At 36.9% G+C, this 71,059-nt stretch overlaps 7 protein-coding genes across 13 annotated transcripts; 5 read left to right on the top strand and 2 right to left on the bottom strand.

Annotated features, from left to right (window-relative positions):
• Window positions 1-8,893: 8,893 nt before the first annotated feature.
• On the top strand, window positions 8,894-9,292 carry LOC138897594 (uncharacterized). The gene has a single exon (XM_070183583.1). It carries the CDS (start codon window positions 8,894-8,896, stop codon window positions 9,290-9,292), a length of 399 nt encoding a protein of 132 aa, XP_070039684.1.
• A 1,663-nt stretch (window positions 9,293-10,955) lies between these two features.
• Window positions 10,956-12,467, bottom strand: LOC138897593 (uncharacterized). Its single transcript, XM_070183582.1, has one exon. The coding sequence runs from the start codon at window positions 12,465-12,467 to the stop codon at window positions 10,956-10,958; it is 1,512 nt and encodes a 503-aa protein (XP_070039683.1).
• Window positions 12,468-24,075: 11,608 nt separating this feature from the next.
• LOC104112740 (uncharacterized) lies at window positions 24,076-30,335 on the top strand. Its single transcript, XM_009622751.3, has 4 exons — window positions 24,076-24,305; window positions 27,812-27,963; window positions 28,130-28,423; window positions 29,464-30,335. Exons 2-4 carry the CDS (start codon window positions 27,823-27,825, stop codon window positions 30,097-30,099), a joined length of 1,071 nt encoding a protein of 356 aa, XP_009621046.1. The 5' UTR covers window positions 24,076-24,305; window positions 27,812-27,822; the 3' UTR covers window positions 30,100-30,335.
• Window positions 30,336-30,732: 397 nt separating this feature from the next.
• LOC104112739 (uncharacterized) lies at window positions 30,733-36,748 on the top strand. 4 transcript variants are annotated; one of them, XM_009622748.4, is made up of 6 exons: window positions 30,733-30,876; window positions 32,363-32,449; window positions 32,549-32,644; window positions 35,439-35,542; window positions 35,622-35,758; window positions 36,477-36,748. In XM_009622748.4, exons 2-6 carry the CDS (start codon window positions 32,390-32,392, stop codon window positions 36,557-36,559), a joined length of 480 nt encoding a protein of 159 aa, XP_009621043.1. In that variant the 5' UTR covers window positions 30,733-30,876; window positions 32,363-32,389; the 3' UTR covers window positions 36,560-36,748. The 4 variants fall into 4 exon arrangements, with proteins under 4 accessions (XP_009621043.1, XP_070038495.1, XP_033516309.1 ...); XM_070182394.1 differs by having other exon boundaries at window positions 30,854-30,876; window positions 32,360-32,449; XM_033660418.2 differs by having other exon boundaries at window positions 30,874-31,325.
• Window positions 36,749-37,382: 634 nt separating this feature from the next.
• On the bottom strand, window positions 37,383-41,632 carry LOC104112738 (replication protein A 70 kDa DNA-binding subunit A-like). 3 transcript variants are annotated; one of them, XR_690056.4, is made up of 3 exons: window positions 41,069-41,632; window positions 37,704-40,195; window positions 37,383-37,624 (listed from the first exon to the last, which is right to left on the bottom strand). XR_690056.4 is itself a non-coding variant. In XM_009622747.4 (3 exons), exons 1-2 carry the CDS (start codon window positions 41,353-41,355, stop codon window positions 37,756-37,758), a joined length of 2,727 nt encoding a protein of 908 aa, XP_009621042.1. In that variant the 5' UTR covers window positions 41,356-41,632; the 3' UTR covers window positions 37,383-37,624; window positions 37,722-37,755. The 3 variants fall into 3 exon arrangements, 2 of the variants coding, with proteins under 2 accessions (XP_009621042.1, XP_009621041.1); XM_009622747.4 differs by having other exon boundaries at window positions 37,722-40,195; XM_009622746.4 differs by having other exon boundaries at window positions 37,383-40,195.
• Window positions 41,633-56,814: 15,182 nt separating this feature from the next.
• LOC104112736 (uncharacterized) lies at window positions 56,815-64,587 on the top strand. Of its 2 annotated transcripts, XM_009622745.4 has the most exons (12): window positions 56,815-57,118; window positions 58,340-58,555; window positions 58,656-59,759; window positions 60,173-60,301; window positions 61,173-61,354; window positions 61,438-61,669; window positions 61,751-61,960; window positions 62,356-62,484; window positions 63,160-63,228; window positions 63,580-63,699; window positions 64,138-64,191; window positions 64,278-64,587. In XM_009622745.4, the coding sequence occupies exons 1-12, from the start codon at window positions 56,885-56,887 to the stop codon at window positions 64,434-64,436; spliced, it is 2,838 nt and encodes a 945-aa protein (XP_009621040.1). In that variant the 5' UTR covers window positions 56,815-56,884; the 3' UTR covers window positions 64,437-64,587. The 2 variants fall into 2 exon arrangements, with proteins under 2 accessions (XP_009621040.1, XP_018632085.1); XM_018776569.3 differs by lacking the exon at window positions 63,160-63,228.
• Window positions 64,588-66,773: 2,186 nt separating this feature from the next.
• LOC104112741 (protein FAR-RED IMPAIRED RESPONSE 1-like) lies at window positions 66,774-68,190 on the top strand. The gene is made up of 2 exons (XM_070183580.1): window positions 66,774-66,828; window positions 67,733-68,190. Exons 1-2 carry the CDS (start codon window positions 66,774-66,776, stop codon window positions 68,188-68,190), a joined length of 513 nt encoding a protein of 170 aa, XP_070039681.1.
• The last annotated feature ends 2,869 nt before the right edge of the window (window positions 68,191-71,059 follow it).

Raw genomic sequence — 71,059 nt, 5'->3', positions numbered from 1 at the left:
CGGACCTCCAAATCACATTTCGGACGTGCTCCTAAGTCCAAAATCACCTAACAAAGCTAATGGAACCATCAGAATTCAATTCCGAGATCGTTTACATATAAATCAATATCCGGTTGACTTTTCTAACTTAAGTTTCTAAATAAGAGACTAAGTATCACAATCCACTCTGAAACCACTTCGGACCCGAACCAACTAACCCGGTATATCATACCATAGCTGAAAAGCACAAAAGGAAGCAGAAATGGGGAAAACATGGCTATAACTCTCGAAACGACCGGCCGGATCATTACAGATTAAGACTTGTTTGCCTATTTGCTTCGTGTTTAAATGTTCGGGTACAATATATATGTGAGGTGACGAGTACTTATGCGTTGTTATTGGGTTAAAGCATGCGGGTGAGACTTGTTTCTTGTAATTTACATCCTTCTTTGATTATGATATCCATGCTTAGACTAGTTTATTACTTAATTGATCGTTCTTTCCGCATTTATAAATTATTTGTGATAATTGAGTATTTTTAGAAGTTGAGGTTTGGTATTGTGGAATCGTTGTTTATGTAAGATTTATTATTGCTTATTCTATCTCCCCAAATGTTATATATTCATTGCTACATGGTAAGGGAGAGTGTTAAAGCACAAAGGATGATGACGTGCCAATAATTATTTCATTTATTGATTAGTTCATAGTAAGGAAGAGAGTTAAAGCACGAAGGGTAATGTCATGCTGTATTTATCGTTTTATGATGAAATTGAGAGTTAAAGCACGAAGTGTGATGCCATGACGTATTTATCGTTTTATGATAAAATTGAGAGTAAAAACACGAAGGGTGATGTCGTGCTGTATTTATCATTTTATGGAGAGATTGGGAGTAAAAGCACGAAGGGTGATGCCACGCCATTATTGTTGTTCTATAGTGAGGTTGAGTGTAAATGGGTGATGTCGTGCAGTCTTTATTCATTATGTTATCCGTTTCCATTGGTTGGTGATTTACTTGACAGTTTTATGTTGTTATTTCTGTTATAGCTATCGTATCATGTTCCACTTCGCGTGCCCCCTCCCAATAGTACATGTTTAATATTTATTGTTGTTATGTTGTATGTATATTTTCGTTTGCACGGGTTTAATTACGTGGGTGTCCTGTCATAGCCTCGTCACTACGTCGACGAGGTTAGGCTCGACACTTACGGTGTACATTAGGTCGGTTATACTCATACTATATTCTGCACTACTTGTGCAGATTTTGGTACTGGTCCCAGTTGTCCGTGAGGTGCATCAGCTCGGATTAGCTTATTTGGAGACTCGAGGTAGATCTGCTGGTGTCCGCAGACCTTGAAGTCCCCTTCCTCTTTCCTTATTTACAGTTCATTTCATTCGAGACAGTTGTATTTATTTCAGACTCTATATGTAGAACCTCTAGAAGCTCGTGTACTTGTGACTCCGGATCCTGGTGGTACTTAGATAATGGGATTATTATGCTATATCGTATTTGTTTTAGCTTCATTTCTGTTTAATTAGTTAAATTGTTTGAAGTATTTAAAAATTGGCAAAAGAATTACTCTAACATTGGCTTGGCTAGCGAGTGAAATGTTAGGCGTCATCACGGTCACGAAGGTGGGAATTACGAGTCGTGACATCACCGGTTGCAAAATTGACTTGTTGGCTAACGGGGTGCCAATTTGTTTTTAAAATGGTACATTTTAATATTCGTCTACTATAATAAACGCTGAAAATTTAAAGAAGATAGCAGCACATTATAACAGAGCCAAGATTTTGTAAAGCCCATGATAGACTAGTTCAATGAGTCCATACATGTCAATATTTTCTCTTAAAACAAACGGTGTTTCTATGCATTCCTTTTTCTTTTAGGTCTAATTGGAGTGATTCCGCAATTTGTAACCAAAGTTCATTATTAGTGAATGCGTAATTTTGTAGCTCAATAGCATATGATTGCTTTTAAAATTTTAAGTTGACAAGAGATCCTTGGTTCCAAACCAATTCGAGATGGATAAATTATACGAAACTAACTCAAGAATGAAAATTTCTTGTAAAGTTGTGGGTAAGTAGGCAGTTTCTAAATTTTATACAAGCAACTAAAGGTACTTGAATTGTAACTCATAGCATCTCGCATAACATATCAATTTTATTAATTATAGTAAATTTACATCATTTTTGTGTATGTGTTGAATTCGAATAATTCTTTCCAATGAGTAACCCTTTATCCGTCATAACTCTAAAACCAAGGTTCTTTTTATATATATATTTTACAAAACTACTTTCTAAATTGTTGAAAAAGTGTGATGTTCTTGTCGAACGATGCACAAACAGAAATCATAATCTCCTTGTTTAACTAAAATGAGACGAGTTTCTTAATTTTATTTATTTATTTTTCCTGTAGTAGTCGACTAGTGGTTTCCTCACGAACAATATCATTAATATCTTAAAGTAAGACAATTTTCCAGTTTAACTCTTGATGTAGTTTTTAATTATATGCAAATGACTATTGACAAAGATCTCCAATATCTCCAACTCACATAGACTTGCGTGCCCACCATTTCGGTTCAACCAACATTACTGACCGGTCACAGCCGGTAACATCAACCCAATTTGATCTCCTCAAATTGGAAGCCACTAAATCCCACCACCACACCTTCTTATTTGGTTTATTAAAAGGTTAGGAGAACTAGAAATTAGACTGAGAAGTGTAAATTCTTTAGTTTCATTAGTATTTTATTGTGTTCTATTTTTTTGGTCTATCCAGAGAGTGATTCCACTATTTGAAATCAAAGTCGAATGTGATTGGCCTTGTACATCATAGTGTCTAATTGTAGCTTAAATTTCAAGTCAATAAAGGGCTCGCAATTCAAACTCGGTTCAACACAAAATAAAAATAAAAAGAATTGCTAAGAGGACAAGTGTGTCAAACTGATTGAAGAAACAATATTCCTGCTATACTGTGGGCTACCATATGCAACTTGTAAATTTTGTTCGTATTTTGGTAACTATTTGAAATTGTACGTTACAGTGTACCGTGGAAGTACGAGAGGTCTATTTTTCTATATATGTGACGGTAAGTCTATTTTGGTCTCTCAAATATAATTTTGAGCATATTTACTTCCTTAAGTATGTTAAAGTGGAGCACATTTAGTCTCACTGACACAATATGTTCAAAAACTAACGGTGTTACCCAACTCTGATTCATGAAGCAAATCTTCTGCTCTGAAGCAAAACGTTTCCTCTCCTTTTATTGGATAACGTAAATTATCACTTTAATTCTTCATTTTTAGATAATGTCTTCTACAATTTTGACCTTAAAAATATTCCCTTCTGTGCAAGTTTTCAATGAGAAAATGACATTGTATAGCCGCTGTAAAAATAATAGCCGAAAAAATATATAAAATTTGTATATTATTTTTTATATATATACATTTAAAAATTTCGGTTGATTTTTTCAAAAAGAAAAGTTAAAATTTGAAAATAATAGAGCTGCCAGGATCACTTCTAGGCATATTATTGAAGCAAACGAATAACCAGGTTGTATTATCACTTTTAGCCCGTGTCAGAAACTATTTACATCTGGTAGCGGAAAAAGTACATAAAATTTGTATATTAATATACAAAATGTGTGTGTGTATATATATATATATATATATATATATATTTGGCTATTATTTTTACAGTGGTTATATAGTGTCATTTTCTCATTAAAAACTAGCACATAAGGGGATATTTTCAAGGTCAAAATTTTAGAAGACACTATCTAAAAATGAGGAATTAAAGTGATAATTTGCGTTATCCAATAAAAGGAGAGGAAGTATTTTGTTTCAAAGCAGAAGATTTGATTCATAAATTAGAGTTCGTTAGTTTTTGAACAAATTGTGTCAGTGAGACTAAAGATGCTCCACTTTAGCATACTTAAGGGACTATATGCTCAGGGTTATATTTGAGGGATCAAAATAGACATACCTTTAAAGATAAGGAACAATATTGGTCAAAAACTCGAGTGTATAAGAATAATCGAAAAGAAATATTTACTCTCTCTAGCCATGCTTCCGGCACACGGTAGTTAACCTACGCCACTGTGAATATCATAGTGCCTGGACGAGGACGGGGACGACCGAAAAAAATACCAATTGTTTCGTTTGGAAGCTCAGTTGGGGCAAGGATGCAAGCTGAGACCTCCAAAGCCAAAGCAATAGTGGAGGATGATTCGTTTGAGCATGCAAGTGCATGAAGTGACACAACTGAGGTGGTAGCAAGTGGATTCAACAAGCAATTAGAGCTAAGTGGGCCTACAGCAGCCAAATCAATGGAATTGACCAATAAGGCTATTACCCTAATGGAGAAAACAATGAAACAGTAACGCCTGTGGGAGTGAGCTCCATTTGTAGAACATGTGGGATTTTGCAAGAAAACTTTGAATTTCTATTTTTGGAATTTTACATGAAATTTAGAATAAATTATATATTTGAGTTCGTGATATTATGGGTAATAGTTATCTTCGAAAATTTTTAGAATCCGGGCACGTAGGCCCGGGGGTTGATTTTGTTTACTTTTTGGAGGACTTGGGAATTGTTATAAATTGTTAATTTATGAGTATTCGAGTATATTTTGATTGGTTTGCACGTTGTTTGATTAGTTTTGAATCGTTTGGCATCGGCATGAGGTGTTAGAGAGGCGTTGAAGCCGATTATGGTATGGGACGGAAGCATTTATACTGTGAACGTAGAGGCAAATCAAATAGTCCACTGTTTGGCCATAGACAGAGCAAATGCAACAAACCAATTGGTGACAATAGTCTATGATTTTAATACAGTGGAGCAGAGATTATCATTATGGAATTAATTGAATAACTTGGCTTCTTCAATTAAACCTACATTGGCTGGTGTGTGGAGACTTTAGTGCTGATTTGCATTCTATAGATAGAACAGGAGGCATCCTATCAATGCAAGTGAAATCAAAGAATTACTGCATACTTAGTGTCACTCCCGATCTCGGGGAGCGCGATCGGCGCTTAGCCGAGATAATCCCGACCGAGTAAGCCTGTACAATACCTTCTACCCGAGCTCACTCATGAATAAAGGAAAGATCCATTTCATTAATTAGACAATAGAGAGGATCATGTGAACAACACCGATTCCTTATCATTAGTTACATCATTTATAAAGTTCAAAATACATACTCATAGTTTGAAGTGGAACATGTGATACAAATACAACACTACTAGTTTGACTTCCCCAATACCAACATACCCCTACACTATGTCTACGGAGCCTCTAATAGATACAAAAGAGTACGATGATAGTACTGGCAACAAGGCCCCGGCTATACCTCAAAACATAATACACAAGGAACAAAAGATATACGACCCCGATATGAAGTGACGCTCACCAAGTCAACTAGGAAGAGGGTGTACCTCTATCAATGATCAAAGCCGCATGTTGTGGAACTACCTGCATCCATTAAAGATGCAGCGCCCCCGACAAAAGGGACGTTAGTACATATGGAATAGTACTAGTATAAATGACTAAACACCCTCTCAATAGAACGAATTATAACAAAAGAAAGGACAATCATAAAATCAATGGAAACCTCAAACAATACCAAAACATCAAGTTAGGAGCAAGAAAAGTTTTCAAGTAAATTTTCATATTTTAGGTTGGGAGATCATAGCACCGATATACCACCATGATTTTAGCACGGAGTCTGATCACGGCCCGATTGGCTAGGCTGTCTCACCCAAAGACATCAACCACAATCACAATCATTATCTCAACCTCAATAATTATTTGAATCATAATCTCAAGCACAATCACCACCATGTGTGCGACATGACGTCCGATCACGACCCAACCGGCTAGGCCGTCTCACCACAATGCCGTGTGGATTGACATCACCCTTTTCTAGCAATCATCTCATCCCAATAAAGGAAAATATTCTCATCACATCAATCTCATCCCAATAAAGGGGTACAATTACAATTCACTCCTACACTGGCACGTGTAGTTTCGGGGTTAGGTTATTTCAACCTACCCTTCCTTGGTGACTAACGATACTCCCAGAGTGTTTATTGATTTAAAGGATTGACAACTCATCTCATTATCTTTAACACAATGGCTATAACACAATGTCACTCTTGGCACGTTGGTCGTATTTCATATTTCATGTTCATCTCTTTCACTTTCAAACATCATCACGGATCATCAACACCAAAGCATTTCTATTCAAGACTTTAAGTCCACATGTGAGCAAATAAAAATGTTAAGCACATTGAGATTTCTTACACGATTTGGCATAATAGCTTTCATTTGAATCACGACTTGAAGTTATAACATTTAGATATGCAACTCATACTTTGAACACATTCTCAAATGGTAACACAACGCAACAAAGAATATTTGAAATACATATTGAACACATATATCTTTTGACACAAGGCTTATTCAGAATAATCAATTTATAATGAACAACTCTGGATTTACAAGGACATTGTGGGATTCAATTCTAAGAGAAAAGTTTAGCCAATATACCTCGCCTCGAGCTTTTTAAATTATAACAATGTTCCGAAATTCTTAGCCACTTCGATCTATTTAGAAATATAGCAAAATTGAACACAAATTAGGAAGGGGTTTATGGTTGCAGCTCATTTGAGCATTTTATCAAACACTAGGTGTGCATTAAGGTTTCAGGGTCCTCCTTTGGTGGATCCCTTCATCCCACTACCCAAAGTTTACCCAAATGAGCTCAACAATCTTCCCACTGCCCTTGATGGTACATGCATGCATAATGAATAACTCCCACACCCAAGAATTGCTTTTCTCATTACCTATTTCCAATTAAATCCCGAAATTGAGGGTTAGGGAGTAGAATCTTACCGCTAGGATGAAGACCGAGTGAGTTTTTCTTGTGAATTCTTCAACTTTGAGCAAGAGTTGATGAACAATAACCTTAGGAACTTCCCCTCTTACTCTAGACCACTCTCATCTCTCTAAATATCAGTTAGGACCAGCCAAAATAACCCACAAGTTGTTTTTATGAAAATGGGATTGGGTGAAAATTTTCAAACTTAAACTCTACAAAGCCGGGTCTACGATCGCAGATCGGACCGCAAAATAGGTATGCAGCCCGCAAAGGAGACCGCAGAAAAGGGTCCTAAAACTGGGTTGTTCGGATCACATAATGCGCCGCAGAATTCCCTTTCGAAAATCTTCATGTTGGATCTGCGATGGATTATACGGCCCGCAAAATGGTTATGCGGCCGCATAATAGACCTCAAAACAACCTCCAAAAATGGGTCATTTCTCTACTTCACTCTGCGGCGGTTCTGCGGCTCGCAGAATGATTCTGCGATCACATAGTGGACCGCAGAAATGCCCTACTCTGCCAAAAATTTTCTTCAACTCCCCAACATATTGTTCTACAATCGTCAATACATGAGTCTATCTTGGCACCACAAAACCTCGGGTTTTAGGTAAAATTTTACAGGGCGGCTGGGGTAAACAACAAGGATTTGATGGAGTGTGTAGCATAATTGATAAAGCATTGGGCAATGGTGATTGGATGATGAGATGGGGCCATATTAAAGTAGAATATGATACTCCACTCATCTCTGATCACTCACCAATGTTATTAAACATGAGGCCTGCTTGCAATGCGGCCAAAACTCATTTCAGGTTTTTAAAGTCTGGACTAAACGTAGCAACTTTGAGATAATTGTCAAAGAGGTGTGACAACAAAAGTTGGATAGCAACCCCTTGAATGACATATGGTTGAGACTGAAGGCCTTGAGACCATTGTGTAAGAAGCTCAACAAGGAAGAATTCAAATATATATCCCAAAATATTGACATATATCTACAACAATTGAAGCCTATATAAGAATGAATATCTACACAGTTCACTGATGAATTGCTGCTAAAGGAGAAAGATACAATCCAGGCTCTAGAAAAATGGTCTTTACTAGAGGAAAATGTGATGAGACAGAAATCCAGAATTAGATGGATTAAACTGGGAGACTCCAAACACAAAGTACTTCACAACAATAATCAAGGAAATAACATATGGGAAGCAAATACTAAAGCTTAATCCAAATCAGGAGGCAAGCTAACTGACACTAGGGGTGTTCAAAACCAAACCGAAATCGAAACTTAATGGCTTATTGGTATCGGTTTAACGATTTAACGGACGGGGAACAGATTGAAATTTTTTTATTAACGGCTTATCGGTTTGGGGGCGGATTATTTAATTTTTTTAACGGATAATTCGTTAACCCGTTAAGAATATATATATATATATATATATATATATATATATATATATATATATATTAAAGATCAAAAACCCTTCCACTTCTTCCAGTACTCTATCTCTAAGTTCTAACGCCTAATTCCTAAATAATCAGAATCCTTACGTACTATGCATCAGAAGATCCCAGGCTTGGCTTAGCTTAGCTTATTCTCCCACCCTACAACAAGATTGTTTAAGTTGATGTCTATGGTTCACCTCTGCTTTTGTTTTTTAAAACTAATGCATGTTGTCTATGTTTAATAGAAGAACAACAGTGTTGTGCCACATCTTTTTTCACTCTACAACACATGACACTACATCATTCTTATGTAGGCGTTAAAAGACATGTATGTCTGGACTCAATGTATAATTTTCTATTCTGAATTTGTATGTTAGGCGGTCAGCAAATAATTAATACACGCAATATAAATTGAATTAGGCCGATAAACTGCCCAATAACCGCCCGATAAGAGCTAAACTGATACCAATCCACCCGATATCTTATCGGGTGGCTAGTGGATTAATACATTTAAAAACCGATAACCGTTAAGCCAAACCGTTAAGAGTAATTAACCGCCCAATCCGTCCGATAAGCAACCCTAACTGACACAATGGCTATAATGGAGGAAATTTTATCATTCTACAAAAATCTGATGGGAACCTCAGTTCAGACCCCGCCTACTATAAACAGATTGATAATGAGGAAAGGACCAAAGTTGAACCACCCACAACAATTGGCAATGTGTGAGGCAGTCACTACTACTGAGATTTATGAAGGCCTATGCTCTATTGGTGATGACAAGGCCCCTAGAGTTGATGGATACAATGCAGTCTTTTTCAAAAAGACCTGGCATATAATCAAGGAAGAGGTGACTAAAGCTGTGTTAGTTTTCTTTACAACTGGGAAACTATACAGAGCAATCAACTGTACATCATTTACATTGATCCCTAAGACCGAAAATCCTTTCACAATGAAGGTGTCACGATTCAAAACCCACTATAGGTCGTGATGGCACTCAACGTCATTGTTAGGCAAGCCAACTATGAATCATCTATATAATTATTCATTTTATTACTTTTGAAATCAAAAGTGTTATTAAATAAATAATTTAATGTATTTAAAATCATGGATACATACAATATTAGTAAGATATAAAATAAAAGGGTGACAATATTTATGCAAAACCATTAACATCTATTAGAATATCCCAAAACTCGGTGTCTCAAGTGTATGGGCATTTACTAGGAAATACAATAATAATACAATATCTATCTGGAATGTAAATAGACAGAATAACATAAATAAACATGATGGAGACTCCGTGTGCTGCGGATCGTATCCTGGGATGCAGCTCACCTTAAAGTCCCCTCAATAGTTGTGCCCTTGCGCCAAATGACCATCAGAGATATACATGCACAATAAGGGCAGAAGTGTAGCATGAGTACGTAAACCAACGCGTACCCAGTAAGTATCTAATCTAACCCCGGAGAAGTAATGACGAGGAGTCGACATTGACACTTAATCATGTTAAAATACACATATAATTCATATATTTAACTCACAATAAATGGGAATCACTTACCTTGCAATAGATGATGAAAATTTCCCCTCCAAGAGCTCTCAAAGTCAGCCAACCCAAGTAAAAAATGAGAGAAGTGAGCTATATTCCAAATTAAATCCATGTTCTGCCCAGATCCTTCCTCTTCGCGACCTCGAAGGCCAACCAGCCCTGCCCCAAATTCTCTTCCTCGCGGACACGATGTCCAAACTGTGATCGCGATGCTTCACAATATATACCAATTGCATGTTGTGCTATTTTGTATAAAATAATCTCAAAAATATTAGCTTCAAGGCTACGAAAGGTGATGCGTGATATTATTTGGGAAGCACAATCATGGTTTATACCAGGTAGGAAAATCTCAGATAATATCATCCTGGCTCATGAGCTAGTCCAGGCTTACACCAGGGAACATATGTCTCCTAGATGTATGATAAAGATATACCTACAAAAGGTATATGATTTGGTCGAATGGTACTACCTGGTGCAGCCGCAGAGGCGGACCCAGGATTTGAGTATGACGGGGGCACCATTATCATTAGAGTGTATTACCCAAAACTTTATTAGCTAGTAAAAGAATACATATAAACTCTAGGATAGACCAGTAAATAAGTAGCATATTCCACTATATAATATAAACTTGCTAAGCAAAAAACTACAATAAAGTAAAAAGAGCTTACGCTTTGATTTCATCATACTCCCCAATTGACTCGCGAACACAAGCTCCAACTTCATCAAACTCCCAAATTGACCTACGAACACAAATTTTAAAATAAGTATTCCAAAAAAAAAAATATTGCACATCCTTGCGCACACATGAACTAAATTGGAATAAACTTTAAAATGTAAAACAAGCTTAGTGGCCTTAATAGCAATTCGCGACATACAAACAATAATCTACTATTGTCCCAAAAAGAGAACTAAAGAAGGCACAACTTAAATTAAAATACAAACTTCAATATTATAGAATATCTTTAATTGATACTAATATAACAAAAGTACATCATCCACTTATACTTGAACTCGGCGCGTTCTCATACTCTGAAAACGGTCAATAATAGCATCATTGCTTACATTTGCAAATACTTTTTTTTCAAAGTAACAAACTAAACAATCATTTAAAAAATGCATCACCAATACTACTACGCAATTTATCTTTGATGTACTTCATGGATGAGAATGCTCTTTCTACCGTTGCAGTCGCGACAGGTAAAATTAGAGTCAACTTTACAAGTAAATAAACAAGTGAATATGCCTCCACAAGATTTGCTTCAACCAACGCTTTTGCCAAATCACCAATTCCTTTCAAATCCGAGAATCTAGGGTCACCATGTTTCATGTGCAATATGAAAGTGTCAAGTTGGTGACTAAGATCTCGAAGCTTCAATTCACCAAACTCATCTGGATAATACTTGGCCAATGTCATTATTCTTTCCTTATCAAAATTAGCAAACGAATTAGCTGGATTCAAGCTAGCCATACCAAGAAGCAAGTTACCACTAACAACATCAAAACGACTGTTAAGCTCCTGAAGTTGCAAATCAATCACTGTGTAAAAAAGCTCAATACGTAAGTGATGTGAATAAGTAACACTAGAAGGCCTACGCTTTGACTTTCCAGGAATATAGAATTCTTCCATATTGGGCACCAAAATGTCATGTTTAGCACAAAACAAAGAGACTTCATCCATTAATGATTTCCATCCTTCATTTCTCATTTGTTGCAACCTATCCTTTGTAAGGTTAAGAAATATCATGGCATTGACAATATCTTGCTCTTTCTTCTGTAAAGCTTTACTCAGCTCGTTCGACATCAACAATACCTTCAACATCAAGTGAAACATGAACACAAATTCAAATGAATTGATTTTACTCAAAAAGGCTTCTGCTTGCAATCTATCATTAGCCTCAGAACCTTCATATTCAATCACCCCAAGCACATGAACAATAGATGCAAACAAAACAACAAAGTTATCTAATGTTTTACAATATGATCCCCAACGAGTGTCACCTGGCCTTTGAAGCTCTCGTTCTTGATTTAATCCTTTCCCACTTTGAACTTCACCACTCTCTAGCAACTGCTCCAATAATTCTGCTTGATGGTCCCGAAGTTTATCTCTACATTTAAAGGATACTCCAATTACATTCAAGACATTAGAAACTATAGCAAAGAAAGTTTCCACCTCCTTATATTTTTTAGCAACCGCTACAAGCGTCAACTGTAATTGATGAGCAAAACAATGAATGCAATATGCCGAAGGAGTTTCTTGCAAAATTAAAGCTTTAAGACCATTCATTTTTTCTTGCATATTACTAGCTCCATCATACCCTTGTCCGCGTATTTTGGATGGACTTAATGAGTGTTTCATAAGCAAAGAAAGTATTGCTTCCTTCAACGATTTTGCAGAGGTATCACCAACACGAACAAGACCAATAAATGGCTCGTTCACTTGGCCTTTTTTGTTAACATACCACAAAGCGAGGGCCATTTGTTCATGGTGTAAAATATTCTTAGACTCATCAACTAATATCCCGAAATAATCCCCATCTAAATCATTGATTATAACTTTCACGGTTTCTTGTGTACAAGCACTCACAATGTCCTTTTGAATTTTTGGCAAAGTCATCATATCATTTTTTGGAGCATGTTTCAATATGACTCTATCCACTTGAGGGAGCCTCTTTGCAAGTCATTCCAAAAGCCCTAGAAAAAGGCCTTTGTTTTTTGAAGAATCACTTTCATCGTGACCTCTAAAAGACAATCCAAAGTACAAGAGGAACCTTGCAACATCGATTGATGCATTTAAACGAATTCGGTGCTCATTTCTTTGTTTCTCAGATTGCTTATCAAAAGCAACTTGAATTGATTGGGATTGATGTGATAAGTCTAACATCTTGTTGAAACACTTGTGGTGGAGGCTATTTACTTGACCAACATGTAAAGCAAGTCTTTCCGAAGCTTTATTCCAAGCCTTAAAGCCCGTTTTTGTGAAAGAGTCACCCGTGCTTCCATGAACATAATTATTTTTGAATAAATAACAACATAAATAAAATGCGGCATCTTTCTTCACACTATACTCCAACCATCTAGAATACGAATCTTTAAACCAACCCGGACTAAATTGACGTATTTTATTCCCGAATAAAGTCTTAGGAAACTTATGATCAACCGGTTGACAAGGTCTATTTTGAATGTAGTGTCTTCTTACTTCATCCCGTATTCTAGGACTATATTTATCAATGGGTACTCTCTCTCCAGGATCGGGATTGAGTAATTTCTGATCAAACTCCTCTATAAGATGAGAGAAATTATTTCTAAGAGTAGAAATTGGTTAAGAAGAATTAAACTTCGTCAAAAATACGTCCATCTCAATTCATAAGAACAAGAACTTCCTACAAAAAACGAGTCTAATAAATTTAAGAGTCTATCAAGAATACAAACAAACACAATATAAATAGAGCAATACACCCCTTTTATCAAGAAATAAAATAAATACAACTTATTGAATACTAATACTACAACTCTATAAAAGTACCACTTGATATCTTCACTAACATTTACTTGTAAATTCTAGCTATGTTGCATAATTTAATTATATTTTAATACTTAATATTTTTACTAACCTTTAAATGTAGTGTTGGTTGCTAGCACAGTATAATTGAAATTGCGTCTCAAAATACTTAATTGACTTCTTTTTGTATATCAAGAATCAGAAACTTAAACATAAATTGAAAAATATGGAGACAGTCATTCTTAAACAACCATTCTTAAACAATTTGGAGCGTCTGAAAAATAGAAAGAGAAGCCATTCTTAAAGTTAAATAGCAAAAAATTAAGAGACCGCTAAATTTCAGAGAAAATAGAAGCTCAACCTAAATAAAATTATTTGAATAATAGATTTGGGGTTTACCTAATTACCATTTACTAAGAATACCTTTACTGGAGATTCTTGAACCAAAATTTTTAAACCAATTGCTGCTCATTACATGATAACTCTGCACTATATATATCTTTATGAATATGTGAGTGTGTTCTCGAGTGTTTGATCAAGTTTATAGCTTCTGTAGTTCTGTATCTTGGCTGTTGTTTATTGACTTGATTTTAGTGTTGTATTTATTTAGATAATGATTTAAACAAAAGCAGATATCATTTGTTGTGAGCCCATATTTAAGCTTTCTACAGTTTTACTCTAATATCTTTGAAGAGGTCAAGTTGGTGGAGTGGATGTAAATTAACATCCATCTCCAATTCTCCATGCTCTTAATCTCTTATAATTTATAAATAAAAAATAAGTTTCAAAGTAAGAGAAGCACTAACCAGAGATTTGATGCCTGCTACTTTTTCAAAGTAATGAGAGGAATTGAGATTGAGGAAGAAGGGTTCTCCATCTTGAAGTGAGAAGTAACTGCCTGAGAGATGAGTTAACGGGAGGCGAGCTTTGATTTTTGATTGAGGAAGAACCGAAGAAGTGAAGAACTGGAGAAGGGTTTAGTCTTTAGGGAATTGACATTTGGGGCTTTTGATTAGGGTATTGACTATTATCTATAACTATTAAAAATTTAAAATATAATTGAATTGAGAAAAGGTGAAATAAAAAATTATAAATTAGTGAACTGTTGACTAGTGACTAATAAATAGTACTATTGTACTAGTATATAATTCTAGTTATAAGAAGTAAAAGAAACTTTTAAAAAGAAGAAGTAAAAGGCGGGTTTCGAACCCGCATCGCATGACAAGAAGCAGAACTTATGCTTAGAGGCGGACCATTGCTCCAGGCATAATTTCGTTAATGAGAGGGCCAAGAAAAATATTTAAGGGGTCCCCAAAGTATATACAGCTATACATAAAATATATATATAGGGTTTTTGTCAATGTTAACGGGTTCACGTGATCCCTCAAGGACTGGTGTAGGTCCGCCAGATGCAGGTCATGGAGAAGCTGGCTTTCCCTGCAAAATTCATAGCTTGGGTAATGGAATGTCTCAGAATTGTTAACTACTCTATATTAATCAACGGTGAACCAGCTGAACCCTTTTATGCTGCAAGGGGCTTGAGGCAAGAGGATCCAATGCCCCTTTTACTCTTTGCCATAGCAATGGAATATTTAAGCAGGCAATTGAATAGCCTGAAAGAAGAGAATGCTTTCAAATATCACCCCAAGTGTGCTAAGCTGGGGATTACACATATGAGTTTTATAGATGACCTCTTGCTCTTTGCTCGAGGAGATGTGAAGTCAGTATACTATCTTCATCAATGCTTTACTGAGTTTTCTTAAGCTTCAGGATTACAAGCAAATCCAGGCAAAAACTATTTATACTGTGCGGAATGGTGCAGGAAGAAAGAGATAAACTGATGCAGTTTCTGGGTAATACCCATGGTAATCTGCCTTTCAAATACCTTTGAATTCCTTTATCCACTAAGAAGTTATCATTAATACATGGTAGCCACTTGTTCAGAGGATAGTAAGCAGAATTTTTTATGGACATCAAGGAAACTATCTTATGTTGGACGTATTCAGTTGGTAAAATCAGTCATTTTGGCATCCAAGCCTACTGCTCCCGACTATTCATGATACTCGCCAAAGTCTTGGATATGACTGATGCATATTGCCGGGGCTATGTATGGTCTGGGATCAACACAATAACTAAGAAGTCTCTGTTGAGGTTTTATTTTTTAAGATGTAATATTCTTAAAATGAGGGTGAATGGGAAATGGAGGAAAAATGAAATTTTGAGTAAAATTTTAAGTTTCCCTCTTAACAATGAGACATTGTCCCATATTGGAAGTGGAAGACATTTTTGGTGGGTATATATATAATTGCTCTTCTTGTAGCTCTTAAAGAGTTAAGAAGAAAGCAAGCCTCGCGCCGTCGTCGTCGTCGCTCGCTCGGCTTCGGCTTCGGCTTCGGCTACGGCTACGGCTACGGATTTGGATTGATTAATTTTTTGGAGCTCCACAAACATGTAATGCTTGCTCCACCATGAAGGGTGGACGTTTGGTCTTGCACTCCTTCTTGGCTGCTATATATATACAAAACTCAACATACAATTCGCTCAACAAATTGGCTATACATTGCACTCCTTCCTCTCAGAACTTCCATACGTTTTTCTGAGTATATACTCCTTCGTTCTGCATTATTTTTTAACTTCAAACAAAGCAACTGTAAGTGTGATTTGCTACCGAACTTTGTGTTCGCCGAAACACTGGGGTTTGAAGTACCGCTACACCAGTGTGTTATTCGTTCTATCCTGGGAGGAAATAATCCATTACCTTGGGTACTAGGAGGGGATTAAATTCCTTAAGGAAATACTGTGAATTCAGTGGGCTCGAATTTATTATTATTGTTTCATTACGTTAACTTATATTTTGCAGAATTAATATTTACAAATACAGCAATATTGACCGGGAATAACAATCTTAAGGAATTTAATATTTATTTCTGTACTTGTGTTATTCTTATTATTCTGCAAACTAAAACCTTTGTGGTTTGTGTACTCCCGTTTTGGAGAGTTAAGCCTTCGTGGCGTTTTGTTGGATATTAAAATCTACGTGATTTTTACTCCAGTTTGAAAACGTGTATTAAACGTTTGTTTGTGTCATTCTTTTCTGAAAAAGATGATGACTGAAAACGAAAACCAAGCTGTTCCGATGGCGACTGCCAACGCAACGACAAGCCGAACACCGGCGTTGGCACCGGCAGAAAAACCCGGAAAATTTTCCGGGATTGATTTCAAACGCTGGCAGCAGAAGATGTTCTTCTACTTAACTACGTTATGTCTACAGAAGTTCATCAAGGAAGATGTTCCTGATCTGCCGGATAAAACTCCAGATAATGAACGCTTTCTCGTGATTGAAGCGTGGAAGCATTCTGATTTTTTATGCAAGAATTATATTCTTAGTGGACTGGATGATAATCTGTATAATGTATACAGTAGCATGGAGACATCCAAAGAATTGTGGAATGCGCTTGAAAAGAAATATAAGACTGAAGATGCCGGGATGAAGAAATTCGTTGCCGCAAAATTTCTGGACTACAAAATGATAGATAGCAAGTCTGTTATTACTCAAGTCCAGGAATTGCAAGTGATTATTCATGATCTACTTGCTGAAGGTCTTGTAATCAACGAAGCATTCCAAGTAACAGCAATGATTGAGAAGTTGCCTCCGTTGTGGAAGGACTTCAAAAATTATTTGAAACACAAACGAAAGGAAATGTCCCTTGAAGATCTCATTGTTCGGTTGAGAATCGAAGAGGACAATAAAGCTGCTGAAAGGAGAGGCCGTGGAAATTCAACAATAATGGGAGCAAATATTGTTGAAGCTAACAAAAAGAGGAAGAAGGCTTCTGGTCCGAAATACAACCCAAGCAAGAAGCGATTCAGTGGAAACTGCTACAACTGTGGGAAAACCGGACACAAATCTACGGAGTGTCGTGCTCCGAAGAAAGACAAGAAAAGGGGTCAAGCAAACATGGTAGTAAACCATGATGATGTTGATAACTTGTGTGCCATGCTCTCTGAATGTAACTTGGTGGGAAATCCTAAACTGTGGTGGTTTGATTCAGGAGCCACTCGCCATGTTTGTGCAGTTAGAGAGGCTTTTGCTACCTATGCTCTTGCTGAACCCGGAGAGACAGTTTATATGGGAAATGCTTCAACAGCAAAAGTTGAAGGATATGGGAAGGTATTTCTAAAAATGACTTCTGGCAAGGTCATGACTTTGAACAATGTCCTTCATGTTCCCGAAATGAGAAAGAATTTAGTCTCTACTGGACTTCTTGTTAAGCACGGTTTTAAGTGCGTTTTTGTATCCAACAAGGTTGTAATTAGTAAGAATGGAATATTTGTGGGAAAAGGTTACCTCACCGAGGGCCTTTTCAATCTAAATGTAATGGTTGTTGAAAATAATAATAATATTTCAGCTTCTTCTTACTTACTTGAGTCAAATGATTTATGGCATGTACGTTTGGGTCATGTCAATTATAAAACCTTGCGGAAAATGATTAACTTGGAAGTACTGCCCAAGTTTGAATGCGAAAAATCAAAATGTCAAATATGTGTGGAATGTAAGTATGTTAAACATCCTTATAAGTCAGTTGAAAGGAATTCAAATCCTTTAGACTTAATTCACACAGATATTTGTGACATGAAGTCAATACCATCTCGCGGTGGAAAGAAGTATTTCATAACTTTTATTGACGATGGTACTCGATATTGCTATGTTTACTTACTGAATAGTAAAGATGAAGCAATAGACGCATTCAGGCAATACAAAAATGAAGTTGAAACGCAACTTAACAAGAAAGTAAAAATGATAAGAAGTGATAGGGGTGGTGAATATGAATCTCCTTTTGAAGAAATATGTTTAGAATATGGAATTATTCATCAAACAACAGCCCCTTACACGCCCCAATCTAATGGGATTGCGGAAAGAAAGAATCGCACATTAAAGGAGATGATGAATGCGTTGTTGATAAGTTCTGGTTTGCCACAGAACTTGTGGGGGGAAGCCATTCTTACGGCTAATCGAATATTAAATCGAGTGCCCCATAGCAAAACACAATCCATTCCTTATGAACAATGGAAAGGAAGGAAGCCCAACTTGAATTATTTTAAAGTGTGGGGGTGTTTGGCAAAAGTGCAAGTTCCTAAACCCAAAAGGGTAAAGATAGGACCGAAAACCGTTGATTGTGTTTTCATAGGATATGCGACAAATAGTAAAGCATATCGATTTCTGGTTCATAAATCAGAAAATCCCGACATTCATAATAATACGGTTATAGAATCAGATAATGCTGAGTTTTTTGAAAATATATATTCGTATAAAAAGGAATGTGAGTCGTTTGGTGAAGGATCTAAACGACCTCGGGAAGAAACAAAAGAAAGTACATGTAATCAGGAGAATCCAAGACGTAGTAAACGTCAAAGAACGTCTACTTCATTTGGACCAGATTTTGTGACTTTCTTATTGGAGAATGAGCCTCAAACATTTAAAGAAGTTATGACTTCTTCGGAATCATTGTTTTGGAAAGAGGCAGTCAATAGTGAAATAGAATCCATATTGAACAACCATACATGGGAATTGGTTGATCTTCCTCCTGGAAATAAACCTTTGGGTTCTAAATGGATTTTTAAGAGAAAAATCAAAGATGATGGCACTATTGATAAATTCAAGGCAAGGCTCGTAGTCAAAGGGTATAGACAACGAGAAGGTCTAGACTACTTTGATACATACTCTCCAGTTACAAGAATTACGTCCATACGGATGTTAGTAGCATTAGCTGCAGTGTATGGTCTTGAAATTCATCAAATGGATGTTAAGACGGCCTTCTTAAATAGAGAGTTGGAGGAAGAAATTTACATGGAACAACCTGAAGGGTTTGTGGTTCCAGGTAAAGAAAAAAAGGTATGTAGACTTGTTAAGTCTCTTTACGGACTAAAACAAGCACCCAAACAATGGCATGCGAAATTTGACCAAACAATGTTGTCAAATGATTTTAAGATAAATGAATGTGATAAATGCGTGTACATTAAAAATGTTCCAAATCACATAGTCATTGTTTGCCTATATGTGGATGATATGTTGATAATGAGTAATGACATTGCCAACATAAATGCTACTAAGCGTATGCTCAATAGCAAGTTTGATATGAAAGACTTGGGAGTTGCTGATTTAATTCTGGGAATTAAGATCAATAAGACTCCTCAAGGTCTGGCATTGTCACAATCTCATTATATTAAGACAGTACTTGAAAAATTCAAGCACTTGGGCTTTAAAGTTGCAAAGACTCCAATTGACGTGAATCTTGCATTAGCAAAGAACAAAGGCCAAAGCATATCACAATTGGATTATGCTCGTGTATTGGGATGCTTAATGTATATCATGAATTGTACACGACCAGACATAGCTTGTGCTATAAGTAAACTGAGTCGATATACGAGCAATCCAGGCCAATCTCATTGGATGGCAATGAAACGAGTTTTGGGATATTTAGAACATACCCAGAACTTTGAATTGCACTACAGTAATTTCCCTGCGGTGATTGAGGGATACTGTGATGCAAATTGGATCACCGGTTCAACTGATTCTAAGTCCACGAGTGGATATGTATTCACTATTGGTGGAGGAGCGGTATCTTGGAAGTCGTCCAAACAAACATGTATTGCCCGCTCTACAATGGAGGCTGAATTCATAGCCTTAGATAAAGCCGGTGAAGAAGCTGAATGGCTCCGGAATTTCTTGGAAGACATTCCATTTTGGCCCAAACCGTTGGCACCAATATGCATACATTGTGATAGTCAAGCGGCAATTGGAAGGGCTGGGAGCGTCATGTATAACGGTAAATCTCGTCATATACGACGAAGACATAAAACCGTTAAGCAATTACTCTCTAGAGGAATTATCACAATTGACTATATAAAGTCAAGTGATAATGTGTCGGATCCACTTACAAAAGGCCTAACTAGAGAGGTAGTTGAGAAATCATCAAGGGGAATAGGGCTATGGCCGAGAACAAGTCATTGTGGCGGTAACTCTACCTAGAAGACTGGAGATCCCAAGATCTAGGTTCAAAGAGATCAAACAAAGTCATTAATGACGGTTCAACATTGTCAAATAAAATTTTAGTCCATTCTCGTGATGAGACAATGTTCAGTACCAAGGATAAAGCATTAAGGCTTTTTAATGATTTCTAAATTTGATACGGGGTATATCAAATAGTGTATCTACAGGATGACACGTTTAGGAATCACCTATTTAAGTGTGAAGTGTGAGCCGCTTCAAGGAGAACTTTGTAAGGCCAGTTCTCTACGCACTTATGAAACCAGGCGGTGTTCATGGCTGAAACGAACACAACAATGAGAACCAAAGACGGTTAAGGGTTGATTGTGTGACTTATGGTTGTCTAGGTATACACCAAAGATCGACGGTTCAAAGATATCAAATCTACCGATTGACCGAGTATATCCGACATAAGTTTACTACGGAAAGTTCAAAGGGAAACCTACTTATCCAGATGCAATTAATCCTTGCTTGTAAATCACACAGTTTTTTCATGCATACTTCCGTGATATAGCCATTCCCCATTCATGTGGGGGATTGTTGAGGTTTTATTTTTTAAGATGTAATATTCTTAAAATGAGGGTGAATGGGAAATGGAGGGAAAATGAAATTTTGAGTAAAATTTTAAGTTTTCCCTCTTAACAATGAGACATTGTCCCATATTGGAAGTGGAAGACATTTTTGGTGGGTATATATATAATTGCTCTTCTTGTAGCTCTTAAAGAGTTAAGAAGAAAGCAAGCCTCGCGCCGTCGTCGTCGTCGCTCGCTCGGCTCGGCTTCGGCTTCGGCTACGGCTTCGGCTTCGGCTTCGGCTTCGGCTTCGGCTTCGGCTTCGGCTTCGGATTTGGATTTGGATTTGGATTTGGATTTGGTCAAATGATCGATTGATTGATTAATTTTTTGGACCAAATTTATTTGTTAATAGTAAATATTAACGTAAGATTATCCGTATTTGTAAACGGATATTTTCCAATCCGTGTATTGATAATTTGGCAGCCGGATAATGGTCTTCCCACCATGAAGTGCTTGCTCCACAAACATGAAGTGCTTGCTCCACAAACATGTAATGCTTGCTCCACCATGAAGGGTGGACGTTTGGTCTTGCACTCCTTCTTGGCTGCTATATATATGAGCAGCAAATGTTGAAGAAAGATACAAAACTCAACATACAATTCGCTCAACAAATTGGCTATACATTGCACTCCTTCCTCTCAGAACTTCCATACGTTTTTCTGAGTATATACTCCTTCGTTCTGCATTGTTTTTTAACTTCAAACAAAGCAACTGTAAGTGTGATTTGCTACCGAACTTTGTGTTCGCCGAAACACTGGGGTTTGAAGTACCGCTACACCAGTGTGTTATTCGTTCTATCCTGGGAGGAAATAATCCATTACCTTGGGTACTAGGAGGGGATTAAATTCCTTAAGGAAACACTGTGAATTCAGTGGGCTCGAATTTATTATTATTGTTTCATTACGTTAACTTATATTTTGCAGAATTAATATTTACAAATACAGCAATATTGACCGGGAATAACAATCTTAAGGAATTTAATATTTATTTCTGTACTTGTGTTATTCTTATTATTCTGCAAACTAAAACCTTTGTGGTTTGTGTACTCCCGTTTTGGAGAGTTAAGCCTTCGTGGCGTTTTGTTGGATATTAAAATCTACGTGATTTTTACTCCAGTTTGAAAACGTGTATTAAACGTTTGTTTGTGTCATTCTTTTACAGAAAAGATGATGACTGAAAACGAGAACCAAGCTGTTCCGATGGCAACTGCCAACGCTACTTGCATCTCTTAGGAGATCAACCAAGGATTCCATGGAAAGCTCTAATGTTCTCCAATGATGCCAGACCTCGAGCAAAGTTTACCATGTGGCTTCACATGCATGAAAGACTGCTCACTGCAAATAGGCTAACTAAATGGGACATCAATGTGGAGATAAAGCGTAGCCTTTTTCAGGAACAAAATGAGACAAATGAACACATATTTGTACAGTTTAGATTCCCGAGGAAGGTATGGGAAAGTGTAATGACATGAGTGAAGAAGTGAACAAACATACTAACTGCATGGGCGCAATAACAACAATGGACTATTAAGAATGCCAAAGGGAAGTCTTCAGCTGCACAGATCTTCAAGATTCTATACGCTGAGACAGTGCATGCTATATGGATAGAGAGAAACTAAAGGATCTTTGAGAAGAAGAGCAAAGAATGGGTCAACATTGCAAGAGAAATAACTTATATGTGTAGTACTAGGTCACCTGTTTATTCTAGTTGAGTTAACTGATTAGGGCTTTGTAAAGACATCTTTAGTGATCAAAAAAATATTTAATTACCAAAAAAAAGAGTTATATGAATAGTGTTGAATAGAGTATGTTACTAATGGTGGTATTAGTTATGCATGCATTAGTTATGCTGAGATTATTTCTTATCGACAGTTTGGTTTAGTGTATTAATACTTACATGCACTGCATAATATTTTTAGAATTTTATTCATTTACAAAAATATCCTCCAAATTCTTCAGGAATATTTACATTAACTTGGTTTATAGAGTTTATGCAATTGCCGATCCAAGACTATATGTCCATGGAGCAATTGGCTTCACAGGAGGAAAAGAGGAAGAATTCTACGATTGTAGAGAAAAGTACTTTAATATTCAGAAAAGAAATTGTGATTTTTACTATTTTTTTTAAATATGATATTTTAATAGAATGGATGATTAATTAAAAGAATTTAATATTAGAAAACACGGTAAAAAAATTAGAAAAGGCAAATTTTTCAACATGTATCTTATTTACATGAATGAAAAATAGGTAAAAAGAATTTTAATCAAGCACAAAATTTAAAAGGGCGATTTTGTCTTTGACTAAGCTTATGCATACATTAATAACCTTGGTATTATTAATACCATGATTTGTTATGTATTAGCTACACATAGGATAATATCAAATAAGGTGTGCAACTAATGATTGTATTAGTTATACATAGGTTGAAAAGATGTATCAAACAAAATATTACTAATACACACAAAACTAATGCATGTATTATTTTTTCTAATGCACTCTATCAAACGACCTCTAAAATGAGGTAAAAGGAAGAAAAGTTTAGTCCAAAGATATGAGTATTGAACTTTTTAATTTGTAATAAAATCTCTAAAAAGATGAAAAACAATTAAAGAAGAGAAATATCTACCATCTAGATACCTTTTCTTTGTAGTTTGTACACATTAGAATGAATTCTAAACTTGTTAGCATGAATTGATGGTTAGGTTGGGGTTGAGGCCCCTACTTTATAAATAATTTTAGGACTAAGATTGCTCAATGTATTTGGACACTTTGCGCATTTCGGCTTTATATGCCTGGCCTTTTGAAAATGAGTTTCAAGTTTGAAATAAGTTTTTCTCCTTGTAAAATTGTAATATTTTTTTCAAGTGAAATATGTTCAAATATTCAAAAATTATATATATTCACATCTCACATTTTTTTTTTTTATGTAAAACGGCTACTAAAATTAGGAAATTACTATACTAATCAACTTTTTCCTATTTTGAACCAAATTAGGTAAGTTCCTATTCTTATAAAAAAGAAAAATTATTTTTGGTAGTGGAGTTAAATACAGTTGTATTATAAATTGAGAAAGGACAAATTAGACTCCCAAGATCTTCAACTCCCGCGTGTTACGGGTGCAGCAACTATTTCGGTTCAACCAATACTGCTAGACCGGTTATAGCCAGTCACAATCTATTGACTTTCTCAAATTGCTAAAAAAGAAGCAGAAAATTCACAGCACCACAATCTTCCTTCCTCTCCGATCTGTGTTCACCACACGCCTTCATCGCTTGTGGCGGCCTTCTGCAACCTCAAATCATCGGAATTCGGAAGTTACCAACTTTTCCGGTATCCCCAATTCCATTTCTAATTATTTAATTATCTTTTTTTCTTTCATATTCCATTGTTCCAATACTTTCTGCTTTTTTTTTATAGGGGGGGGGGGGTGGGTGGGTTTGGTGGGTGTGTTTAGGAATTAGAATAAATTCTAGGGATACTGATTTCTTCTGTATGTGTTTAGCTGAGATGAGTTTTTGGTATTCTTTTTGTTATTTCAAATGATTTGGGATATTGGTGTATTTTGATTTTTGAGCTCAATTGTAGTTGATGGTATGCCAACAGGGGGAAAAGAAATTAGCTAAAAAAGGTTATAACTAAAAAGGGGGGTGGGACAAATGACAATAGGGTCCTAACTCTTTAAGTGTTTAGGAAGTTGAACTTAATTGATTGTGCTACCATGATTTACTGATTTACTCCCACTTGCTGTTAAATGGAAAAACATCGTCGGATTCATATAGATGATCCCAACTTGTTTGGGACTGGGACATAATTGTGTAAAAGTTGCAAACTTGTGTGGACGAAGATTACACAGAGAGGAATAGATGTCTTTAACATCTTGTAAAAGAGTTCAAAAGATACATGGAGCTTTACAATCTAGTTGATAAAGGGGTTATCTTGAAGGAGCCTATTGCTGAACACCTCAGGGAATACCAAACTAGGTGTAAAAGACTGCTGGAACATTGACCTATATGCGTTTGCCCAGCAACTCGGTAGAATACGGAAAGCACGTGCATTTTCTAGTTTTAGGCATGATTTGATATATGATTGTTCAGCCCCATATAATGTGGCTCATTCAGGTATCTAACTCTTCTCGTTATAACCGATAAAATTTCCTAACCCCATTTAAACACCCTCCCCCCACGCACGCGCAAAAGAAAAGGAAAAAAGGGAAAGAAACAGTATTTGGAAAATAAAGGCGTGTTTCTTACAAATTATTGGAACGATAAATATCAATCAACCATGTCTCAAAGCCAAACTAGTTGGCATTGGCAGTTTGACCAATTAAATAAGTATGTAAAGTCTCGTAAAGTTCCCCTTTCTTTTGGATCTACCATGGTTTTGGGGTGTTTGGTGGAGAGAGATGCATAGCATATTCAACTTATGGTATGTGAAGTTAGTGTCATTTTGGATATATAGGTTGAGATAATGAAGAGTTGAAATGAGAAGAAAGATAGGTAAATTAGGATAATAAAGCTAGCTCGATGTTTTGAATTAGTTCTCTAGTGACTGCTTGAGTTGAAGGTCTTTGCACCAAATATATTCTTATTTGTTCGTTTAGTAGATCTTACTGCTTTAAAAGAGTTATACAAGAGGTAGAGAACCTCGAGCAAAAAAATGGTTCTCGACAAAGAGATACAAATCATCTCTGCTAATATCTCATAGGTGCTCCTAAAATGTACAAGAACATTAAAGTTTCTTTAATCTGTAACAAGGTATTTTCTACCTTTCAGTAGCTCGTCGGTTTTTTGCTCTACAGATGGGTCAAAAAGTTGTAATGTTCTTGTGCCGAGGGTCTATCGGAAACAGCCTCTCTATCTTCTTAAGGTAGGGGTAAGAGGTCTACGTATACACTACCCTCCCCAGACCCCACTTGTGGGATTACACTTGGTTTTTTGTTGTTGTTGTAAAGCTAGCTTGAGACATCAAACGAAAAGAGATGAAGGAAGTTGGCTGAAGTGAAAAAATGAAGTAGATACAGCTTAATGGCTTGGAGGCTTGGAGCTATACTGAGAGAAGTTTCAATTCATTGAAAAATATACTCCAAATAAGTCTGTGTAATCATAATTATACTGTCGGTGAGAAAGAAACTATGTTAACAATGGAGTGAAAATAGATGCATGAAATAAGTAAAAAAGAAGCAGCAGTCAGAATAGAGAAAAACCTCAGTGAAGAACTGCAAGACTAAATAATAAAATCTAGTTAAGGTAAATTTGCAATTTGCCCCAGAGTTGTTAAAGCCGCGCTTAAAGCGCGCTTAATCCCTGAAGCGAGGCTCAAAACATGTTGAGCGCTTTGCCTCGCTTAGCGAACACTTCAGTGTCGTCATCAAGGCTTTAAGGCATACTTTTCCTAGCCAATGAGCATAATCCTGAAGAGGCGACATGAAACAATTGATATTTCACTTTATCGTTATTTTTTCTCTTTTACACATGTTTGTTATTCATGTTATAATTATTCGTCTTGGATTACATATACATATTTGTATTTTTTTCTCTCTTGCGCCTTTTTTCATTATTGCCCACGCTTTATTTGCGCTTTGGGCTTAAAGCCCCAATGGACTTTAGAGCTTTTTCGCGCTTTTCCCCCTTTGATAACATTGAGTTGCCCACGAGTTTTTAGTAATTATAATCCAAACCCATGCTACTTCATTACCTGAGATTTGGTCAAAGTCCCTCTTTTTCAAAAAGAAACTTATAGGGTTGATCCCAAATGTCTCAGGTAATAAGTGGTTTGGGATTGGATTATAATTACTAAAAACTTGTGGGTAACTACTAAAACTCCCAAAATGCCCAAGTGTTGTTCTGCACAAACTCAGGTTGTTTTGCTCAAACAATCTAAGTGCATTTGAGTGATAGATTCAGATTTCTTGAAGAAACTGAAGGAGGAAAAACATATTAAAAGAAGCATCTCTGATATCTGGTATTGCATACTAATGCTAGTGACATCCTTTTCATATTTCCCCAGTTTAACAGTGTTTTCGAAGGCTCATTTCAGGCGCTTAAGCCCTGAAGCTCAGAGTAGGCGCTTCGTGCCACTTAGGCTACCTTGAGTATAGGCAAAGCATAAAGGCATGCGCCTAATTGTTATCTTGAATAGAATGATACTCCACTAAACAATAAATATGATTGACAAAAAGATATATTAATTGGAGGGAAATCATTATCGGCCATTCTTGTTCGTAGTGGTTGAGAGAGTCCTCTTCATGCCACTAGGTCAAGAGTTTGAGCCTGGTATCCTGGCAAACAAAAAGTTGTTAAGGAAATCATTAAGAATGAAGTTGTTAATTTTTTCTTGCATTACGTATTCTTTTTTATTTTTTTCTTCGCTGCGCCTTTTCTAGCTAAAGCCCACACTTTAATTACGCTTTGCGCTTAAAGCCTTGATAGACTTGGAGAGTTTTTAACGCTTTTCGCCTTCTGACAACGAATGCCCAGTTATAGGTGGCTGGAGGGACATATAAAACAAGTCTAAATCGAGGAAATTATATTTTATGTTGTCTATTCTCAGTTCATTTCTTGTTTCTTGCTTTGATGCTAAAGGCTCTCCTGTTCTACTCTTTTTCTGTCCTTTCTTTCTCTGTCCTACTATGCATCATTATGGTCTTGGAAATTGCTTAGTGCTAGTTATATTGAAAACTTGTTTTTCTATCTGCTATCTTTTGTGTTATGCTAACAGAGTTTTGCCGTGAGCGGCATCTTAATAAATTTGGACATAAATACTACATCCGATTCCAAAATGTGTAATCAACCCTCATACCCGTTCTAACAGTTTTCTTTGCCTATATATTCATTCAGGATCAGAAGAAATGGAGTTCTTCAGGACACAGAATGAGAAGGCATCTGATTGCTCCTTCAATGGGCAGGACATTCAAAGATGCCCATTCTTGAGGAACATCAATAAGCCGACTAACTTTTCTTTCTTCTCTTCCTTGAACTTCCCAACACCTGTAAGTTGTGATTTCTTATCGTTGGTGCTTCAAGTGATATGGTTATCCATTTGCTGTAGTACTTTTTAAGCATAAACATCCTAGTTTTTTTATTATTTGCTTTTGCTTATGCTGTTATTGCTTCTAATGCTTGTGTGTCTCACGCTTACTCTCTATTACCTTTCAGGTAAAGGGGGGTAAAGGTCCAATTTTTGAAGATGGCCCCAACTTCGATATGGCATTTAAAGTCTTCCATGGAAAAGATGGAGTTGTCCCACTTTCTGGAAGATCTCAACCTTCCAATGACAACACGGAAGCAGAATCTGCTCCTCAATTTCATCCGTTAGCAGCAAAAGCTGCCACCATAAGTTTGTCAGCATTCGGACCAGGAGGCCCTTTTAGTTTTGATTCTTTCTCTCGGAAATGGAATTCACAGAAGAAGAAGCCTGAGTCATCCAAAAAGAAGAAACCTTCTTCTCAGGTTTGTTTGCTGAATTAACAAGGATATGTGGTATTGAAGAAGCCAAGAATGTTATATTGTAATTAATAGCAGCAGTTATGATCATGATTCTAAATTCCTGTTATTGACTATATACTTGAAGACCGAAATGTTCGAAAAATGAATTGGTTAGCTTGCCTGGAAATGGGATTTCTGAAATTTATTCAGTCTTGTGGAGTCCAAATTGTGATTTTCAAAAGATGAAAGGAAATGAAAAGAATGGTTAGGTGATAAAACTATAGTTACTAGAGATAGAACTGGATATTCTCGATCTATTGATACTTAAACATGAAAGTTATTCACTTTCTGTATCTTAATTGTCTTGTCAAATGATATTGTCATTCTTTTTAACTGTTCATATTATGTTGACTGGATTTTACTGGTTTAGTTGCTCTGTTGAACGCTTTTGTTTTTCAATGAGGATCAGAAGGAAATGGCACAAAACATAGTAATCTCCTTGGATACTGATAAGTTAACATTATTTTCTCTTTGATTCTTTAAATTATCATTATAGAGTACTTGCACTTGTTGATTGTTTTGGGTGGTATGTTTGTTTTATCTTTGGGCGTATCAATATTCAAATCTAATGCTAGTTGTCAAATGGATTACTTTAGGATAATGATGACCTTAAAACAGTGTAGGTAGAGTTGCACAACATTGGGAAAAAGAAAATTGTCTGGCTGTATGGCCCTTTCAGATTATTTTCTAATCTACAGGAGGGACTTCATTAAATTAACTGTGTTTGTCAACTATAAGTCTATAATGTTGGACTTTGACATTAACTAAATGGTATAATTGTCATAGTAAGTTGTTGAATTTGATACTCTTCTTGAATATCACGACACAACTTATTTTGATAGGTCTTCTTGTTTCTGAAAGTGAAATTCAATGGGATATAACTTCTTCAAAGAAATTGATGAGTGTTCTCCTTGGTGAAGTGCTACTTCATTGCATTCTTATCTGCAAAAACGGCATCTTATAAACTTCGCCGTATCTTTAATTCATCCTTTTTTGTTCTTCAGGACAATTCCTCTAAGCACGAGGCAATGGGGAACGAGTGGTTGGAGACAGGGAACTGTCCTATCGCCAAATCTTATAGAGCTGTGAGCGGTGTCCTCCCACTTGTGGCAACAGCTTTTCAGCTGCCTCCTGGAATGAAGCTCAAATGCCCACCTGCAATTGTTGCAGCCAGGGCTGCCCTTGCCAGGACTGCCTTTGTGAAGACTCTGCGGCCACAACCACTATCTTCAAAGATGCTTGTTATTGGAGCCTTAGGTATGGCAGCCAATATTCCTCTAGGCATATGGAGAGAGCACACTGAGAAGTTCTCACCATCTTGGTTTGCTGCTGTCCATGCTGCTGTTCCTTTCATAGCTATGCTGAGGAAGTCGGTTGTGATGCCCAAAACAGCTATGGCATTAACCGTTGCTGCTTCTATCTTGGGACAGGTCATTGGCTCAAGAGCAGAGCGACTTCGAATGAAAGCAAAAGCCGAGAGTCTTAAATTGGTAGCGCAGACTGGCTCAGATGGGATTATTGCAGGTCTCAACTCGATCCAGGTCAATAGTATGCATTGTGGCAAACAGGGGATGATTAAAGACCAATCCTCGAATGAACCCGCGAACCCTATCACTCCATCTGCCAGTCTTTGTTTCTAAAGGAGGTTTATAGAACTGGTAAATAAGTAGTAGAACTATAAGCTGCATATAAAAAGTGGCAGAGACCGAGGGATTTAATTAACTGTAATATGCATTATTACATATTTAGTTAGGCTCTATGTAAAGGAGAAATATTACCATGACCTATTTGGTCCGGTGTTGCAGAAAATACAAAGTACTATTGGATGGAACCTTTATAATATATTTACCAATCATATTCCCACAGTTGATCTCTATATCACTCTTCTCACTATTTTATTGTGTTGAATGTAAAATGACCACTAAAGTGTTAAGAAGTGAAGACTTTCTGACATATTTCAGGAACTACCATATTGCAGTCTTATATCCAAGTCCTTTCAGCAGATTGGTGGCATACAAGTTTCAGTTTGTGTTTTATCATGTGACTACTAGCAAATTATTAACTAGAATATGTTTATCAACAAATCTCTCTGCAAATTAAGGTTCTCAAGACTACAACATTTTCTCATCTAACTTCAATAAAAATTAAAAGTTTCTGTCGATCATTCTGTCATAGACGGAGGGAGTGTTTAGTCTTGTGGATGGAATAAAGCAAGGGAATCCATAAAAGGGTTGAAGCTTATCAGGATTTGGGCCAACATTGGACCTTAAAAGTAATTGGATCGCTTAGACAGCCCAAACAAAAACAAAAGCCCAAAACAATAAAAGTGAAAATTCCATTTGCCCATCCTAATTAAACCCCCCCAACCACCTTCTCAGGCTAAAACCCTGCAGACGCTGAGCTTTGGCAAACTTGAGGTATTTTCTCCTATCTAATCTAATAGTTTGAAATTTGTTTGTGAAGTTAACGACTTTTTCTCATTTTTATTTCTGGTCTATCGAGATATTTAGAATTTAGGGTTAGGCGCCATTTGATTGGACTGTTTTTTAATAGATTTTGTGATTTTTTTCTCACAGAAAAATCAACTTTATTTGGATTTATTGGAACGAGTTTGCAAAAGATTTGATTTTTTCATGATTCTTGATAGTTTTAGGCTCTTTTTCTTTTTAACTTTATACCCATCTGCTTTCTTTGCTTACTTTTTCTGCTCTCTTAGAAAACAAGTGAGAGTACAAATCTCTTTCGTTCTCTCTCTATATATATAACAACACTTCTTCGATTTGTTCTTTCTTTTCTTTTTCTTCGTAAGAGAAATTTCAGTTCTTGAAACTTGCATTCCAGCACAGAAGAAAGAAATTAAAGAAAGGTAGAGAAACCAAAAAGGTCGCTAAATGCTTGAAGAAACAGAGAAGTTTACTTTTTTATCTTATTTTGGTGTAAAAATCTAATATTTTTTCTCTTTTTGTATGTTTGGTGATGAAATTGAACTGGGTTTGTAATGTGGTACCCGGTTTTGTTATAACTGGATCATCGAATTTTTCTTTGTGGGTTTTTTTTCCTTCTAATAGATGCATTGGGTTTTGGAGTTTTTGTCGGTACTATTTTTTTTTTCTTTTTTGATGATATCAATGCCGGAAAAAATGCATTGGTGTTTATTTGGGTCTGCATGTGGTTGAAAGATATGATCTAAGTGTTGGATTGTCTTGTTTTTGGTTTTCGTTTCAGAAAGATGTGTTTTTTTTACTTTTCAGGTAAATTTAGCTCAGCATTTTTTATAGCTGTGTATTGAATTTTTATCTTTAATTAAGTCTTATGTTTGTTTTTTTAAGTTTCTTGTTAATGGGTTTTCTTCTTTTGTTAATGGGTTTTAACTTTCATTTCAAAGTGTTATGGTTTTTATTTATCTTTTTGTGACTATGGTTGAGGTTGGATTGTGGTTTCTCAGTCCCCCAGTAAATTTTATATATTAGTGTTGTGAAAGTCAGAATTTTTGAAATTCTCTTAACTGGTTAAAAAAAAGTCAAAATTTTGAAACAAATTGATGCCTTTTAAGTTGTGGGGCTTGTTAGTATTTGACACCTTGTAGTCTCTTCTTTTTGGATATTAACCAGCTTATGTTAATTGCAAATGGATGTTGGTGCATGCATTTGTGTATATATCTGTGATATTTTATATAAATGTTAAAGCCCTTTTCTTTTTTCTATTTTTTTAAATTTGTGGTCTTTTCTTTAGCCGAGGGTCTATCGGAAACAACCTCTCTGCGCTTCCCGGGTAGGGGTAAGGCTGCGAACATCTTACCCTTCCTAGCCCCCACTTATGGGAATTTACTGGGTTTGTTGTTGTTGTTGTTGTTGTATATTCATCTGATTAATGGATTTATTTTCACGTCTGAATGCAAAGCAGGGAGCTTGTACTTTGGGGAAGCTCAAAATGGGTTGGAAAAGTTATCAGAAACTCATTCATCAGTGGAGAATTCTCAGAGGTGATAATGTAAGCTCATTAATCACTGCTTCCCTGGCTGATTGACTCTCTAATACCCTAGGGATTTTTCTAATTATTTCCTTTTTTTGTTTTGTTTCCAATGTTCAGGTCATGATTATCAGAGGAAAAGATAAAGGCGAGACTGGTACCATTAAGCGTGTCATACGTTCCCAAAACCGTGTAATCGTTGAGGGCAAAAACCTGGTTAGCATTTTTCTTGGCACATTCTTTATATCCTTTAAACGTGTCTTGTGATAATTTACCCTGGTTGTCAAACATATCTTGTCATAATTTAGTTCTTTTTCACTTTTTTTTTCATTGTTTCCAAAATCCTGTTTTTATCTGTTTACTTGTTATTATGTATTAGGGAGTCCTATTGTGGAATTGATACTAATGAGTGGGAGAAAATTTAACATCAATTTGAGAATCTTAACTCATAAAGTTCACCTAATTCCAACTTTGAAGTTGCAACTTGCAAACAGATTTCAAGTCATACAACTGTTTTTGTTTCCCCACTTCTGTATCTCGTCATCTATGAGGGTTATGCTCATCTTTGGTTATATTTTTTTCAATGCAAGGGTTATGCAAGAGGTTTTTCAATGCTTATGCTTATCTTCGAGTTATTTTATTGCGTGTAAATGAAATGTGGAACCATAAACTGAAATCAAGTATTTTTTGGATTCTTTATTTTATTTTTTAATTTTATTAAGTTCAACTAATTTCATTTATAAAGGAAAAGCGTATATATCTAATACATAATTTAGATGTGAAAAATCGTCCTTAAAAAATAGTGAATGAATTGATCATAAATTATGAGATTTTAAAAAAAAATGCCTTCGAAAGAAGATATTAATGGTAGAGAAAACGGAAAGAGATTGTCTCTCAAGTTTGAAGACATTTCTATCTAATCTTACACAATCTTCAGAAATTTTGGGAAAGTACAAATCTACAATGAAAAGTTATGATGCTCTTAATTCCCTTTTTGTCTTTTGTCCTATTCATGTTCCATTCCCCCACCATGAGTACCTGATTTTAGCTTAGTACTTCAGAAGCCTGAGAACCTGGTTGTTTTGGCTTGAATCGAGAATTTGACAGTTTGACCTTTGGGTCATCTAAAGCCTCACTGGTAGTCTTCTGGGAACGATTTAACATTATGAGCCTCTTCGTAAGTGTGCAAGTATAAAATGGTTGTCTCAAAAATAAAATCCATGCTTAATGATAAAAAAAAGAGTAGAAGAGGCTAGTTTAGTATGTTTAGCCTCCCGCACAATGTAAAAAGGACCGAGGAGGATCCTATCCTAAAGTAGGAGGCGGCGGAGTAGGAGCTATAATTGATTGTTGAGTCCTAAGTGTTGTGTATCATCTATTTTAGTTTATGAATATGTCTACAGTGTCAGGATATTCAAAATTAAGTATGTGCCATATTTCATGGTGGAGCCATTATAACCATGTTTGTCTGACGTTCAGACATATGCTCAAAGTGGAGGGGTTGTGTATTTAGAACTGAGGACTTGGGTTATGATGAACTAGAAAGTTTGTTGTTGGAGTTTCCTTTGTGTTGCCTTTCCAAATCTTGACTCTTACATGAATGTTTTCTTTCTGATTGTTGTGGTCCAATATATGGTGTCTTGTGAATTTTACATAGAAGATTGATAAGTGGTTCTGACAATCTGATAGTTGGTTTTTTGTGGTATGATGTTGTTTGCAACTTAAAAAAATAAAATATCCCTACTTTTAAAGAAAAAGGCATGTTGCAATTTGAAGGTACAGCTCACTATGTACGAAGATTACTAGATTTATAGCCTTAATGAAAATATTGAAAAGAAAAGAGATGTTTTGACGCTATAAAGTCTAATGCAGATGAGCTGTTTTCTTCTAAAAAAAATGTCTAATGCAGCTGAGCTGTCTGAATTTTCTGCATAATAATAGTAGTTCTACATATAGAAACCTTGAGAAAACACTAAACAGTAGACTGTTTGTGAATATAACAAAAAGTAAAGTAATAGGTAAAGAAAAGAAGTATTAATTTTATATCATTAAGTGCTGGTTAGTCAGTTAAGAGCATATACCATTGTTAGGTTAGTAGATGTAGCAATTCCTAGCAAGAAAAGCTTTAAATTGAAAAGCTCATACTGGATAGAGAAGGATCTTGAGAAGTTAACAGTCCTATATGATCCTATCAGACTTTATGCGACCTTCATGACGCTACTCTGGTATGCCATGATGTAACGTTATCTCTGAATTTGGATTATTTCTCTCTGGGTTCAAGTGGTGATAATATCAGCCTTTGTCGTGCTTTCTTTTGCATTAAGTTTTAGTGGTGGTGTTGGAGAATGGGTGTAGACTGAAGAATGTTTAGGTTCTAATTTCCCAACGGTATACGTCTATACGACTCTAATCTGAGAACATAAAAATAATTTCAATGTAGTAAATCCTCATTGGTGACGTAATATAAAGAATATGAGATAGACTGATTACACCTTTGTCAAACTATGTGGGAGGAGTCGCCATCAAGATTGTTAGATTGAACAAGAAACTGAGTTGCTCAAGGTGGTTTTGTTGATATATAGCTCGCTGTAAGAGTCTGCTTCACTAGTAAGAACTTCAAGACAACCTCTCTACAGATTGGATTTTTAGTGAACAGCAAGCAAGAATCAATTGGTGGTGTTTTAGACAAGTAGCTCGTTCACTATCACACTTAGTGATAGCTGTATTAAGGAAGGGAGTTGTTAATTGACTAAGAAGCGCTTCAAGCTATTCTTTTTATGTAAACAATATATTTAGACTGTTGGTGTAAGGGAGATTCTTTATCTAACATGACGATATTTTGGCCTTAGACTTTTCTAAAGCTTTGGCAGAGGACAAATCACTTACTTTTGTTACATATTTCGGTACCCACTTGGTACTGTTTATAAATAAATTTATGTTATTTTATCAAAAACATAATTAGTATGTAAAACAAAACTACCCCTTACTTGTATTATATGCCCTTTTGCAGGTCAAGAAACATATTAAACAAGGGCAAGGCCATGAAGGTGGAATATTTACAGTTGAAGCCCCGCTACATGTATCCAATATTCAGGTTGTGGATCCAGTCACAGGGTATGGATGTATTTATTTTTCTCTTACCATTTGTCTTTTGCTCTTAGAACATGGTGGTAGCTCATGTCTTCTTCCGCAGGAAACCAACAAAGGTCGGAATTAGATACCTAGAGGATGGCTCCAAAGTAAGAGTCTCAAGAGGTATAGGAGCGTCAGGTTCTATTATTCCCCGACCCGAGATCTTAAATATAAGGACCACACCAAGGCCTACAGTTGGTAATTATCAAATTCTTTCACATTCGCCTGAGTATATGCTTCTAGCTGAGTATTCTGTTGCATCTCAAACGTAGTATATGCCATGTGTTTCTTCTCTTTTACTTTTTTTTTTTTTTTGAAGAGTTGGGGTTTTTTTTTTGGGGGGGGGGGGGGGGGGGAGAGGGGATATAGCCGTAGAGGTATGATCTGATTTCAACTGGAAGAAGAAATTAAAACTTAAAACTTTGAAGAGCTAAGAATCAATTTATGTAGACAACTTTATGATGCAACTTTAATGCAGGATAGGTTTCATTTAAGACAAATTGTTGAAATATGCATGACACGTTATGGTGCGGTTTTAAGAAGTGTAACCTAAAATTAGATTGTAAGTCAAATTTAGATGAAGCGTGGATCTGGGGAGATCAATAATATGGTTTATTCTTCTGTTACTTTCCTGTGGGAGTACTGTTTGGGAATATGGAAGGTTGAAGGTGGGAATGGCTTGAGAAATATGTGTGCTGAGTGATGATGGATGGTTCCTGAGGTGTGCGACTTAAGTATTCTTTTTGCTGTGAGTAGATGGTGCTTGTCATTGTTGTTTACCACGTTCCTTCTCTTGACATAGAGTTGGTTCAACCAAATTTAAGATGTTTGATTACTCTTCCAGGGTCAATTTTTGTGTGTATTCGGCTGACGTCTGATCCTCTTTCTTCTGGATGTTCTCCTTTTCTTTGTGCAGCTGGTCCCAAGGATACTCCAATGGAGGTGGTCATGGAGAGGACGTATGATCCAAAAACAGGAAAAGGCATGCCAGATCTCTGAGAAAATTATCTGTATTTACACATCTCAATGTGATGTAGGTGGTGCAGATGCTGGTTACCTGCATTACTTTTGTGAAAACTGACATTATATGGTTATTTGTTTCATTCAGAATCTCAATGTACACTGTTTGGCTTTAGACCAAGAGAATTTGCTGCTCTCATTAAAATCGAGTACGCACCGTTTTTTTAACTTAAACGAGTCATCTGGAGATTCTTCAATCGAAAAATTGATAGGATGTTCACAAACCCGATTCTACAGATATTTGTTCCTGGTTTTAACAGATAAATATCTCAACCACGAGAATTATGTACTTAAACAATCTTTGAGTTGTTCGTGTGGACACTCGACTCTTTGTCGGTTATCTGATAAAAAGCTTGAAGATTGTAAATGAATCGTGCTTTCCGTTTTCATATCTTGGTTTATATTGGAATCTCCTTGTCTAACCCCCACCCCTCCAAAAGGAAAAAAATAGATATACGATTAATCAATAAAATCATTGTGGATGGATGGTAAAATCATTGTGGATGGATGGTAAAACAAGGCCAGATTCCTCACCTTTTGCACCTTTCAGATGCAGCCACAGAGCAAGTTTATCGCCTACTACTTAACAGAAACTATTTTGTCGGATAATAGGAAGGTGAGAACCTTGAGGATTTAATAAAATCCGAACTATACGTTAAAAGAAATACACTGTTCATCTTGGTCTTCTCACTGTCATAAAAATTGGTCAATACCAGAATCACTTTTGAGTGCTATCGAATATGAAGCTTATTACCCAAATTATTAGGTATTCAAGACATGAATACAGATGACACATCACAGATGAAAAAAGACAAATAAGTAACATTAATATAGCAGTCTACACTATAACACAGAAATTTTGCTCTTAAAAGGACGAAACCACAGACAGATTACCTAAAAAGAACAATAAAAGAGATCAAAAAAAACTTAAACAGGAAATAATTTACAGGGAAGAGCAATGACATGTCGCTCCTCAAAACTGAGGACAACTTTAAGCCCAGGCATCCAGGAACACTAGCGCAAAATTTCAGCCCCAAGTAGTCACTGTATAGAAAGAAGGCAAAATGCAAGCGTCAAGAAGCTTTCTCTAAAGCAGAAGATGATCCATGAAGGTACTACCTACCTAAGAGAAGGCATCTACCTGCACAGGACAACTTTATATGCTCAAAGGTTGATCAAAATCCACCAACACGTTGCCTTGGAGGATTCCCATATCTTCCAGGAGTCATGTTATTGGCAGCGGGTGCACTGCTTACACCTGGGCAATCTCTTGCCCAATGTCCAAACTGATGGCATTTATAACACTCACTGGAAGCACCACCACTGCTCATTCCTGAAGCAGGTGTCATGTTATTGGCAGGGGGTGCATTGCTTACACCTGGGCAATCTCTTGCCCAATGTCCAAACTGATGGCATTTATAGCACTCACCAGAAGCACCATCACTGCTCATTCCTGAAGTTACCCTATTGCCAAAGCCACCTCCATATGCCTGGCCCTGACCACTCATGATGCTTGGACAGTTTGAAGCACTATGGCCTGTTCCACCACAACTATTACAGCTCATATACATGCCTGTAGAACCAGGTGGAGCAAACTGCGAGCCAGTAAACTGATTTCCGTATTGACCTTGCTGATTTCCCTGCAGTCCACTTTCTCTGCTGATACTGCTATTGCTGCCACCATAATTTGCAACAGGATTCATCGGTTCTATGGTTCTACTCCCAAATCCAGCATTATTATACCCTGAAGTTGGAGTTGCATTATCTGTCTTAGGAGGCAGAGTACTGGATTCCTGCCCATTGTTCTTGTCTATCAAATCCAACAGAAACCGGATCTCTGATTGGAAGTTCAGCTTCTCTGCTTTGACCACTGTTGACTTAACGCGCTGTTCATCGCTAAACATCTCTTCTTTCACTTTCAATTTGAAGATAAATTTGTTGAATAAGACATTACGCATGATATCTGTAAATTTATCATCATCCTGCCCTTCATATTTTAGGAAATACAGTTCTTTTGCAGACACACCCATGATCTGGTCACCACATTCCTGAAATGCAGTAACCCAGGTTAAGCCAGTATGGTCCTGAATCTGGAACTGAAGAATGTACCTATATTCGCATTCATCAACAGTCTGATCACACCTGTCACACCGCCATTTCCCATCCCCATTATTTGTCACTTTTTTGTTGCACTGTCGATCTCCTATCATGAGGGGACAGGCAGTATAGCAAAAATTCTCACCCTTTATAAATGTAACAGTGGCACTTATTGTGATCCAATCTGGTTTCTCGGAAGTGCCCAATCGTTCATCTTTGATTTGAGATATAGTTTTTCGCACATCTGTCCGACCAATGCTGCTCACTTCTCGGGAAAGAGATACTGATGGCATGTTCTTTCCCTCCCTTTCGAACCATGCCTTCAGTTTTAAAGCTTCAGGAAAATCCGGTTCTATAAACAACTTGCTTGTAGATATAGTACCTACAGATTTGCCATTAAAATCATTTACTCTACCAGCTTTGACTGCCAAAACAGGGGAAGCTCCAGAATCACACATACTTTGAAGTGTTTGACCTTCTGCATTGCAGAAATTTCCCCACAAAGTTAATTCAACACTTTTGCCAGACATATCCTTCAGCTGGAGAACTCTTTTCTGAGTTTCTGTACCATTTTTCCTCATTATTGAGCTAGATGGACTTATTGAAGACACCACACCAATCACATCTACCACACTATTGTTCTCCAAGGCCTCAATATCACTGATTGGCCGAAAATGAAATTGTTGCTGAGGAATAGTTCTGTCATCCTCAAAACAAGGTTGAACCACTGATGTGCTCTCGAGCATAATTTCATGGTCATTTGGAAGGTGATTGTAAGCTTTCTGAGCTGGTCTCAAGCTACCCTTGGAAATCATATACACTCTACCTGGCTCAATCTGGTGGTAAAATTGGTCAGCTACAGAGTTAAAGCATGTTACTCTTATTTCTCCTCCATCAGAATCAAGAAGATCAAAAGAGAATACTTTTCCATCACCCCTTTGATTGTTGTAGTGTCTGAGTTCTGCCTTAGCAGTAACCCTGGCCTTGATAGTCCACCGACCCTGATATGGATTGAGAGCAGCAATTGGAACAATCCTCGGCGGTGCTTCGTTCTTGGCTATAGGTCCTCTGTTTGAGTACAACGGCGGTGGCTGCTGATAAGAAGACTGAGGATGCTGCTGATAAGAAGGCTGAGGTGGCCGCACATAATTATTCATCGGAGCCCGTGAAATCGCTGGACCAGATTCTGCTTTGGGGTAAAGGGGTGCACTTGTTGAACTATATCTTCCAGAGTCAATATTACCAGCAGAGGAAGTATTAGAACCAATGCTACGGTTTGACTCAGGAGATCGCATCCCTCCAGGCATATTTGGTCTTGGAGCTGAGCTTGAAGTAGCTGCAACAGCAGTAAAGGATTGAGGGCTGCCACTTAAACCACCTGATTGATTGGTGGAAGGCTGAAGTGGGGCAGCTGGTCGTGGCACTGAAGGACTAATACCATTTGGGAGATAATGCTTTGGTTCTCCAATGGTATCACATGTCTCAAGTAAAATATCTAATTCAATGATAATGATGATCCTGTTTGAAGAATTAGACAAGAAAAATCAATAAACAAACACTGAAAGCTACAAGTATGGTTCTCAAAGACACTTACAAAAAAAAAGAAGTGTGTACATATAGTTTCTTATTGGAAAGTGTAGCTGGAAATTACTGGCATGGTGGGGTTGCAGGTCAGCTGTTTGCTAATTATTTTTGAAAGAGCCAATCTCAGAAAGTTCATCATACAAAAATGTCATCCACTCACCTTAGAGGAAAAATTAACAATTAGGGTCTAACTATACACATATAAGCCGTGCTTCAAATCACAGCACTGTCACTAGAGGAAAAGCCGATCTACAAACCTAAAATGTTGCAACACCAGCTGCAGGAGCAATGCATATACACAGAAGTATACCATATACACATTTAAGGAACCCTGTTATAATAGGAAAAAGTTTACCATATACACAGAAGTTTAAACCCAAGTTGAGCCTATTCTTGAATTAGGTTAATAAAGCAATCCTAGGTAACTAAGCTATAAGCAAGCACGCAATAACAGCCCCTAATAACGATCAACAAAAAAGAAAAAGTCCACCACTCTCCCAAGATTTTTGAGTTTATAAGGTAAAGAAGATAAAAACAAATTCACAGACAAATTATTGAACAGAATCACCTTTTTTTCTCCCATTGCTTTGACCGTCCTAAACAATACGGGAGTTCGTGCTAAAATTTGCGCATGCAATTGATTTTCTCAAACCTAATAATCATATATATCTTCAAGCAAACAGACACAGTTCTTGTGGCAAAGCATCTCAATGAAAAAACTAACTCAAGGTGCACATATGCAATCCGAAATTTCAAGCATTTATATCACATAAATTGACAAAATTGAAGGAAAATCAGAGAAATTACATTCGATTTTGGATGTTATTACAAACGAACTGATTCATCTGAATAATAGATCCTTTTTGAATCTGTTGAGACCGAATAAGATCGTTTTTTTGCGTAGCTAACATCCCTTGCTGAAGAAACTCCCCGTCCGATAAAAGAATCCGGTAGCGTTCGTTATTGTTATTCTGATTCTGAGTGTTCACCAACCGAATATCTGTGATTTGTAACACCGGTTTAAAATCCTCCGGATGTGCTTCGCCGTTCGTTAAAATCGCTATCGCGCCTTCCGTCAAGTTTATCGGCGGCATTTTTTCCGGCGAAATTACACTTTTTTTCTCGAGAAACTGACAGAGAAAGAGAAAGAGTGAGTTGAAAGTGAAGCGGAAGAGCTTTTCAAAACCCTAAAAAAGGAAGCGGGATAGAATAGAACTGAGCGGGCGCGAAACTGAAATAAAAGGGGGAAGACGTTCTTTTTTTGTGATGTGGGTAATGACAGGATTGGCCTTTTATTCGCTGCTTGAGGCTTCTGAGAGAAGCTTGGAAGTTTTGATCGGAGGTTCTACAGAGTAGAGTAATTAGTAATTGCAGAGGAAGCCACAAGTTTTTTATGCTTAGCAATTTAGACTATCAGGTTTCAAAAAGAAGGAAATGAACCACAAAAGTAACTATAGCAAAATAGGTCGTGGGGTTTGCTGGCACTTCGACTAATTTTATGAGGTACCCGCTATCTTCTACTAGCACAAGTTAATATACTTTTAATCTAATAGTATACTTTAATTTAGGCTTATATTTAATAATAGTAGACATTTGATTTAGGTTTTATATTTAGCAAATACTAGTATATTATTCCCTCTGTCCCAATTTATGAAGCAAGCACTGTTTGCCTAGGCACAAATTTTAAGAAAGAAATGAAGATTTTTTAAACTTATGATCTAAAATAAATCTTTGATATTTGTGTGGTTATAAATTATCTCATTAAAGGTAAAATAAAAATTTAAAGTTTAATTATTTTTAAATATAAAAATATAATATTTTTTAAGAATAAATAAAACATGAAAGTGTGTCATATATATGGGGAATATATATAGTAACAAATAGTAATACCTTAAGAAAAGATAAAATTGATTTGGGTGAAGTGTTGTTTACTATTAATTACGTTACAACTCTTTTATTTATATTTGTTTGTTTGTTTAGGTTATCTTCTCATCTTCAAACGCTAGCATCGGTGCTCGACTCAAATCAGGAGTTAGATAAGAATAGGCAAAGATGATGTATTGTGGACATGGTGTTTGTATTTTTTTAGTGGTGGGTAAGAATAAAAGAAGAGGCATGTAGTGGGTGTGAGAGACGATGATATTGCGGTATTTCAGTGATAGATATGATGGATAGAAGATTAAGAATGATCGTAAGGTTCCAAAATTTTCTACAATTAAATTGTATGAGTTTCGAGCCTAAAAAGTACAATTTAAGTAAAGTCCGAGCCACATGGGGCCTACACGAGTGCAATAAAGTTATGAAAATACTTGGAGAATAATTACTTTATCAATGGATAAGTGTTAGATTAATGAAAGCATGAGAGAAGATTGCGAAAAATAAGGGGTTAAACTAAAAGATCATAGATCAAGCCTAGACGAGCTTAACAGAGTAATTAATGTAAGGATCTACCCGAGAGAAATAGAGTCGTTAGAATACTTAGACATCACCAAAATATAAGTTGGATGGATTTAGGTTGGATAGCCAAGCACATAACTCATGACTATTCGACTAAAGATAAAGTCGAAGGAGGACTGAGGCAATTGTGCCCTCCATCTGTTGCCATGGTTCAGCCATGTCATTTTTCATAGAATACGAGCGGGGGAAGCCTTAGCTAACCGTGGTCGTTTCTCAATTGTGGCCATCAACTATTACCACGGTTTAGCTGTGGCCATCAACTACTGCAATGGCTGAGCCAGGTCTATATATACCCCCCAAGTCCGGAAGAGAGAAAATGAAGAGGGTTTGAGTTCTAGAGGTTCCAGTAAGAGAAAGAGGTATCCTGCCACCATTGATGCTTGACAAGGTTAGTCCTTATGGATATTTATGTTAGATTTCATCACATGAATACAAGTATTTTTTTCCATTTATATTGAAATTTTTAGACTTTTAAAGAATCACTAAGAACACTCAAGAGAGAAGATCTCTAGGGTTTATTCGAAAAGGTAATGTCACAAATCCTCCTATATTTATGTCAATAAAATAGGTCTTGAGAGATTATAAAATTAGAAAAACATGGTTTGGTTGAGCTATTTAGTGAATCACAGAGTTTACGAAAACTTCACCGTTATTGGGATGGGTGAAGAAGTAGATGAATAGTAACAATAGATATTGAAATATAAGTTTGGGATTACTAAGGGTTACTAACAGACAATAGACCTCCATGAATAGACTCGGAATGAAGTAACATCTTGGTTTAAATGGGTCAAACCCAATGAGTTTTATGGTTGTTGTTGAACAATTCCTGGCAAAAATAGGTATTTCATATAGATATTGGCTTTTTGGCGACGTTTGGGTATTTAAATCAAATTGAAGCTTTTTAGTATTATTTTGGATTTGGGGCTTGAAGTAAATTTATTAAACTTACTCGTCTTGAGCGATTTCTCTAAAGCATGATTCGAGTCAACACGTGAGTTATTTGTAAATATGCGTCCGCGCTTGTGGGGGCAAGTGGGTGTGGATGTCACCATGTGTCTTTGAGTTGTGTTGCATATGAAATATCATTATTATTTAATAAAAAACTTATTTGTAAATACTTGTTGGTAATAATACTTTGAGGCAAATATTTTAAGACTTGATAAATGTAATAGCACTTGTTGTACCTTTAAAAAAATTAATGTTAAATTGCTAAAGGGCTTAACATGAAAATGGTTATTTGTCTAATTTTGTTTGAACAATTTGGATTGGCTATGAAAAATTATTGGCTATGAACGTAATGATTTGATCAATATTTGAAATATTATATATTTTGAATTTAATTTGTGAATACCACCGAGATTGGTACGAATGTTTAGTTTGTTATCATGAAACTACACGTGCTGGTGTAGGGTCATATTCCACGGCTAACCAAAATTTGTTGAATAAAGTCCCCCGTCATGAGGACAAATGATCACTACTTAAAGTAATAAGGTTAATTCGACTCGTACGGTACTACGAAAGCCGTCTGGGCGAGTAGAGTTAAATACTTGTGGCTAAGTTGATCATGATCACCCAATGGTTATGTATTATGTCGGTGTCGCTATAATAATCCTAGTGAAAGGTAAAAGAGAATTTTCTTATGCTTAGGTATAAGGAGCAGAAAGTAATTTCAATGACTTAATAATATTAAAAATTATTTTGTGTGATTTATATTTAAATCACGGATTAATATAGATATTTTTAAAGTGTCACGACCAAAAAATCCACCACATGCATCTTGATGGCACCTAATCTCTAAGACTAGGTAAGCCTATTACTAACAATGATTAAGCCAGTTTTAACAATGGTAATTTGAAACATAGTTTAAAGTAAATACCAAAACAAAAGCGGAATAAGCTTATGCGACAATGATCATCGGGGACGGATTTACCAAGGGCGAAGCGGTGTCACGTGACACTGCTTCGTCGAAAAATTTAACAAATTATATGTATAAAAATGATATGCGAACATTAAAAACTTTATAAATGTAAATGGATGACATCACTTGCAGAACACATTCCTCTGGTGCAGCGGAAAGGACGCTACATTTTATCATAGAGGTGGCAGGATCGATTCTCCCAACCAATATAGTTGGGCTTCTTTTTTTTCCCTTCTATAGCAAATTACTCAATATATCAATAATCTTGCTAGTACTGTCATATTTTCTTGCTTGTGACGAAGATTTAGCTTTATTTAATGCTTTCTTCTTCTTTTTTGAAATACCCCCCCCCCCTCTTCTTCTTATTGAACGTTAATGACAATTACACTAGGGCATTTAAATTACTTTTTGTTTATATGATCTTCTTATAACGATTTATTTATGTGTTCATTTATTTAATGTGACACCGCTTGTAAGAAGTTCTGCGTACGCCACTGATGATCACAACAACCTCCCAAGATTTTGTAATACAGAGTCACGAACTCTAGTTGAATACATGGAATGATTTCAAGGATCGAAATAAAAAATTGTTCAAATAACAACCGACGGTACAATATAAGGAAAGGACTCCAGAGGACTGCAACGACCAAGCAACTCTACCTTGAATCCTCGCGATCAACAAGTTGATTCCGCCCGAGTTCGATATATCTAATACCTGGCTTTGCACAAAAATATACAGAAGTGTAGTGTGAGTACACCATGGTCGGTACCTAGTAAGTATCAAGACTAACATCGGTGGAGTAGTGATGAGGTACAGTCAAGACACTCACTAGACAAAATAACATGTGCAATATAGAAATATAAAATTAATAATGGAAAGCAGAAATTAGTAAAATGGCAACAAAAGCAACATGTGATATAAACAGTAAAGCAATAAGAACACCGTAAAAATACCATTGAAACCAAATAAGGAACACAAAGGACAACCAATTAATCAAGCCATTATAACACAAAATTCACAACGAAATCACTTCATGATAGCTCATTCATAGTCACGGGCCTCAACCCACCATTACATACTCACGGCACCTCGTACCCGCATCTCGAATCACAAACGCACGGACAACTTACGTGCCAATATCTCAATCCACTCAGCATGATCACACGCTCATATTCACAATCCGCCCAACGTGGTCACAGGCTCACAATCACAATCCGCCCGGCATGGTCACAGGCTCACAATCACAATTCGCCCAACATGGTCACAGGCTCACAATCACAATCTGCTTGGTATGGTCACATGCTCACAATCACAATCCGCTGGTATTGTCACATGCTCAATAGCAACATAAATACGGATAATCCAAAAATACATGGGCATGATCAATAAATGTCAAGTTTCATACTCTTCAGCTAGTATATGTGGCATGCTACGGTGTATGCTTGTGCGAGTGCACTACTGTAGCCCCAGTCAACAAGTAACATCGAGTAGCTCATCGAAGCAATAAAACAAGTCACGTAAGGTGTATGGCAGACACAAGGAAAAGCACATCATCACACGAAAATCACCAACATAATGTCCTCATTCCATCACACATCATCCCTGACATTGCCACCCTTATCTCTCTGATAGACACCCGTATCACCCCGCCCTGATAATATCGTTAGCCACCATTATCTCTCCGATAGCCACTCGTATCACTCAGAATAATAGCCACCCATATCACTTTGTATAATAGTCACTCGTATCACTGCGCCCTGACAATAACACAATAGCCACCCTTATCACTACGTACATTCAACAACAGTGAGATGCCACCCATAGAGCTCACCAGAAAAAAGACTGCCCCGCATAACAACAACGGTGAAATTCCACTCTTATATTCCGCATAACAACAACCAAACCACACAATAATTCACAAATGCTAACATCACAACAACACGATGTATCAACTCATAACACAAGTGTCCATAGGCCACAACCTTTCCAAAGATCCAACAATATCAATATTTTCACAACATATAGCCCACGGCTCAAACACAATGTGTATAAAATCTCAATAATAACAAAACGAGCGGGAAAGTAACTCACAAAGAACAACACCCGCTTTAAACACAACTTCAATTTAAAATAGATTAATGATTTTCGATAACCTCAATTCCATTTAATTATTTAAGGATAATCTCAATAGTGAAAGTATCTCCATGAAATGACAAACTTTGGGTTACAATATATGAGTTAGGCTAACAATGAAAGAGAGATGACACGAACTAGAACTACGTCTAAATACATAAGAATAACCCAGCAACAAAAGGATATCATGTACAATAATTTCGACTAAGAGTATCTCAACAATAAAAGAAATCACATAATGATAAAAGTGGTAACAACTTCAAATAAAGCATATAAGGGCTAACTCAACAAGTAAAGGATGTGGCATGTAACGACAACAACAAATAAATCATGTGATAGTAGACATGGCGAATAAAAGATATAGCGTATGCTAACAATTCCAAATAAATACATAAAAAGAAGCCTAAGAATCTAAACCGGTCAATTTTCACAAATAAGCCCGAATACGTACTCGTCACCACACGTACACGGCTTTCACATCACACAATTAGCACAAACGACTCAAATCCTAAGGGGTAGTTTCCCCCATACTCCCCCACACAAAGTTAGGCAATATACTTACCTCAAAGAAGCTAAATTGATACTCTAAAATGACCTTCTCGTATGAAACAACCCCTGGACAGCTCAAATCTATCCAAAATAACTTAATATCATAAATAAAAACCATAGAAAATAATTCCGAATAATAAAGCTTCGAGTTTTAATGAAAACTAAAAAGTCAACCCCAGGCCCATACCTCATAACCCGATAAAACCCATAAATTTTGACAACCCATTCATTTACGAGTCCAACCATACTAATTTCATCCAATTCCCACTCTGAATCGATGTTCAAAATTCAATTACTCTATTTAGAAAAGATTTTGATAACCTTCCCCCCCCCCCCGATTCTCCAATCAAAATATGAATTAATTCAAAAATAAACTTATGTAATCATATTAAAATACAAAAATTATAGTTATATACTGACCCCCATGAAAATACGAGAAGAACACCGCAAAAATCACCTCAATCGGAGCTCTAGAACTCAAGATATGCTCAAAATACCCAAAAATGCGGTCTGATTTTTTTATACACAGAGATTTTCGTTTTTGCGACAAAAATACGCTCTTGTGCATTTCCACCTATCAGTTTCACTTTTGCGGACCATTTTTTGCACTTGCGGGGTCGCAGATGCGGACCCAACTTCGCATCTGCGAAGCACCAGCACCAGTTCTCTTATTCGACACTAAAATAAGCATAACTCCCTCATATGATGTCCAAATTTGACGATTCTTTTTGATATGGCTTCATAATTATGATACAGATCTAATGATTCAATCAAAATAGAAATTAGAGCTCATTTTATTAATGTGGTACCGTTTATACTTGAAGAAACGATGTCGAAACATAAAAAACGAGTGCAATACAACCCAAACCTATCCGAAACTCACCCGAGCCCCTCGAGACCCCGTCTGAAGACACCAATAAGTTCCAAAATATAACGCGGACCTGCTCGAGGCCTCAAATAATATCAATCAATATCAAAACTATGAATCGTATCTCAAATCGAACTTAATGAACTTATGAACTTTCAACTTCTACAACTCGCCGAATCATATCAAATCAACCTGGAATGACGTCAAATTTTGCATGTAAGTCCCAAATGACACCACAGAGCTATACCAACTCCCGGAATCAAATTCTGAATCCGATATCAACAAAGTCAACTCCCGGTCAAAGCTTTCAACCTTCCAAACTTTTAATTTTCTAACTTTTGCTAAAATGCATCAAATCAACCTACGGGCCTCCAAATCCAAATCCAGGAATACGCCTAAGTCAAAAATTACCATACGAAACTATTGAAATCATCAAAATAATATTCTGGAGTCGTTTACACAAAAGTCAAACTCTGGTCAACTCTTGACACTTAAACTTCTAAAACAAGAATAATTCTTCCAAATCAATCCCGGATCATCCGAAAGCCGAATTCGGCCACACACACAAGTCATGATACATAATACGAAGCTGCTTGAAACCTTAAGCCACCGAACGGAATGTTAATTCTCAAAACAACCGGTCAAATCGTTACAAAAAGTTTATGTTAAGGTTTACATTTCACTTGTATTTTCATTTAAAATGATAAAAAGCAAGAGTGATATAACTATTTATCATTTATATCAAATACTGATTGCATTACTTCTGTAAAGCATTATCCTAGGAAATTAAGTTAGAGAGAGTCTATAACACTTATTGAGTGTTGCAATGGTATACTCAATCCTCGTGGGTCCCTCTCTAAGGCTCTTCCTACTATACATATTTCAGGGTGAGGTGTGGCACGTGATGAGTGGACATGGCTCAGATGACTCTTTTTTCGAGGTATATAGTGATGCCCCACTCTTATTCTATCGTAGATGACATCTAGCGAGGTGCCTAAATTGCCAGCAGGTTAAGTATGAGCATCAGAGGCCAGGTAGCCTAGTCCAGTAGATGGTTATACCTGAGTGGAAATGGGAGCACATCACTATGGACTTTGTAGTTGGGATTCCGCGGACCTTGAGGAAGTTTGATATAGTTTGGGTCGTTGTTGATAGGTTGACCAAGTCAGCACACTTCATTCCAGTTGTGACTACGTATTCTTGAGAGAGATTGGCCCAGATTTACATTCAGGAGATTGTTCGGTTGCATGGTGTGCCTGTTTTAATCATATCAGACAGAGGCCCTCAGTTTACTTCGCATTTTTGGAGGGCAGTACAGAGTGAGTTGGGGACCCAGGTAGAGCTCAGCACAACCTTTCATCTGCAGACCGACGAGCAGTCGGAGTGAACGGTTCAGATCTTGGAGGATATGCTCAGAGTGTGTGTGATTGACTTCGGAGGGCAGTGGGATTCTTTCCTTTGGCCGAGTTTTCTTACAACAACAGTTATCAGTCCAGCATTGAGATGTCTCAATTTGAGGCTTTATATGTTGCCGGCCATCTGATGGTTTGAGCCCAATGAGGCTAAGTTATATGGTACTGATTTGGTGAAGGATGCCTTGGAAAAGGTAAAGTTGATCCAGGAGCGACTTCACACAGCACAATCCAAACAGAATATTTACATGGATCAGAAGGCGTGTGCTTTATCATTTATGGTGGGCTAGAAGGACCTCTTGAAAGTCTTGCCGATGAAAGGAATCATGAGATTCGGCAAGAAGGAAAAGTTGAGCCCAAGGTTTATAGGTCCATTTGAGGTGTTGGGACAAGTTGGGGAGGTTGCTTATGAGCTTGCTTTGCCTCCAAGTCTATCAGGAGTTCATCTAGTCTTCCACGTGTCTATGCTCCAGAAGTATCATGCCAACATGTCGCATGCGTTAGACTACAACACGATTCAGTTAGATAAGATCCTAGGTTATGAGGATGAGCCAGTTGCCATTGTTGACAGGCAGGTTTGCCAGTTGAGGTCCAAGAAGATTTCTGCGGTAAAAATTCAGTGGAGGGGTCAATCGGTTGAGGAGGCGACTTGGGAGACCGAGGAGGACATGCAAAGCAGATATCCACACTTATTCGGCACTCCAGGTACGATTCTAGACTCGTTCGACTACGAACGTTTATTTAAGTGGTGGAGAATATAGCGACCCGATCAGTCATTTTGCTTTATAGATCCCCGTCCCCCTAATTAAGACTCCGCGTATGTGCTTTTACTATTTTATGACTTGGGGGACGGTTAATTCGGGCTTGGAAGGGTTCGTGTCGAAATCGGAACATATATTTCCTTAATATTGGCTTAAAAGGGTTAAGTTTGACTTGGGTCATTTGTAGTAAATGACCTCGGAACCGATATTTATGGTCCCAATAGATTTGTATGATGATTTGGACTTGGGCGTATGTTCGGATCGGGTTTTGGATGACCCGGGAGTGTTTCAGCGCATACAATTGAAAGTTGGTGCATTGAAGGTTTTAAAGTTCTTTAAATTTGGTTTGAAGTAGGTTTTGGTAACATCGAGGTCCATTTGGGATTTCGAGCCTAGGAATAGTTCCGCATGGTGATTTAAGACTTGCACGCAAAATTTGGTGTCAATCCGAGTAGATTAAGTATGATTCGGCGCGTTCGGAGCGTGTTGGAAGAACTCAAAGTTCATAAATTGATTCGATTCGGTTTGGAGTGTGATTTCTTAAGTTAGATGTTATTTTACGCATTCTGAGGGTTCGAGCGAGTCCGTTTTATGTTTATGAACTTGTTGGTATGTTTGGACGAGGCCCCGGGGGCCTCGAGTGCTATTCGTGCGATGCGCGAATCAAATTTGGGCTTGAAAGAAAGGCTGAAGCAGCAGGGTTTTGGTGCAACCTCACCTGCGAAGAACCTTCCGTAGGTGCGAGCTCGCAGAAGAGAGCTAATTCTCGCAGAAAAGGCTTGGTGTGGGCTGGCCAGTGATTGCAGAAGTGGAGCAGGAGCCGCACCTGCGAACGCGCATGTGCGAGAGAGTTGATCGCAGAAGTGGGGAAGGTTGGAGGAGCGACGCGTACGCCGCAGAAACGGGCTCGCAGAAGCGAGCCATTGTCTGCAGAAGAGAAGGAGGCGGACCTGGTCTTGGTCCGCACCTGCAAAGTTTAGTCCGCAGGTGCGGCAGTGGCATCGCATGTGCGAAAATCCGCTGGGCAGTGAGATTCATTTAAGTCGGGACTTAGGCCATTTTTGACTCATTTTCTTTCATCTATCCGGCGATTTTGGAGCTTCTTGGAGAGGGTTTTTTACCTAGCTATTGAAGGCAAGTAATTTCTATCCAATGTAAGTTAAATATATAGATTATAGGTAGATTTAAACATGTAAAATTGTGAAAATTATGGGTTTAGTTGAAAAACCTAGGTTTTGATAAAAATGAGATTAAACCACGAAAATGATTATGAAATTGGGTGAAATTATATATTTGAGTTCATGAGGTTATGGGTAACAAATATCTTCGAAAAGTTCCGGAATCTGGGCACGTGGGCCCGGGGGTGAATTTTAGGAATCTTCCAATTTGGGTTGGGTAATTACTCTAATAGCTAAATTATTAACTTTTGAGCGTATATTGATTATTTTATATAACATTTGGCTAGCTTCGGATTGTTCGGCACCAAGTTGGGTCCTTAGAGTGAAATTGTGACCGGAAAGTGAGCTTTGAGACGAGGTAAGTCTCTTGCCTAACCTTGTAAGAGGGAACTTACCCCAAAGGTGATTTAAATTACTATTTGTTTCTAATTGTGAGGGCTACGTACACACAAGGTGACGAGAGTCCGTGCGTAGCTACTAATTATGCTTAAGTCCGGGTAGTTTAGGACTCAAATCATGAAATACTTGTAATGTTTGCACCCCTACTTATTAATTAAAGTGCCTAAATTATATTGAAACTTGATAAAGGATTGGTAAAGACCGAATTTCACTTACTTGAGTTTTGGCGGGTTACTTGACCGTTAATAGAAATTGTGCTTCTTGTGTATTAGCATTATAATTACTTTTAAATCGGATGTTCATAAAATATTCTCTCTTCTTATGGAGTGGGTCGAACGCCTCAGCAGTATAATAGATAAATCTATGGTTATGGCGCAAACCTCGACAGTGTACATATTATTCTGGATCGGGCAGTGCGACCTCAGCATAAATCGTGCGTGTTAATGCTTGGAGCCGAATACACTTGATATTATTTTCATGGATTGAGAGATTATAATTTATTTAATTGTACAAAATTTATTTGGAATTAGTATGTGTTAGTGGAAGACTTTTAGAATTTACTATTAGTTAAAGAATTATTTAATCACTGTTGTCTTTGTGTTAATATTATTATTCACATATTCTATGTCTATTTAGCATTCCTGTATTTCATTGTTAGCTCATAGTAAGTGTCGATGTCGACTCCACGTCACTACTTCTTCGAGGTTAGATTGGATACTTACTGGGTATATGTTGTTTATGTACTCATGCTACATTTCTGCACTAATCGTGCAGGATCTGAGGTAGGTGCATCTGGCAGTCATTCCGGCACGCACCCCCTTACCCCGAGGCCTAGTGGTGAGCTGCTTTATGAGTCTGTTCTGCAGCACCCTAAGTCTCTCTTTTGTATTTACTTTCTGTCTACTCTACTTCAAACAATAGCTTAGTGTTTTGTTTATTCTACTAGTCGCTCATGCACTTGTGACACCATGTATTGGAACACATGCTAGTAGACATTATGGTTTTGGAGTATTTATTTCACCGCATTTGCTCTCTTATTCGATTTTGCTTCACTTTATTAAATTTTCTACTCCTTATTTTCTTATTAAATGGAGTTTCAACTACTTGGAAATTTATTAAAAAGAACAATTACATGGTCAGTTCACCGTTGGCTTACCTAGCGGCGATGTTGGGAGCCATCACGGCATATAAGAGAAATTGGGTCATGACATTAACTTTGTTGGAGGAGGTGCAAAGATCTTCTCGAGCTTGAGTCAATGCCTGGATCAGATCACCAGCGTACACTTCTTTTTGATTTAGAAGTTCTATTAAACTTCGAATCTCCTTGGTTACCCTTGAATGTTGCTCAGAAAAAGTGGCCAACATCCTAGCTTTCCCCTTCTCTACCTGATTAGAAGAAAACTTCATTATTGCTAACTCAACAACAGTGATCCTAAGTTGTTGCTCTAGTGTCTCTTTGTCACCGGCCAAGACATCCTTCTCTATTTGAAGGCTCTCGAATTGCTCTTTCCAGTTATCAGCTTCCGTTCTTAACTCTGCAGCTTGTTGCTGAGTCCAAGATAATCTTCTCATTAGCTTTGTACCTGTTAGGTTGATCCAAAAAAGTCAAAGAGAAATGTGTTATAAACCTAAGGAAGGAAGAAATGAAAAAAGTAAAAGAGGAAGACATACCTTGAGAGCAGAATGAATTACATCATTCATTAGAGTAATAGAGGAGTGAGAGTCAAGTTTTCTTCTCTCGAGGGGGTCGATCAAGGGCTTCAATTAAACCGTAGCTCGGTGAGATTTCTTCAGCAAACTAATACCCTCAGGGACTTCGATCATAACTTGTTTCATACCGCGCCCGGTGGAAGGACCAACTTCATCTCGAGGGACAACAACGGGAGCAACCCAACTCATAGGAAGAGTAGCAAGATCCAAGAGGTGGCTCTTCAGAAATAAAACCAAATTCTTCCTCTTCAACCTCAAATCATTGAGCAAATAGCCTTTTAACAAGGCTCGGGGGGGGGGGGGAGGGGGTCTAAGCAAGCTCAACATCTTCATCCTCCGAAATTTCCAGAGGGACACCCTCAGGTTCATCAACTAAGTGAAAAGGCACAAAGTCTAAAGGATGATCTTGAGGAACGTTGTACTCATCATCCAAAATGACTTGCCTCCTAACTCGAGGCCTCTTCACCAAGGAACCTTCATCTTTATCCTCTTCATCGGAGGTAAGGGATTCTTTATTCTTCCTCTTTGAAGAACACATTCAAAATTCGCTCCCGAGCAGTGTTATCATCGAGTCTAACAGCAGGAGCTGGAGCGGGACGAACTCCGTGGATTGCAAATCCTGAAAATTAAAAAGGATGTCAAATTAAGAATAAAAAAGGAAAAAAATTAATGGTAAAGTAAAGTAACATATTATGGGTTTTAACTTTCCACCATATTTTTTGGGATAGAAACTTACAAGATCTTTGCTCAATATGAGCAGCAGATAACATCATTTCTACCCAATTGTGGAAGTCGGGAAGCTTACCGAAGACTTCCATGATTGCTGAAAAGGAAGAAAATACGAGTAAGAAGGTTAGTATTCTAACAAATGAAAAATGGCAGAACGTAAAAGTAAAGGAAAACACTTACGTACAAAATTTCACTTTTCGGGAAAGGGCATATTTTCTTCTCCCACTAAAGCACAAGTTGGGACAGCCATGAACCGAGCATACCAGCCTCGATCGTGATCATCTTCAAGACTAACCAAGATGCATTTACTTCTTGTTGCGAGTATGAAAACACCCTCGCGAAGAAGCTTCAGAGAATACAGATGGAGGAGATGTAGGAAAGTGAAATGGGCGAAAACTAAACCCGCCAAGTAGCGAAGGTAAGCTACTGCCATCCATATTATCGTTCCTATTTTCCGAAGGCAAATGTTGAAAACAATAGAACTCTATAATCACTTGGTCAATTAGAGTCTTGAATCCTAAGGTGAAAGGATAAAAGTAGATGAACGAATAGCCTTCATGGTAGGTGGTTATTCGGTCATCAGCACTAGGGGCTATGATTGGGAGGTCAGGTTTCTAGTGGCATTCTCTACGTACAAGAGGAAGAATACCGGATTTGATAAGAGAAGGATAACGGCCAGCAGGATTAAGTACTGCTATGGAGGAAACTTCTTTACTCCATGCCTCACAATCAGAGATGAAAGAAAATTCTTGAGGAACAATCTCTGAAACTAAAGGTTCAGGCAATAGTTCATTTTGATCCCTAATTTTGGAAGAAGATTTAGGAGTAGTTGTGGATTTAGCCTTAGAAGAAGAAGAAGGCTTTGAAGATTTCTTCTTAGAAGAATAAGTGTTCCGACTAGGTATAGAACCTAGACTACGAGGTCTACCACCTCTGTTCCTACTTCTAATCGGAGCCATAGAAGAAGGGAGTTCGTCTACTATAATAGCACGACGAGAATCAGAGGATGAGGAAGGGTTTGAAGATTGAGAAGTCATTGTTTAGTAGAGAGAGAAGCACGAAGAGAAAGAGAAAGTTGCAAAGAGGATTCAATAAAATGAAAGAGAGTACATGAAGTTTTGGAAGACGCATGATGCGGTATTTATAAGGAAAAACGTCATCATGGACCGTCACGTCGAACTGACACAACCATAGAAACTCTAAAAAGCTGCTGCAAACTGCAGAGCCACTCACGATAAGACACGTGTCTCGATCATTAAATGAAACTTCTGAAGCAAATCATAATGATATCGGGAAGAGGCGGCAAGACATTCCCACCATAAATAAACTCCCCACTTCCCGAATATTCAGTTGAGAATATTCAGAAAGTGGGGGACTATCTGTATTGGTGGAAAAATAGACTCTCCACATGGACTAATAATATGTTGACAGGTGACATAAGAGTCAAAACAATAAAGGAGAGTGAAGATTAGAGAAGGCATGAGTAAAACACCCACGGGATCGTCTACAAAGATATCATACCTGACAGCTGGAAAAAAGAAAATAGGTGCGGGATGGATAACTAAAGACAAAGAAGAAGGAAGGTTCATTAATAGCCGCGAATATGGAAAGAAATCAGCATAATCCTTGATTTTGCGCGATTGGTTGTTATTACCATAACTATTACGTATAAATCACCCATGTAACGCGTAATCAATGTAATAAATATTAGTAACGGATAGGAATTAAAAAGGACAGGACAATTACATATTGTACCCTTATATAAATCTCCTTTACCATATCTTGTAAGATCATCAATAAATTCCCGAAATTATATTAGTGATCGCTTATATTTTCTTTGCTACTTAAAGATCTTATTTACACCTTTTGGAAGAAAGCTGCGATTATCAATAATATATTTTTTTTCTTATTCTCTTAATATTTTATTTTTATTATTTGCGATTCATCTATATTAGGAAAAGTGAAGTAATATTGGTTATTAGAAACTCGGATTATTCTTTTATTTGCTTTGACCACAAAACTACTTTTTGGTTAAACAAAAACTATAGCCATTGTGGAAGGCGATATATACTAGCTACTGTATCAGAAAAGCTTATAAAAATCCAAAGTGTTCTCCTATTAATTATCATGAATAGTACTATGTAAGAAGGAACGAAATGCATGGCCATGCAGCCGGGACGTGAAAACAAGTAGGTTTTCAACTTAGGCAATGCATAACTCTTGCATTAAAGTAAAATATTGGTGTATATATTTATCAGCACAATTTGAAGGTATGCGCTATTTTGATTTAAAATTAGACGATAGTTTAGTCATTCTATTGAAAAAACGACTATAGACATGAAAAAATTGACATAAAAAATTATTATATATAACATAATTGATTGAAGATTTAAGGCAATGTAAAAACTATTATAAATAAAAGCATATGAAAAAAAACCCAATTAGAGTTTAAACCTAGCCTAGCGGTTTCAACTATAACAACATACCTTACCTACAATACATTAATCAATGGTGAAGGGTTACCACAGGTACGAGCCGGCGGTCTCGTTTGGAGTTATATCATCGGGAGTTATAGCCTATGACAGCTCAGGCAAACACCTGCTAGCTGCGGCGTTAGAGAAAATCGGTGTATGGCATGTGAGGCAAGGTGTTTGTACCAAAACCCTAGCTCCGTCATCTAACTTAAAAAAAGGACCTTCCCTTGCCGTTACATCAATTGCTTCCTCTTCTTCATCATCCCATGTAAATCATCTATCTCTCTTTCCTTCCTTTTTTGTACCTGTTAATTATAGTGCTGGAGACAATTTCGAAATTTCAGTTGTATTTGTCATTGCAACACTGCTTTGTTTGATACAATTGTTAGAACTCTCTATAGCTTCGTTTGTTTTGATAGTTTTTTTTGCTGCTGCTGTTATAAAGAATACTATATAAATAGGAGTATAAAATTACATGAAAAATTAAGTAGAGGATGAGACCGACCAAAGGTGGTCCTATATAGGTCTAACACTTTTACAACTCATACTATTTTATTTGAACCTCGAAGCTGTCTAAGTCTTGTAAGACTCCGGTCATGGTATGGAGGGAGGATTTCGTAGCGCAATTCCACTAACCTAGACTGTACGCTTGACATGAAAAGTAGAGGCAAACAGAGACCAGAAGATGACATAAAAAAGAGCTGAGTTGGAAGCTCTGGAAGCATTGATAGCCTTTCACTCATTGCAGAATAGTTGGTAAATACTGTTATGGAGGATAATTTTTATAGAGAGGTCAGGCTATACTTGTTTTTATTTTCTTTGGTCATGTCTTTCATAGACTTGCAGTTGAAGTGGAAATGGATGTAGATAATTGGTGCTAGAAAGGGAATGGGGTAGGCCTAAAATCATAAAGTTAATGCGATTGACCTAAAAAATGTAGCTAAGATAATAACACAATGAAAGCAAACACTCTATCATCAACCTACTAGCAATGGGGGAAGAAAATATAGCATGTCTTATAATAAAAGCTTGGTTCAAGCAGTCTATGTGGCAGGCTATACCAACTAGTTTGAGAGTTATTAGTTGTTATTTTCTCACTTACATTAGGTAGTGTGTTTCTAGGTTTTATTGAGTAGTGGAATGAAATGGGTCCAAATAAGCAGAATGAACTTGGAAGTTTTCATATAACCAATCCTAACTAGTTTGGTCTTGAGGTGTATTTGATTGATTGATTTGTTTTTTGGATAAGTTCTGATACAGGTATGGTAAATTGGGAAATATTATTTCAAGTATGATTTTTCCCGGTAATTATTATTATTTCCCGTATGCTCCTAGGGATTTTGTTCAACAATAAAAGTGGTGTATAGTGCATGACGTGTTGTATGGACACATCATGTGTTTCTTATAGTGGTTATTTCATAGGAAAAGGTTGTGAAACTTAAGATTTGTTTTCATGGTTTTAGTAGTGATAAATTGGACTTAATTGCAGATAGCAAGTGGTTATGCTGAAGGAAGCATTAGAATCTGGGATTCCGAGAAAGGGATATGTGAAACAACACTGAATGGGCATAAAGGGGCTGTGACGGCCCTACGATACAGTAAGCTTGGATCATTACTAGCATCTGGAAGCAAAGATAATGACGTTATTTTATGGGATGTGGTGGGTGAGACTGGCCTGTTTCGCCTTCGGGGACATCGTGATCAGGTTCATACTATCTTCAATCTAGGAATAATTAACGTATTTTTCATTTCTGACTTCATCATGTGTCTAATTATGTTCCATTAATTGCCATATGCTGCTGCAGGTTACTGATCTTGTTTTCTTAGATTCTGGCAAAAAACTGGCAACAGCTTCTAAGGACAAATTTTTAAGGGTATGGGATCTTGATACTCAACATTGCATGCAGATTATAAGTGGCCATCATACTGAAATTTGGTCCATAGATATTGACCCTGAGGAAAGATATCTAGTCACTGGTTCTGCTGACCCCGAGCTTCGCTTTTACACTATAAAGCGTGATTTTGCTGATGGACAATTGATAGCTAAAAAAAGCGAAACAAATGTAAATAAGGACTTGCCTACTGATAACAAATGGGAAGTACTCAAGTCATTTGGTGAAATTCAACGCCAAAGCAAGGATAGAGTTGCAACAGTGAGGTTTAACAAGTGTGGAAACCTGTTGGCTTGTCAAGTTGCAGGGAAGATGGTGGAAATATTCCGTGTGCTGGACGAGTCTGAATCTAAACGCAAAGCGAAAAGAAGAGTCAGTAGAAAGAAGCAGAAGAAAGCTGCCAAAGAAGGCCTTGAGGCAACGGATAAAGGAGAGGCAGATATTGGAGGCAGCAATCCTGTTGTTACAGTTCTGGATATCTTCAAGCTTCATCAGACTCTACGGGCTGGAAAGAAGATCTCCTCAATTTCTTTCTCCCCAGTTACTTCAAAGAATTCACTGGCTACCTTAGCATTGTCGTTGAACAATAATTTATTGGAATTTCATGCTATAGAAAGCAGTTCAACTACTGAATTGAGCGCTATTGAGCTTCAGGGGCATCGTGCTGTTGTCACAAGTGTTACTCTCAGCTCAGATAACGCTCTTTTGATGTCGACTAGTCACAGTGGAATTAAAATATGGAACCCTACTACTGGTTCTTGCCTCCACACAATTGATTCAGGATATGGTCTCTGTGGACTATTTGTTCCAGGTAACAAGTATGCGGTTGTTGGTACAAAAGGTGGGACCCTGGAATTTATTGACGTTAGGAGCGCTACTTGTGTGGAAGTAGTGGAAGCCCATGGCGGTGCTGTTCAGTCAATTGCTTTAACTTCAGATGGAACAGGTTTTCTCACCAGCAGTGCCGATCAGGACATTAAATTCTGGGAATTTCAAATGGTGCAAAAGGCTGGTGAAGTACGTAATCTAACTTTCTCTATATAGAAACAGATACCAAATCGTCATTACTCTGCATAGTGTAGTGCTGTTATCTGCACTATGATTCCAAATGTTGGGATCTCATGTTGGTTGGTTTAGGAGAGAGACCCTTGGATTCCTATGAAAAAGAATATTTACACTTCACCACATACTAATATACTGTAATAATTAATTGCTGTATTTTAGTACTTCTGTGGAAGTGATCAGCACACTGAGGCAGCTGGATAGGCATTTATCTAATATAAATATGTCAAGTCCTTGATACAAAATTGGATTGGGATTCCTACAACCACGCTCTTGTTTTTGACATGCACTAGTTTCTGATTGGATAAGAGAACCTGTATAATATTCCTGCTGGTGAATAATGATGGGTTCTATTTATGGACATACAGATACAGGGGTCTAAGCATTTAACTGCATCTCCCACAAGGAGCTTAAAACTGCATGATGATGTTCAAGTGGTTGCTGCGAGCCCTGATGGTAAATTTATTGCTGCTGCCTTGTTGGATAACATGGTAAAGGTAAGAGTCTAACTTATTTGAATTGTCCATGTTGTGATTTCTGAAGAACAGCTTTAAAGTTGGAAATCCTCATCTCTTAGGACTTGGAAGTATTCTTTATCAAAGTATTTGTGAAATTGTCTGATCAACTATCTTGGTGTAACATTTTTTTTAAATAAAGGGGTATTGTGTAACATTATAAGTTAAGCTCTTCTTAAGTAATTTCTTTGACGGTGATAGCAATGTTACCTACTACAGTCAACAACATTTTCCATTTTCAGTTTCCTTAAGATGGTGGGTAGAAACATTATTTGGTACCTATGTTATGAGAAACAAATGCTGCTTGTCGTATCAGATTTTAAGGCTTTGCGCGTTGTTCACCATATATATTTCTGTTCAATTTCCTAATACTAGTTTTATTCATTGGCTTACTCATTGCTTCTTATAAAAAATACATTTGATGTTTTATCGCAGAGCTCATTACGTTTGTTGGTGAAACTATTATGCATTGAAGTAGGACCTGAAAGTAATTAAAACCAGAACTTGTCAAGCAAAATCAAACAATGGTTTTCTCCAGTTAAAGTGATATGATAGTAAGCTGACTAGAGAAACCTGATAATAAGGTCCTCATTAAAAGTCAACCTACTTCCTAAAATATCTTGTTCCCAAACTTATACCCATTTGAACAGCCTTGAAAAGGTTTGTGACTGAGACAAGATCCTAAAATCAGGTTCCAAATTTTCTGTCTAGGTTGTTTTCATTACACTGTTAAAACCTTTAAATCAGTTGTTTTTCTGTTGCATCATTGTTGTTTGTAGTCTACTGAATGCATTTGTATTAAGGCTCCTGTTTCTGTCTGATCTTAATACTTATGACGTCCATATGTTTTCAGGTCTACTATATGGATTCACTCAAGTTATTTCTTTCACTCTACGGTCACAACCTGCCTGTATTGTGTATGGATATTTCTTCAGATGGGGATCTGCTTGTCAGTGGGTCTGCGGACAAAAATGTGAAGATTTGGGGTCTAGACTTCGGGGATTGTCATAAGTCACTTTTTGCGCATGCTGATAGGTGCTTTGATTACAGTATTAAGTAATCTAGTAGGTAGCGTTTTACTACTAACAAATGCTGATACTCTGTTGCTTTCGTGGCAGCGTTACGGGAGTTAAGTTTGTGCGCAAAACCCATTACTTTTTTACTGCGGGGAGAGATCGCTTGGTGAAGTACTGGGATGCTGACAAGTTTGAGTTGCTTTTAACCCTTGAAGGTCACCATGCTGAAGTTTGCTGTCTTGCTATGAGCAACCTTGGTGATTTTATTGTCACAGGATCTCATGATCGGTCCATACGCCGTTGGGATCGTACTGAACAACTATTTTTTCTTGAGGTATTCTGTGTAAATTAATTAATGCCTGCATCAGCTTTAGACAGTTTAAGCAAAGTTTTTACTTGCTACTTGGATTTGCAGGAAGAGAAAGAGAAGAGATTGGAAGAGATGTTTGAATCAGACATTGACAATGGATTTGAGAATAAGTACGGACTAAAGGAAGAACTTCCAGAGGAGGGAGCTGTGGCATTAGCGGGGAAAAAGACTCAAGAAACTCTTACTGCTACAGATTCTATCATTGAAGCACTGGACATGGCAGATGCGGAACTGAAGCGAATTGCTCAACATGAGGTTTAGTTTCTGTTTACCTGGAAGCATCTTCTTAATTATTGTTCTTCCTTTACTGGAAAAAGAGTTAGAAGAATGAAAATAGAGTAGAGTGGTTTTAGTTTGATGTAATCTTTTTGTATAGACTGAAGCCTACTTGATACAACATTCATAAAATGATTTTTGAATTATCCAAATAATTTGAGTGTAACTGATGCACAAGATTTTTATAGAGAAAATGTGAATAAAGGTTGTCAAATATATGTGTCTTTTCCTTGCTCTCCTTTTTCTTTGGAACTGGGTGATTGGATGTGGAGGGTAATAAGTGGCTAGTGAATTTTCTTCAATAAAAAAGGAAACTGTCATCATAAATTTTGACTTGGTAATTCATGAATGCTGAATACTAGTTTTACATGTAGGAGGATAAATCAAAGGGCAGAGTTTCAGAATTCAGGCCGAATATTCTCATGCTTGGGCTTTCTCCGTCTGATTATCTTCTTCGTACATTATCTAGTGTTCATACTAATGATCTGGAGCAAGCTTTCCAGGTAACTGACTATTTTGAAGTAATGATTTCATCTTAATTAGGAAAATGAGCTTTTTTTTAGTAATTATTTCCTGACCTGAAATGTTATTCAACTGTTTCAATTCAAATGTCATCTTGGCGATTCCATACACTTGAGGTTAAAGCTTTACCATGCATATTCTATTGAGCTTAAGTTTGCAAATTGCTACTTGGAGACACTGTGCCTAAATGTGGGGGCCAGAATAAATTTATTTTTGATAATGGGAAGCTTATTGGTCCGTCCCATTTAACTTCTGATGGTGCGTAATAAGAGATAAAACTTCCTTCTGAGGGTCGTGAAATTAATTTGAAACAAGCCCAAAATGGAAATCTTTAAGTTTAATCTCAAGAGGGTCTTATATTTTTTCCATACTTATGTTTTTCCTAAATCATATCATCTAGCTTCTGTTAGCATCTTGTCTTGTAGAATGACATCATTGAAAAACCTACCATTAGTTTTTTCTAATCGCTCTAATGATTGACTCCAATAGTGTGTTATCATCCTACTCAATCTCACAGAATCCATAATTCAACTTTTCCAAGCTTTACACAGATTAACATTTGGTATCTCTCTGATTTTGGCTTTTCAATTGAGTTTAAATGGTTTGTATCCTGTCAATTTTTTGATTTTTGATTATATTTTAAATAATCCTTGCAGCCTTTACCCTTTTCTTATGCTTTGAAGCTCATGTCATACCTGGAGAATTGGGCCTCTATACCAGATAAGGTGTTATTTCCTTTCAAGGACATGTTGAATTTGTTGCATATATATTTATAACGCAAATATTGTGCTTTTTTTGTAAAACAAAATAATTGAGTAGGATCTTCTGATATTAAGGTCAATCTCCAAAGGAGTGGAGAATGGGTAATTTCAGTAGCAATCAACAATTGTTTTTTCTTATGTGTGTCTGTACAAAGTAAGGCAAATTTTTGCACGTTCAACTAGGTAATATAATGTCTTCGGACTTGTAAATGTAGAAAGTATGCTTTGCTTGAATGAAGTTCCTGTCTTGTGCTGTTTACAAGCTATGTCAAATCTTGAATTTCACTGTAGTTACCCCTTATACTGTTTTTGCAGCTGGAGCTTGTTATTAGGGTAGCAACACTGTTATTGCAACTTTATCATCACCAACTGGTTTCAACTCTCTCTGCTAGACCCCTCTTGACCAAACTAAAAGACATTCGTGCAAGAGTTAAGGTAAGTTCGATGAGCACATTTGCTATGCCTTTCTTGAGAGATTTTAGCAAAGTTGAAAATGTTCCTTGTTTTTTTCTTCTCTAAAAAACGAAACTATTCAACCATGTCCATGACTTCCACTACCTGCACACATCATCCCATTATGTTATCGTTTTATAAAGATTTTGACTTCACAAGTGGTTGCACAATTGCGTGTAGGTCCAAATGTGCCCCTGTTAGTCTTCTAATTATGCTCAGTTAAGTTTTATGTGCAATAAGGGCCCAAATAATTAACGACAGGGATATGGTTGGGTTGGGCTAACTATTAATGAAGGGCAAATGTTATGAATTTCGCATACTTTAGAGGTATTTTGACCCTTTTCCGTTTTATAAATAAGCTTGTAAATGGAGAACCACTGTGGGATTCTACTTTTGATATGAATTGTCTGACTGTCACAGGAACGCAAAGATATCCTCGGTGTCAACTTAGCTGCAATGGATCATCATCGCGCGGTAGGTCTTTTGCGATTTTGATTTTCTGTCGAGACTCTTTTCCAAGTTCATGAGGTGTGAATAGACTATATTTCTGATGTCCTCAGCAATTGATGTATTCACGGTCGGATGCTCCATTTGGAAATGCAAAGACTAAATTATGGGAAATACACACAAAAGGTATTGAAGCAAGGGAAGACACAAAACAAGAAAAGAAGAGAAAGAAGAAACAGAAGAAGGTTGACGGAGGACATGTTTGGTCATAACTTATTAAAACCTCAACTAAACTTGTATTTAAAATTGGTATATAATTTTGGTTATAGATAGAGTTGTAAAGATTTTTGTAGCCCTAACTAGCAATTGCTTCATTATACCAATCATATTGAATCGCAACCGTGATGGTGTTGATTTCTTGAATGATAAGAGCTTTCTACTGATAATAGAACATTCAAATGGTAAGATTTAGAAGAGAAATTTGGGTTCTTTGCGGCAACCTGTGATTTTTAAAGTCCATTACATGTTCTAGTTTCGTAATTGTGAAAAACTTCTAATTTATTTTTTGAAATTCTGTGATTTCCAATTAGGCAACTTCTACGGTTTTCTTCAGTATTCTTTTTTCTATTGCTCGAGCATATTTCTTCTTCTCCACCAAATTTTAGGATTGTCTTTTTGTTGTTCAATGTGTTTCATTCTTTCAGTAGTTGTGCCAAAGGGGACAACCTGGTGGGGAAATGAGCTAAAAGGGCTCTTTGAAGTGGAATGAAAGATAATGGATTTTTATTTCTTTTTCAATTTTTTTTGGTTACAATCATTTAATTATGAATAGATGGGGCTGAATTAGTATGTATGGTCATATTAGGAGAAATAGGATAAGATATGAAGATATCCGAGGCAAGGTGGGAGTGACCTCTGCGGAAGATAAGATGCGATTAAGCGAGATTGAGATGGTCCCGACATGTGCAGAGGAGATACGCGAATGCACCAGTATGGAGGTGTGAGAGGCTGGCTATGGACATTTGTAGGAGTGGCTGGCTATTTGTCACCATGGCTTGCATGATTGTCGTGGACGATGGAGAGTAGCATAGATTTTCACAGAGATTGATCCTTGATTGGCTCACGCTATGTGGTGTAAGTGGGGAGGATCTATCACTTGAAGTATCATCATCTTCCTTCACAACAGAGTTCTTGGATCCGGAGAGGTCAAGCAGAGCAAGAGTTTTCTTGATCTTTTCAGCAACATCGCTTCCTCCTTCGGGTGCATTTGTGAAAGATCTTGCTCCTTTTGAGGATGAAGATCCGAAAACAGGGGTTGATGCGGACGACACTTAGGGTGCTTGTTGTCCTAACGAGCTTACTTTGCTTCTCGTAACTGGTCCAAAGCTTCCAAAGGTAACATCGAGGATGCTTTCCACATCAGCATAGAACCTGGAATTAGTAGCCTTGGTGGAAGTTGAACGGGAGTTGATTTTCTTTGAAGCCATTTCAATATTCCTGAACTTTGGTGATTGAAAAGTTGAGATGAGAGGTAGAGAATGTCCCACTGGGCGTGCCAGAATTTGTAGACAATAAATTTGCCTCAAGAAAATAAAATCAAGACCGAAAAATATCACAACAATCGTAGTATTTTATTTCAAATATTTGAGTGTTACAATCCCTATGAATCCTCTGATTTTTCTTTCCAATAGTAAATAAATTCAAGGGCATTTGAGCTCGATCTTGAATATGTAGTTGTTGCCACGAACGATGATCTTGTTCTTGAGCTTGAGCTTGATTGCTTGAACTTGACCTTTGTTCTTCGCTCTTGAGCTTGAACTTGATTTGTTCTTCGTTCTTGAGCTTGAAGTTGATTGCTTGAAGCTTGAAACTTGTAGAGGAATTTACAGTGTTTGATCCACGAGCTCCTTCTTGCTTTTTGTTATAACTTTTGACGTCTTTTCTGAGTTATGAAGACCCTTATTTATAGTTGTGGAAGGAAGGAGTTGTGATAATAACAAACTCTTTCCGACCAATCAAATTGAAATGTGACATGACCGCATTTGATTGGCCAAAACATGTCACTTGCACACGTGGCGCGATTTCATTGGTCTTCTAATGTGACTTGACATGCCTTGTCATTTTGACACGTGACATGATCCTATTGGCTCTTCCGTTTGACTTGGCGCGCCACGTCATTTGACACGTGGCACCAAACTGGGCCTTTAAGAAGATGGCATCTTGGGCCTAATGAAGTGGGCTCATCACTTTAGCCCAATTAAATGGGCTAGCCCAATGAATTAAGACTTATTTATTTAATTCATATATATTAGATTTATATAATTAATTCAATTATATTAGTCCATAATATTTATTTGAACTAATATATATATATATATATATATATATTGAATTTAAAATATAATCCAAATAATTATTGGATTTAAATTCAATAAATTTCAGATGCCTACAAGTGACAAGCTAAAATTATAAGTCATTACGTTTCGCAAAATTACAATACATATATTATAGAAATTCTACATTAATGAGAAAATTTAAACTCATAACGGAAAAATATAAATAAGAATACAGAGATAGATAAATAACCAAATATCATGGACTAAAAAGAGATGACCACTCATCCAGATGACTTCCTCCTCCGCAATTTCCCTCAATATTCAAAAGGTTACCCAGCCACTTGAAAAGATTCTTTTTTTATTAAAAGTAACTAAATTTCATGAGTTTATTAGATGATTTGTTTTAAATTTGATTCCTTCATTTTTATGCTACATCTCCACATGTATTGGAAGTAAATAATAAATATGTTTAGGTTTGCATTAAAAGCCTGCTAAATAAAGGACTGTTTTGTTAATGATTAAACCACCAACAAATTCTAGGATTATGGTGATGATTATAATCTTAGGACTTGATTATAGAAACAGATTTGACTCAAAGATCCACGCATTTCGCACTTTCCGAAAGCAAGCTAAAGCACTTGTTGGAGTATTAATTTAATTTAAATTATGAGAGCTGCTATTTGGCCACACTAATAATGGCCAACGATGGCCACACCCGTGTAAAGACCTTAAAACCCTTGATTTCATATTTGGCTTAACAACCATTATTTCCCTCCAAAATATTTTCCTCCCAAACAAATTAATAACTATTGATTATCCCAAAACACTGATCCCATAAATTCATCATTCTCTCATGGGAAGATCAAAAGCCTTCGTATGTATACACATACTGTTATGTATTTTTTTAAAATAAAATTTATACAGATGGGAAGATCAAAAGCCTTCATATGTATACATATATTGTTAAATAAAAATTTATACGGTATATAAATAGAGTAACGTTGTTATACCATACACATATGATAAGAGAGCTTTTATTAAACATATAATTCACCACCATTCCCTTAACCTAAACATGAATGCTAACCAAGAAACTAGTTCGAAGCCAATTAAACTTGAACAACAACCTAGAAACTAGGTCGGAGCAACTAAGGAATGCATTACACATATCTTTAGGGTTGAATTCAGACGATAGTTTGATGAATGAAGTGAGTGGGTCAACATTGATTCAGATGGCAACTTTAATGATGGAGAAGATCATAGTGACGATGCTGCTGCTGCTGCTGCAGCTGATGATAATGATGATGATGACGACCATTATTTAAAGGAAGAGGGAGAAGGTGGAGATGATAGGAAAATGTCTAATGAGTTTAATGAAAAAGATCTAGTAATAGGTCCAATTACTAGAATGCGGTTTAATAATAAGGATGTTATGTTTGATTTTTACAAAGAATATGCAAGATTATCAGGGTTTTGTATTGTCAAAAAAATATCAAACAAAAAAGGTGGTGATATTGTAAGGCAAGTACAATATGGTTGTGATAGGTCTACGAAATCAAGGAACAAGTATGTTACCAAGAGGAGGAACTGTCGTGCTAGAATAAATGGAATTTTGGAGGAGAATGGTTCATGGCGTGTTTCAAAAGTGGTTAAAAAGCATAATCATCAATTGGAACCAGCACTATCGTGATTGATGGCTGGACACATGTCGCTGAGTAAGTCTCTTAAGAGAGCTCTTACAGCCAAAGTTATTGCTCGCTTAAGACCCTACAAAAATATAAAAGTCGCTGGAGTACTTGTTGGTGGCTCCGAAAATTTGGGTTGTACCCCAAAGGACCGTAGAAATTATATTCTAAAGAGTAGAAAGCTTCAATTGCAAGAAGGGGACACATAATCATAATCATTACTCAAGTTCTTCGGTGACAAGCTTATAATCATTATAAGCTTTATTTGGAAAAGAAAAATGATTTCCTGTATACCTAAATGACCACTTTTGGGCTGGCATGTTGTCCACACAAAGAAGTGAAGGAATGCATGCTTTTTTGATGGATTTATCACCCGCCAAAGTACTTTGAAGTTGTTTGTTCAGCAATATGAGTTAGCCATAAGAGCTAAGTTCGAGAAAGAATTGGAAGCTGAATATAGGTCAAGGTGCTTTGAACCAAAATGTTTATCTGAATTCGCATGGGAGGAAAAACTTCAAGCATGTTATACTCATGAAGTATTTGAATTTTTTCAAGTACAGTTAAGGAAACTGTACCATTATGAAATCAGCACCCCTGATCATCAAGAAAATCCTAGAGTGGAGAAATACATTATAACTGATTATTCGCTCAAGAGTTTTAACACTAGAGATCCATTTATCTTCATGGTTGAATATACACATATTGGCGAATATCTAAGTTGCATGTGCAAGTGGTTTGAAACACGAAGTATTCTATGATGCCATATACTTAAGGTGTTGTCTCATAAGAGGATTGAAAACGTTAATGAGAGGTATATATTGAAAAGGCAGAGAAGAGATGTTGTTCGTCCACACTTGAAACATTTCTTTACATGATATACAGGGAACTATTGAAACATTTTGAACGGGTTTGTGATATTGTATTGGATAATGAAGTGATGAGGCAATATATTAAGTATGATTTGAACAGATTGGAGCATGACCTTTTGAATTGGGATGATATGATAGTTTCAAACTGAGAATTGAAAGATATACATAATGGTGTGGGTGAGGGTGGGAGTGAGGGTGAGGGTGAGGGTGAAGAAAGAAATATAAGAGATCCTAGATATATAGCCTCTCGTGGACGTCCAAGGTTGAATAGATATCGAGGGTAAATTGATTCATACTTTAGAAGTTCACAAACGGGTGGTAGAAGTGGAGTTATAGGTAATATGAGGGGTAGAGGTGGTGGTAGAAGTAGTGGTAGAGGTGGCGGTAGAGGCCATGGTAGATGTAGTGGTAGAAGAGGAGGAACTCCTCGGCTAGCGAAAGAAATTAAGGTAAAGTATAACAAATTTGATTAATTATTTTTTAATATAAATACATTGTTTATGCTTATTAGTATTCTTTGCTCTAATTACATCAAAATGATGCAACAGTACCACCATAGAGTAGCTTGCCTGATCTAAACAATGAAGCAAACTGGGAAGTGGAAGACTTGACCGTTTAGTTTGAGATGATTTAAGTTTGGAACTTATTTAATTTGATTTGAGATAAATTCATTTTGAAGTTATTGGATTTGTTTTGTAATGAGTTTAAACGTATGGTATTATAATTGTCATTGTTAAATGCTTCATTTTATTGTTACTTGCTTTGAATTTAAAGGACTAAACTAACAAAATATGACTAGTTGCAACAAGTACAAAAATGAAAGACTTGACAAGATTAAAACCAATACAAAACGATGAACTAAAATACTCACATCTTGACATTACTAAAAACGAAAAAAATCCAGTTTACAACTTAAAACCCTACCTTAAACGCCTATCTTGGTATTTAAAATCCTACCTACAATCCCTACATTTAACCATTTTTTCCCCGGAAAATATAGTTACCCAGTACTGGGTTGTGTTGTATTAACCATAAGAGAAAACATTCAACCACTATCGTATAACCCTAGTGTTTTGAATTAGTTCCCATGTAGTGCACTTCATCTAGTGTTGCTCTCTTAATTATTCTACCTGCGACTCTTCTTCTTACCAGTAGATGTAGCCCCGAGGATGAACATTTGTTTAAGAGGGGGAGAATGTAAAGACCCGACCAGTTATTTTGAGTATTGTAGTCCCTTTATCCCATTTATTTCTTATTCTATGCTCATTTGTTGTTATGTGACTTACCGGGGTAGTTGGTTTGGTTCTGGAGATGCTTCGAAATGGATTGGGACACTTAATGCAAAGATTGGAAGCCTAAATTGAAAGAGTTGACCGGATGTTGACTAGGGTGTAAATGACTCCGGAATGGAGTTTTGATGGTTCTGATAGCCCTGTATGGTGATTTTGGACATAAGAGTGTGTCCGGATATTGATTTGGAGGTCCGTAGGTAATTTTGGCTTGAATTGGCAAAAGTTGGAAAAGTTAAAGTTTGGAGAGTTGAGAAGTTTGACCGCGAGTTAATTTTGTGGTTTCCGGGCTTGTATTTTGGTTCCAAAAATTGGAATAGGTCCGTTGTGTCATTTATGACTTATGTGCAAAATTTAAGGTCAATCTGAGTTGGTTTGATAGGTTTCGGCACCGATTGTAGAAATTAAAAATCCATTAGTTTCATTAGGCTTGAATTAGGGTGCGATTCGTGTTTTTGATATTTTTTGATGACATTTGAGGCCTCGACTAAGTTCGTATCGTATTTTAGGACTTGTTGGTATGTTTGGATGGGGTCCCCGGGGCCTTGGGTGCAACGACCCGACCAGTCGTTTTACTTTCTAGATCTCCGTTCCCCTAATTAAGACTCTACGTAGGAGCTTTTATTATTTTTTGACCTGCGGGGATGGTTGGTTTAGGTTTAGAAGGGTTCATGTTGAAATCGGAATACTTAGTTCCTTAATAGTAGCCTATAATA

The sequence above is a fragment of the Nicotiana tomentosiformis genome, chromosome 8 (assembly GCF_000390325.3).
Source record: "Nicotiana tomentosiformis chromosome 8, ASM39032v3, whole genome shotgun sequence".
NCBI classification, from domain to species: domain Eukaryota; kingdom Viridiplantae; phylum Streptophyta; class Magnoliopsida; order Solanales; family Solanaceae; genus Nicotiana; species Nicotiana tomentosiformis.
This window is presented reverse-complemented; position numbering and strand designations above follow the sequence as displayed.

Excerpts from the sequence above, each read along its gene's own strand:
- LOC138897594 (XM_070183583.1), top strand. The coding sequence starts at position 8,894 with ATGGCTATAATGGAGGAAATTTTATCATTCTACAAAAATCTGATGGGA.
- LOC138897593 (XM_070183582.1), bottom strand. The coding sequence starts at position 12,467 with ATGACTTTGCCAAAAATTCAAAAGGACATTGTGAGTGCTTGTACACAA.
- LOC104112740 (XM_009622751.3), top strand. The coding sequence starts at position 27,823 with ATGGAGTTCTTCAGGACACAGAATGAGAAGGCATCTGATTGCTCCTTC. Across the intron at positions 27,964-28,129 it reads CCTTGAACTTCCCAACACCT|GTAAAGGGGGGTAAAGGTCC; the intron begins GTAAGTTGTGAT and ends ATTACCTTTCAG. Across the intron at positions 28,424-29,463 it reads AGAAGAAACCTTCTTCTCAG|GACAATTCCTCTAAGCACGA; the intron begins GTTTGTTTGCTG and ends TTTGTTCTTCAG.
- LOC104112739 (XM_009622748.4), top strand. The coding sequence starts at position 32,390 with ATGGGTTGGAAAAGTTATCAGAAACTCATTCATCAGTGGAGAATTCTC. Across the intron at positions 35,543-35,621 it reads GTTGTGGATCCAGTCACAGG|GAAACCAACAAAGGTCGGAA; the intron begins GTATGGATGTAT and ends CTTCTTCCGCAG. Across the intron at positions 35,759-36,476 it reads CACACCAAGGCCTACAGTTG|CTGGTCCCAAGGATACTCCA; the intron begins GTAATTATCAAA and ends TTCTTTGTGCAG.
- LOC104112738 (XM_009622746.4), bottom strand. The coding sequence starts at position 41,355 with ATGCCGCCGATAAACTTGACGGAAGGCGCGATAGCGATTTTAACGAAC. Across the intron at positions 40,196-41,068 it reads AATAACATCCAAAATCGAAT|GATCATCATTATCATTGAAT; the intron begins GTAATTTCTCTG and ends TTCTTCAAACAG.
- LOC104112736 (XM_009622745.4), top strand. The coding sequence starts at position 56,885 with ATGGTGAAGGGTTACCACAGGTACGAGCCGGCGGTCTCGTTTGGAGTT. Across the intron at positions 58,556-58,655 it reads TTCGGGGACATCGTGATCAG|GTTACTGATCTTGTTTTCTT; the intron begins GTTCATACTATC and ends ATGCTGCTGCAG. Across the intron at positions 62,485-63,159 it reads ATCTGGAGCAAGCTTTCCAG|CCTTTACCCTTTTCTTATGC; the intron begins GTAACTGACTAT and ends TAATCCTTGCAG.
- LOC104112741 (XM_070183580.1), top strand. The coding sequence starts at position 66,774 with ATGACCACTCATCCAGATGACTTCCTCCTCCGCAATTTCCCTCAATAT. Across the intron at positions 66,829-67,732 it reads TTTCCCTCAATATTCAAAAG|ATGGCAACTTTAATGATGGA; the intron begins GTTACCCAGCCA and ends ACATTGATTCAG.